The 71,234-nt window shown below is 46.1% G+C and overlaps 1 protein-coding gene across 3 annotated transcripts; it reads left to right on the top strand.

Moving 5' to 3' along the window:
- Positions 1-12,175: 12,175 nt before the first annotated feature.
- Positions 12,176-57,425, top strand: ERICH1 (glutamate rich 1). 3 transcript variants are annotated; one of them, XM_069573379.1, is made up of 8 exons: positions 12,176-12,283; positions 20,927-21,073; positions 32,368-32,502; positions 39,216-39,710; positions 42,084-42,278; positions 45,539-45,583; positions 55,195-55,281; positions 56,595-57,425. In XM_069573379.1, exons 1-7 carry the CDS (start codon positions 12,262-12,264, stop codon positions 55,221-55,223), a joined length of 1,068 nt encoding a protein of 355 aa, XP_069429480.1. In that variant the 5' UTR covers positions 12,176-12,261; the 3' UTR covers positions 55,224-55,281; positions 56,595-57,425. The 3 variants fall into 3 exon arrangements, with proteins under 3 accessions (XP_069429480.1, XP_069429479.1, XP_069429478.1); XM_069573378.1 differs by lacking the exon at positions 55,195-55,281 and adding an exon at positions 51,932-52,208 and having other exon boundaries at positions 45,539-45,668; XM_069573377.1 differs by lacking the exon at positions 55,195-55,281 and having other exon boundaries at positions 45,539-45,668.
- Positions 57,426-71,234: the final 13,809 nt, after the last annotated feature.

The following is a 71,234-nucleotide window of genomic DNA, read 5'->3' as shown; positions in this document are numbered from 1 at the left end:
GTACACAGATTTACAAAGGCTTCAGTGGCACCCAACTCCATACTCTTGCCTGGAAAATCCCATGGACGGAGGAGCCTGGTGGGCTGCAGTCCATGGGGTCGCTAAGAGTCAGACATGACTGAGTGACTTCACTTTCACTTTTCACTTTCATGCATTGGAGAAGGAAATGGCAACCCACTCCAGTGTTCTTGCCTGGAGAATCCCAGGGATGGGGGAGCCTGGTGGGCTGCTGTCTATGGGGTCTTACAGAGTTGCACACGACTGAAGTGACTTGGCATAGCATAGATTTCATCCCTGGTGGCTCAGAGGTTAAAGTGTCTGCCTACAATGTGGGAGACCTGGGTTTGATCCCTGTGTCAGGAAGATCCCCTGGAGAAGGAAATGGTAACGCACTCCAGTATTCTTGTCTGGGAAATCCCATGGATGGAAGAGCCTGGTAGGCTACAGTCCATGGGGTCGCAAGGAGTCAGACATGAATGAGCGACTTCACTTTCTTTCTTATTTACATAGATTTACTTTTTAACCAATGTTGATATGATTTTATGCATGGGTATAAGATTTTATGCAGGGCTGGTTGCAAACATTTATTCCTTTTTAGCAAAAATTACTTCTATTGTTTTTTTTTTTTTTCCTGGATATACACACAAAAAGGGATATCAGAGAACGGTATCAGTGGGTAAAGGACAGATGAGAGCATTGAAGAGAGAACTGGAAGGGAAACTAAAACCTCTACATCCCATTGGGTGGTCGGGACAGAAACCCACTTCAAAAGGGGATTTCTTGGTTGACGAAACTGAAAATGAAGCAGTAACGATGGTTTCAGGCCCTCCCTGACTCTGGACACCAGTGACGTCCTAGGACTAAGTGCATCCATCCACCGTGGCCCAGCCGTCCTGGGCACTGGACACTGACTTCCCTTCCAGCAGGCTGCCCCCGCGCCCACCCCCTCACTCCAGGCTGCATGGTGTTGGACCTACATCCTTTCAGATTTACCTCCCAAAGCTTTCCTCTCCTCAAACTGTTCTCAGCTGAGAAGAAATGCCATCCTCTTCCCAGAGACGTCTGCCTCAGAGAAGGGTGGAGGCCTGACTTCCTTATCAACTAGGAGCCTGCTCCAAGCAGAGGGCGGGCCCCACAGCCTAACGGTAAAAGCTGTGCGGCTGGCTCTGAGGAAGTCAGTGCGCAGTCATCCCAGAGAACAGGAGACATGGTCCACAGACAGAGACTGGACACGGCCCAGCCAGTCACACTCCTCAGAGACTCAGCAAGAAAGACACATGTTCAGGAACCAACATTTGGGGATGATTGGGAAAAGCTCCTGGGGATGATTCCAGAGGAGTGTGTATGCTGAAGAGTAACCCCAGCTGCCGCTCCTGTGGACATGTGGGAACTGCTGGAAGCGGGAGGTGCTGGCGGCAGGGTACCCTCCAAGGCCCCAGGGCTGCCGCCCGACCGGGTCTTCATGGCAGGTGCGGCCAGCGCACAGGCCCCTACAGAAATGAAGGGCTGGCCTCGGCCGCGGGTGCCCACTGTCTTTGCTCAGGAGATTAGCACTGACGCCAAACTGTAGTTCGTAGTTAAGTCCTGGGTGCTGTGAAGGGGAAGGCACTCCCAGCCGCAGACGCAGGATTTAGGGGGCTCTGCACCCCCAGCCCTTCCCAGCAACACCAAAGCCCATGTGATTGTTAGCTCCCAGAAAATGAGAGTGTCTGCCATGAATAAACAGGATGCTATCGGGCTCAGTTTTCATGACATGTGTGCCCAGAAGACCACAACACCTACTGTTAAAAGCTGGTGATCTGCTGGGAATATGGTTATAAGATAAAAGTAACTTGTATGTAAAACTGTGGTTGATCAGAATGGTTTTTAACTGCAGAGAACGCTTTGCCCCTGTAATTCTCTTATAACAAACATGCTGCCAGTGCTTTAAATATGCCTCCCATCTGGACAAAATGATGAATCACTGTTACTTTTATTGTATCAGTGAATGACCATGGTGTATCCGTTCCAAGTGTCAATAAATAATACATTTAATTAATTTCCCCTTAAAATCTATGATCAAAGTGTGTATCACTCAGCTCCTTAAGGAACTGAGAAATCATGAAGTTTTTCCTCAAATATAAAAGAATGCCAGCATTTCTTCAACTTCATCATGTAGGGACATGATGGAAGACACTCCATTAAACACACGGATAGCAAGTCCTGTCACAGTCTTCACAACATTAGAATTTAGTTTCAGAACTGGTTGGATTCTGGGTGTCTGGAATCCAATGTGACTCAAGATTTGCAGTGATTTTTCACTTTTAGTGTTTAATGTGAAATTTCCACCAATTTAAAAAATGAAATAGGCAAAAACGAGAGACGCATTAGCCTGCCATAGGGGGACACATTCTGTCACTGGGGAGAAATGATGCAAAAGCATGTGAATTCTCTAAAAATAAGATACATTGCTATTAATTCATCTACAACACAAGAAACCTAAGGCACTAACATGCTGGTGAATAAATACATGTTTATTTCTGTCTCTAGCAGCATCACTTTGTATAAAGTCGAATAGAATACATATTTCAGAAAACATCTTTGTGCTGCTAGTTACTTCATCACCGCGGGTTATTTACATAGAATTCACTTTGCTCTTTAACTTGAAATGTACTATGCAGATACAGCAGGATTGGTCCAAGGGCAGAGGAGACTGGGGATGGAAAGCACGAGAGGACAGGAGCAGCGATTGCACACAGAGCAGGCCCCCACTGGTGGAACACTGACCGCAGCCCAGTGGGACATGGGAGTGGTGGGGGGAAGGGGCCTCGGGCTCCAGGACAGCACTGTTGCTTCTCACTGTCTTCATCCACTGGGGCCGGGACTCTCCCAGCCCAGATGTGCCGGAGCAGAAAGTGTCCCCCACAGCCCGCTGGTCCTGCTGCCAGATGCGGGGCATAAAATATTCTAATTTGTTCCGTTCCAAGCAATGAGAAAGTCACACCATCTAAAAGGAAATGGTACACACACTCTACAATTACTATCAGAGCCAAATCTGTGAGTCACCGAGCCGCCTGCACAAGACAATTTGGCTACTGGAAAATCCTGATTAATGACATTTTTTTTAAACACCAGAGTAACAACTTGACCTGCCAAAAATTACCATTTTTTCATCATTTCACAATTTTTTGCCTTGGTTACCTATTATCTTTTGCGGAGAGTATAAAGGAAGTTAAAATGAAAACGATGTTGCACCTTAACTCAAACCCAAACGCTCCTTCCAAGGTGTGGGGGGAGGGGAGAGGGCTCTGTGGTGCTGGTTTCCAGGCAGAGAAAGGGTCCTTTTGGACGAGGCTGGGGTCCCTCAAGCCATGCTGAGACGCCGGGGAATTTTCTAATAACTAATAAAAATCGATTTACATCTTCAAATAAGAGTCTTCCTTAAGTCATAATCACCAGGCCCGCGAGTTCCAATCAGACACAGTGGCCAACAGGACGCATGAGTTGGTAGCCGTGGGCACAGGTCCCAGACCCCCGGGGCTGAGGCCCCTCAGGAGAGTCCTAGTCAGAAATTCTCTTCGGATGCCAGAAACAGCAGGTGCGCTTTACATTTCCGGCTCCAAAACCACCCACAGCCCATGCTGGCAGAATTAATCACAGGAAGGACTCGCTGCCGATCGCTTTATTTTTGATCGATACGAACCAGCCACACGGACAAGTCCCGAGTTCCGAATCCCGAACCCGGCCGAGTCGCTATCCACCGGGTGGAAACGACACGCAGGAGACCCGACCACGTTCCCGAGAAGCGCGAGCGCCGGAGAAGCGACTCCTGAGTTTCCGACGCAGGTCGCTCCCCGAGCTCATTCTCACCGCCCTCCCCCTGCACACCCGCGGGGCCGGGGGCTCTGCGCCCCGCCGCCCCCTCGCTACCCCCGACTCTCCGCCCAGCCCCCGCCGGGTCCCGTCCACTCTGCTCCGCGACTCTCGGCGCCGCACGCTGGAGAGGGGGCCGGGCGCCTGGCACCCAGCTGGCCCTCCAGGTGGCCCCGGTGCCCGCCGCCCCCACCCCTCGCCGCCCAGGCTGTAATAATGACATCTTCCTTATTTCTCCTGCTACCGTTAGCGAGCGAGCCCAGAACGGCAACAGCCGCTGCCGGGGGAGGCTTGGTTACAGAATCCAGCTCCGGGTAGCGCCTCGCTTAGCAACCGCCCCGAAAAAGCCCCCGCGCTCCGCTCCCACTTGGAGAGCCGGCGGCCACCCTCCCAGCGCGCTCCACCAGCCCCCCGGGCGCCACGGGCGCTGCACCCCGGCTCGAACGACCCTTCCGGCCTCCCTGCTGCGCGACCCCCGCGCCCCTTGCGCGCAGCCCGGTTTCCCGGCGCCTTCCTCGCCTTCCCAGGGGCGGTCGGCGTCCCCCGCCTGCGCCCGGCGGGGGAGGGGGCGCCGTTTGCTGCCTGCCGCCCCCATCTCCTCGCGGTGCCCAGCCGGAGCTCGGCGTGCACCTTTCTCCCGAGTCTCCGCGGGTCCCCCAGGTTGCCTGGCGGAGCTGAGAATGTCACCCCTCAGCGAAGCCCCGCTCTGCGCCCGTTCCCGCACACCCGGCAGCCCAGGATGAGGGGACCCAGCGCACAGGCTGCCTCGGGCTCTTCGTCCCCCACCCGGCCGCCCTCTCGGGGTCCCAGCTGTCCGTCCCGCCGGGCCGCCCTCGCCACCTCCCCCACCCAACCCCCGACGGCTCTCGCGCCCCGAGCCCCGTCCCAGCGGTTCCGGCCCCGGCGGCTCGCACCTTCCTCAGCGCAGACATCCTCGGGCACTCCAGTTCAGCAGATGCGGGGCGACATGGCCCGTCCGCCCGTCAGTCCGCCGGTCCCCGAGTCCCCGCCGCTACCGCCGCTCCGACCCGCTGGAGCCCGGCGCACGGTCGCTTCTCACGGCCGGCGCCTGCGCACTGGGCGCCCGGGGAGGCACTGGCGCACGGGGGGGCGGCCGGCGCGCGGCAGCATCTGGAGAGGGGCTGGGCCCGCGCCTGGGGGAGTGCCAGGCTTCAGCGCCGCGACCCCTGCCCGCGCCTGCCGCCCTGCTGCCCGGCGCGCCTGGCGCGCACGGCCCGGGGAGCGCGCGCACCGCCCGGCCCGCCAACTGTTGCGCGGGGAGCCGCGGGTCACGCGGGGACGGCGGGGGACCTGAGGCTCCCGAGCGGTCTCCGGGGGCAGCGGCCTCCCGGCTGCGCGCGGAGCAGGTGCTCTGGGCGCTGGAAATTCAGCGAGCGGGTCCGACGCGCACCAAGACACCCAGCACAGCGCGGCGGGTTCGGGAGAGGGAGGAATGGCACGCGGGCGCATGGTGCGAGGGTTTCGTGGACGGGGTGAAGTCTCCACACCCAGGATGCTCGTGCGGCGCAGAGGACGCGGAGACATGTGTATCCTACATGCTGGCACGAGTGTCGCTGGGCTGCCCCTCCTGCTATCGCAGGCGCCTGAACCGGCCCCCACCTTTCCACTCGCGCCCTTCCCCGGAGAGGAACGTGCCGCCTGTCTTCGCAGGGAGGAAGGGCCCCCATGGCGTCCCCAGGCCCAGGAGCAGCGTCTCACTGTTGGTAAACCTGGGGCGACGGGGGTCTGGCCGCCTTCTCGCGTCCGCTCCCAGCGCAGACCGCACCAGCCCAGGGATGAGGAAGGAGAATGGTTCGGTGGAAAACGGGCTCTCACAACCTGCAACGAACTGGAAAATTTAGCCATGTCGTCTATTTGGATAGCCAGGGGGAAGGAAAGTTACCACGGCCTAGCGTGAAGCCGCGGCACGGGTAACCGGAGACCACCTGGCTTCCTTCCCGCTTATGGCAGCGTGTTACCTGACCTTGGCAAGTCCCAGAGCCCGGGTTTCCATAAGCCTGCAAAACGAAGCTTACCACGTCTCTAACTGGGCTGTTGTGAAGTTTAAATGAGATTAAACAAACAAACAAACACGTGAAAGCTGCTAGAATAAGAGAAAACACCAAGAAGAAAGTTTATAGGAAAATGGACAGGAATTAGAATAGGAATCAGGAATCCCTTCCCCCTGGAGAAGGGAATGGCAACCCACTCCATTATTCTTGCTTGGAGAATTCCATGAACAGAGGAACCTGGAGAGCTAGTCCATGGGGTTGCAAAGAGTCAGACACGACTGAGCGACAAACACAAACAGAATAGGAATAGAGAATCAGGCGACCAAAATTATTTGGGATAAGACTAACCAATCTTTTATGAAAATTTCAAGGTCTTTAAATAAGAGCACTGTCTCCATAATATTTCTTCATATAATTGACCACTCCCCTTAATCAACTGAAGCTTATCTTCACAGCAGAGTTCCAAATGCTGAGGGAGTGGATACAAGATGAACTAAGAAAACCTGCCCACAGTCATGTTTCTCGTTAGTTTTTATCTTCCAACTTCTCTTCTCTGTCAAAACCAATGAATTGTATGTCTCAAACCTCAACCACAAATCTAAATCCTAGATCAATTTTTTACTTTAAAATGTACTTTCCCTTTAGTTCCCTCCTATCCATATTTGTCCTCATCCTTTCATCTTTTTTAAGTGAATTAATTTTATATTGGAGTATAGTTGATTCACAATCTTGTTTCAAGTGTACAGCAAAGTGATTTAGTTATACATATACATGTATTTATTCTTTTTCATATAGGTTATCACAGAATATTGAACTCCCTCTCTATAAGTAGGTCCTTCATCCTTTCATCTTTAAAAAATTCATTTATTCATTCATGCAAGAGCAAAAACAAAAATTAGAGTGTGCTGAGTGCTCAACATGTCCATCCATATGTGAGCACAACAGAGAAGCCTTCTCTGGCCCCTGGAGCTTCCAATCACTTTTTAAAAATAACACAGTAACATACAATCACAAATTATAATTACTTTTCTAAAGGAAAGTAGAGGGTGCTATTCAATGTATAAATGGCAATCACACAGCTCTAAGATGAGAGGAGAACCTTTTGTGGAAATCTTCATTAAAGCTTTATCTTCCTCTGGGTTCTCTCTCAAGCAGGTTGTGGGATGTGGCTTTGGGTGCAGGTAGGTCATTTGGGAGGGTGATGCAGGAAATGAGAAAGGAAGCAGGAAGAGTGAGACAAGGAGCAAAGGAATGTTAATAGGATGTGTTATCAAGCTGGCCATCCCTGTGGCGAGTGGGATCTCAATCTGGCTGGGGATCCCCAAAGGCACCACATGGAATGCCCCTCAGAAGTGCCTGCCTTCAGTTGAGGCTGGATATTTTTCCATCTGCCAATAATTGCCTGTTGCTCCCCCCACCCCAGGTTCCTTGACTAAGTCTCACAGCTTCAGAGAAAGACCTGTAGGGTTTAAAGTGCCTACAGGTGAGTGCAAGGGTCTCTGCAGAAGAACCAGCATGCAGTCAGAAAGCCACTTCTACCAGAGCCCTGAAGAAGGAATAGAATTCAGGTAAGAAGAGAGCAGGGCAGGGAAATGCTTTCAGATAGGAGGAAGAGCAGGTGTGACGACCTAGGGGAAGAACAGTCAGAGGGAGCAAGAGAGAAAATATGAGTGCATCTGGAGAACAAGTCAGGGGTGTTCAAAGGACACTTAAAGGACTCTGAGTTGTATCTTATATAAGGTGAAATTTGATGTAGGATTTTTAGCAGGGAAATAAGATGTTCTGCATGGGGAATCATGTCATCTGTGGACAAAGTTGTATTTCTCCCTTATCAATTTATATACCTTTTCTTTCCTTTTCATGTCTTATTGCATTACCTAGGACCTCCAGTACAATGTTGAAAAGAGGTGAGAAGGGTATCCTTGCCTTGTCCCTGTTGGTGGCAGGGTGGCATCTAGTTTTTCACCATTAAGTATGATGTTGTTGTTGTTTTTCAGTTGCTGAGTCATCTCTGACTCTTTGTGAACCCATGGACTGCATCATGCCAGGCTCCTCTGTCACCCCCTGTCTCCCAGAGTTTGTTCAAATTCATGCCCGCTGAGTTGGTGGTGCTCTCTAGCCATCTCATCCTCTGCTGCCCCCTTCTCCTTTTGCTGTCAATCTTTCCCAGCATCAGTGTCTTTTCCAGTGATTGGACTCTTCACATCAGGTGACCAAAGTCTTAGAGTTTCAACTCCAACATCAGTCCTTCCGATGAATATTCAGTGTTGATTCTCTTTAGGATTGTCTGGTCTGATTTCCTTGCAGTCCAATGGACTCCCAAGAGTCTTCTCCAGAACCATTCCAGTATGATGTTAGCTATAGGTTTTCTGCAGGTGTTATCAGGTTGAAGAGGTTCCCTTCTCTTCCTAGTTTGGTGACAGTTTTATCATGAATTTGCGATTTTTACTGGATTTTGTCAAATGCTTTTTCTGTAGCTATTAATATGACCATATGATTTTTCTTTTAGTTTGTCAATGTGATGGGTTACATCCACTGACGTTTGAAGCACAATGAGATTTTTAAAAGGGTATTTTAACTGCTATGAGGAGAAGAGATGGAAGTGGGGTGGGAGTGAGGAAACAAAAGTGGGATTGTGGAGATCAGTTTAAAAATGCCTGGATAAACCATAGTGAGAGATGATGAAGACATGAACCAGGCAATGTAAGTAAGAAATGATGTAGGAAGGACACACTTGCTGTGATTTTTTCAGTGGGTCATGGGGGAGAGACAAAGAGGAGAGGATGCCAATGAATCCCAGGTCTCTGCAGCTGGGTCGGTGGGTGGTGCTTCTGGGAGACCACTGAATGGTACGTGGACACTGCCAAGTGTGGGCTAGCTCCGGAATGTGAGGTTCTATGACTTCAGCAAGAGCAGTTACAGTGGCGGGGGATGGAGACACAGCTGGGCAGCAGAGTCAACTGAAGGTTGAGACTGACCTTTGATGGAGGTGGGGACTGACTTTGTGGTCAACTCTTTTGAGAAGTTTGGGTGTAAAAGAGATGAAAGGAACAGGGCTGGAGGAAGAGAGATGGTTTCTGGGAAGATCTTGGTGTATGGTTAGAAAGACCAGAGCTGCTTGACACTGCTGGGAAGCTGAGGTAGAGAACAAGGTCATGATGAGACCTAATCAAGGACAGTATTCTGGACATTCCCTTTCTTGTACACCATCTATTGTTAAATAGACTTAATTTTTTTAGAGTAGTTTTAGGTTCACAGAAAGATTGAGGGAAAGGTACAGAGATTTCCTATATGCCCTCTTCTGCTACATGTGCACATCCTCCCCTGCTATCAACATCCCCACTACATGTTCCATTTATTACAACTAATGAACCTATGTTGACATGTCACTATCACCCAGAGTCCTAGTTTACACTGGGCTTCATTCTTGGGGTTGTATATTCTGTGGGTTTAGACAAATGAATAATAATGTTTCCACCATTATAATATCAGAGAGTAGTTTCACTGCCCTAAAAGTCCTCTCTGTGTCTTCCCTCCCAACCCAATCCCTTGCAGTCACTGATCCTTTTACTCTCTCCATAGTTTAGTGTCTTCCAAAACATCATAGAGTTAGAATCATATACAATCTGTAGCCTTCTCAGATTGGCTTCTTTCACTTAGTGATATGCATTTAAGTTTCCTCCATGTCTTTTCATGTCTTTTGATAGCTCATTTCTTTCTAGCTGAATAATATACCATTGTCTGGATGCACCTCAGTTTATTTATCCATTCACCTGCTGAAGGACACCTTGGTTGCTTCTAAGTATGGCAATTATAGATAAAGCTGCTATAAATATCTGTGTGCAGGGTTTTCTGTGCACATAAGTTGCCATCTCATCTGGGAAAATACCAGGGAATGAGATTGATGGATCATAAGAGTATGTTTCATTTTGTAAGAAACCCCCAAGCTGTCTTCCAAAGTGGCTGCACCACCAACAATGATGAGAGTTCCTGCTGCTCCACCCCCTTTATGTTGTCAGTGTCTGGATCTGGGCATTCTCTTGGATGAGTAGTGGTGTCTCATTGTTTTAAATTGCAACCTGTGATGACATATATAATGTGGAGCAATACTTTGGCCACCTGATGCAAAGAGCCAACTCATTGGGAAAGACCTTGATGCTGGGAAAGATTGAAGGCAAAAGAAGGGGGCAACAGAGGATGAGATGGTTAGATAGCATCACTGACTTATTGGACATGAGTTTGAGTAAACTTCAGAAGATAGTGAAGGACAGGGAAGCCTGGCGTGCTGCAGTCCGTGGGGTCGCAAAGAGTCGGACACAACTTAGGGACTGAACAACAACAACCTTCAATATGCTTACTTATCATCTGTCTGTCTTTGGTGAGAGGTCTGTTAAGGTCTTTGGCCCATTTTTAAATTGTGTCATTTGTATTCCATTATTCATTTTCAGTCTCAACTTAATCAGACCTTTCAGCACATAAATTTGGTGTGTACGGCGAGTGTATTTTCTAAACAACTCTCTGTCAATAATATGCCTGTACGTGTGTTCTGTCTTTACGGACCCTCCAGCTGCTGCCCCATCCTGGGTCCAATAGAGAGGTCTGCATCCAGTATCTTGCATTTCTCTCCTGCAGTTAATTCTCTCTACTGAATTCCCAGCAAGCTTCTGCCTCTGCCACTTCAACAAAATGACTGTAATCAAGGTCACTGAGAACTTTCACTAGATGAGTACAGTTGTCTGTGATGGGTCCTCATTATCACTTCCGACCAGTGATGACATGGCTTGGCTTCAGGACAGTTCACTGTCCTTCCCTACCCCCTGCCCACTCCCTCCTCATCTCCCTACCTTGCAGGAGTTAGAACCCCTCAGAGCTATACTTGAACTACTTCTCTGTCTACACTCCCCCTTAAGGCTTTAAATGCACCTGCAGCCGACTGGCCCAGCTGCCTATCCCATCCAGGTCCTTTCTGTTTCCTCGAAAATCACTCAACTGCCTGATCCATGCCCACATTCACACATCCAAGGAGCACCCCAAACTGCATGCCACCCAACAGTGACTGCCCCCCACCCCCAGGAGGTTTCTCAACTCCTGGGAACCACTCCAGCCTCCCAGTTTCTAGACCAAAACCTGGAGCCAGGCCATACCTCTCCTGCCACAGCCACTCTCAGTCAGTCAGAAAACCTCTCTTGCCCTGTCTTCACACGAATCCAGATCCAACCACCTCTTCCCGCAGCCACCACCCTGGCGTTAGCCACCGATGGCCTTCTCACTGCTGTGGACTCGAGGTGCCCCTGCTTTCTTCAGTCTGCTCTCAGCTCAGTGGCTCGGCCAGCTTCTTCAAAGTGGGTGTCAGATAGTTTCACTCCTCTGCTGCAAACCAGCATATCCTCCCCCTAATCCCCTGCACCTACACGACCTTGCCCAGCACTGCCTGCTTTCCTGTCTGAGGGCACTGTCACCGTCCCTCCTCCCTGGGCTCCTGTCGCACTGGTGCCTGCTGCTCCAGGGCTGGGCTTCTGCTGAGTGTCCTTTGCCTGGACATCGCGAGTTTTGCTCTCCCAAATTACATTCGAGGAGGCCTTCCTGACCCTCTTCTACCCAGTCTGAAACCCCTTCCCTGCTTCTAAGGAGGAACCCCAGCTTCCACAGCAGAGCTCCACACAGACAAGCTCTCAGGAAATAATGTTCTCCAAGAAACGGACTCAAGGAAGAGGAGTAAGCTATAAACCAAGGTCCCGGAGTAGGTGAGATGGTTGGACGGGAGCGCAAAGCACAAATCTTAACAGTGGACAGAAGAGATCAGCGCCACAGGGATCCGGGGTCAGTGGGCGGCCCCTGGGTTCCCTTCTTCCCGGTTTCCTTTCTGCCTTTAGTCCCAGTTTCTCTCGCACCTCAGGGCCCTGGCCCAGTGGGCGCTCAGCGGACCTTTCCTACTGCCCGCATCCCTGTGCAGCGCTGGGACCCAGAGTGACACTGCAGGCGGTCACCCAGGAGCACAATCCCGCCCCTCGCTGACCTCCTCCCAATGACCCAGTCCCTGACTCCCTTCTTGCTGACACCCCATCCACCTCCCGCTGACGTACCCACCCCCTGCCAGTGACGCTCTTCTGATGAGCCCATAACACCTCATCCCCTCCAGCAGATTCCCCCACGGTCCCTGTCAGCTTTGCCGGGTTCACGCCCTTCCCTCCGAGCATGCTCGGAGTACTGGGCCGTGCCGGGGCGCGTCAGAGCCAATCCGCAGCCGGTGCGCGACTGATTGGCGTCCAGAGGGCAGAGGCTCCGGATCCTGATTGGGCAAGCCTGCTGTTGTGGGCGGGTCTACAGAGGCGGAGGCCGGAAGTGCAGCAGAGTTGGCTCCTGCCTGGGCTGGGGTCCCCGGGGGCGTGAGGCTGGCATGGCCGCGCTGCGAAGGCACGGTAGGCGGGACCGGGTGTGTCGGGGGACCGGTGGCTTTGGGGAAAGGGGACCCAGGGCTGTGGGGAATGGGGAGTCTGAAGCCTCGGGACTGTGGGGACCCGAGGCTGTGGGGACGGGGACTGTGAGGGACGAGGGAGTCTGTCCTCACAGATGGGGGCTATGGCGTGGGGCGTGGGGGTTGCTGTGGGGGTCGGGACCCGGGACTGTGGGGATGGGAGCTGTGAGGGACAATGGCCGTGAGGACTGGGGCTCTGAGGTACCCGGGACTGTGAGAGATGGGGGCTATGGCGCGGGGTGTGGGGGTTGCTCTGGGGGCCGGGACCGGAGACTGTGAGGATGGGGGCTCTGAGGACAAGGTCTGTGGGGATGGGGGCTGTGAGGAACACAAAGCTTTGAGAGGCGGGGAGGGGGTCTGTGAGGGACGGGGGCTGTGAGGCCTCGGGAGTGTGAGGACCGAGGCTCTGAGGATCCGGGGCTTTGGGAACGGGGGCTCGGGGCACCCGGGACTGTGAGGAACTCGGAGTCCGAGGCCTCGGGACTGCGGGGATGCGAACTGTGAGGATACGGGACTGTGAGGGACGGCGGCTGTAGGAGTCTGGGACCTGGGACTATGCGGGACGGGTGTGAAGACCTGCCCAAAACTCCACATTCAGACTCTCAAACCATTTAAGTGCAGGGACCCTGAATTTCTGGGGACATAACTAGTGTTTATTAAGTGATGGCATATTTTTAACCAGCACCAAAGGCAGAATGGGACTTTCCTAGTGGCTCAGACTGTAAAGAATTCACCTGCAATGCAGGAGAGGGGGGTTTGACCCCTGTGTCAGGAAGATTCCCTGGAGAAGGGAATGGCAACCCACTCCAGTATTCTTGCCTAGAGAATTCCATGAACAGAGGACCCTGATGGGCTACAGTCCTCGATGGAGTCCCAAAGAGTCAGACAGGACAGAGCAGCCAACACTCAAAGGCAGAATGGATGCATTCAATTGGCTAACCTGGCACATGCTTTAGAATGAATGTCAGAGATACAGGGAACTTCAGACACCTCATGGAAAGCCCAGCGAACTTCAGACACCTTGTGGAAAGCCCAGCGAACTTCTCATTACCTAATCATCAACATTAAAATGAGAAAAAAGGGAAGATTATGTTTTCCTCAGTTTTATTCAGATATGATCAATACACAGCACTGTATGGGTTTTAGGGGTACACCATAGTGACATGATGGGCTATATATTACAAAGCCATCACCCAGTAAGATAACATCCATCACCTCATATAGTTACAAAATCCCTTGTGATAAGTACTTTTAGGACCTACTTTCTGTCTTAGGAAATATGCAGCACAGTAGTGTTAGCAGTAATCACCATGCTGTACTGCTACATCCCAGGACTTATTTACTTATGATTGGAAGCTTGTACCTTTTGACCATCTTTACCAATTTGTTCCATCCCTCAATCACCTCTGGTAACCATCAGTCTGTTCTCTGTATCTGTGAGCTCCTTTCTTTTTTTTTTTTTTTTTAAAGATTCAGCAAATAGTGAGATCTTGCAGTATTTGTCTTTCTTTGGCTTATTCCACTTAGCGTAATGCCCTCAGGATTATCTGTGTTATTGGCAATGGCACTTTCCTTCTTTAGGGCTGAATAGTATTCCACATCTTATTCATTCATCCATCCATGGACACTTATGTTGTTTCCGTATCTTGGCTATTGTGAATAGCTTCAGTGAACATTGAGGTACACGTGTCTGAATTTTCAAGTTAATGTTTTCATTTTCTTTGGATAAATACCCAGATCCAAAAGTGGAATTGCCTATCATATCATAGTTTAATTTTTAATTTTGTGAGGATCCTCCAGACTCTTTTCCATTGTGGATGCACCAATTTTCATTCCCACAAGCAGTGCACAAGGGTTTCCTTTCCTTCACATCCTCACCAACATTTGTTATTTCCTGTCTTCTTTGATGATGGCCATTCTGACAGGTATGAGGTGATATCTAATTGTGTTTTGATTTCAATTTCCCTGATGATTAGTGATCTTGAGCATCTTTTCTGTGTACCTGTTGACCACCTGTATGTATTCTTTGGAGAAATGTCTGCTCAGTTTCTTTGCCCATTTTACTCAGATTATTTGGGGCCTTTTTGCTACTGAATTGTATGGTTCTTTATATATTTTAGATATTAGCCCCTATCAGATTTATAGTGTGCAAATATTTTCTCCCCTTCAGTAGGTTACCTTTTCATTTGTTGGTGGTTTTGTTTTGCAGAAGCTTTATAGTTTCTTTTGTTTTTACTGTTGTTGTCTTTGCTTTTGGTGTCAAATCAAAAAAAAAAAAATTCACTAAGACTCCTGTTGTCAAAGAACTTTCTCCCTATGTTTTCTTCTAGGAGTTGTGTGGCTTCAAGTAAAGGTGAAGGTTTTGGATATGCTTCTCATTTTACTTGGATTAGTTCAGGCCATGATTATTTTCTTTCCTTCTCTCCATTAAAACAGATGTGTTTTTGCCCTTTGAAAGGAAAAGCCCAGTGGCAACTATAGTTAATATTTGCATAAAATAAGGTAACTAATTTCTCTGTAAGGCAGAATATGGAGAAAAGTAGATAGCATTCCCAGTCTGCTTCCTCTGTAGGAGAACACTGCACCTCAGTAACAGTACTGGAGTAGAAGGAACGGGTTCTCTATCTTCAACTGGGATGAGGCAACTTTGTGAGTTGCCTTCAAGTGTCCCCTCAGCCTGCCCTGCCGGATCCCTTGCATCCTTGCATCCGGGTATCCCTTGCCCCATCCTCGAATTCTTGTTTTGTCTTGGTGACAAAACAAGAGCAGTGTTTGCTCTCCGCACAAAATGATCACAGCCTTACATGCACTTAAAATGTTTCAGAATGGCTAATGGAATAGTAATTGCTGCTAAAAAACTGTGAGGAACAATTTTGGACAGAGTTTGAAATATTTTTAAGTGTTAAAGTTTTGTAAGAAACTGAGTGTTTAGAGTCTACTGCTTAGATGGGGAGGCCACCTCAGATTGGTCATGGCATAGGATTCCAGTTATGTTCCATTTGAATACTATTTATAGTCTTATTTTGAGAACTAGTTTCCTCTTAATTAATATTTCAGAAAGCTTGCCAACTCTTGCTTAATCTTAGCTAATTGGTTTTCCATTTATAATTCTATGATGAAACTCATTAAGAAACTATCATTCATTGAATTTGCATATATATTGAGCTTCTCTTTCTTGTGAATTAATACAGTACTATTATCTATGTATTCTTTTATTCCTAGGCAGCCTTTTCATATTACAGGACAAAAAACCTGTATTGAATATTGTGGTGGAAAAAGCTATAGAGAGGTTGGCAGATAAATATACTCTTTACTGAAAATAGGAAATTGAAAATACTGTTTAAGATTCCAAGAAATACCTTAAACTTAAGAAAATTTAAAGTGTCTCTTAAGCTATACAGATATCAGGTGGAAAAGGGAATCATCTGCGTCACTGTTTACTGAGGTTGGGGAACTCTTCCTTTCTCTTTATGATTTTCTTGGTGTGTGTTTGTTTTGGGAGATGTTCTCTATCAAGCCAGGCTATAGTTGGGAGGCTGTCATCAAACTGGCCACTGGGAAACTTTCAATGAAATTCCATTTCTGATCTTATTTTCAGAAGTAGTTATTCGTTTATATATGATTTCAGAAAGCCTGACAACTCTCATTTTAAGTTCTAGATAATCACTTCTCCATTTAGATAATCACTTTTTAAAGGTATGTCATAAACCTGTTCTGGTAGCTTTCTTTCATAATGAAATATCTAGAAATCACATTTTTAAAGTTATTTGTTAATACTTAGGGTCTTCTTTATTTTTGTGTAATTTCCATAAATATGTGGCCTCATCAGTTTTACTGCTTTCCATTTAACATCCACCCTTGAAAATACAGTTTTTTGGCTAATTTTTTTCCTCATGTCTCCAGATTAGCTCTACACATGTTTTTTTGTCCTCTGAGAATTGTGCTTTTCTGAGAGACAGTGGTTCATAGGGATGATATGGCAAGAGAATCACAAATGAATCAATATCATTTCTATTACCAGAAAGCTCTCTAGTATAAATATAATAAAAAGAAATGTGTAGTTTTACATCCATGTTAAATGAAGTATGAACGTAGATGTGAACATAGATGTTGAGGGAAATGTGTGTTACTTTACCATCAAAGTGAACTTTTTTAAGGAAAAGGAAAATATTTTTGATGTTGATGGGGTAACTTACTGGCCTCAAAGTTCAAGAGGGTTTTTGTCTTTAAATGCACAGTTTTCATTTTCCTTTGTCTCTTTTTCAGAGTGGAACATTATGGAAGAAAAAGTTCTATTTCTGTTGTTTTTGTTTTTATGAGAGCCTTTTCTAATAGAAAATATGTTCACCCAGATCCCCTGATGAGGAGGCTTTCCCCTCTGGGAGGAGCGCTGGGAACCAAGTCCCTTAGGCAGGGACCTGTTAAACCCTCCTTCCTAAGACCACCACAAAGGAGGCCTAATAACTTGAAATACTGCCACTAACACCTCTGTTAAACATGGAGCAAACCCCTGCCTTTTTTTACCCCCAGCTATTAGATTCTAAACATATAGCTGTGTGAAAGAAGAGGTCAGAATTGAATAGTTTACCACCAGCAATCAAGCCATCTATTTCCTTTTGAGGTACATGTATTCACAGTTCTTCCCAGGTATCTAATTTCCAAGGAAGACTTGACTGAAGATTTATTTTTCTTTGTCTTATGTCTTTAGCCTGAAACAGCAAGTGTGGATGATGGTCCTCTCTGAAAATCATATCAAAATGGCTTGATTCCCCTGTGACACAGAGACTTGATCTCTCTGTTTGGTATTCCACCATATTAACTTCAGACGAGATGGTTTTCTCCATGGTGACCTTTTGCTGTGTCTCTTGTGTCCCAACTCCAGGCGCCCATCTGCATAGTGATTATAGTCATCTCTTGTGGGCATCTATGTCCGTTCTTCTTTCTTATGTTCTACTGATTATTTTTTGACAGACACCAGAGTTTCAAGTTAGAACCTGCTCCTGCTGCTGGGAGAGGGGTAGGGGCACAGCAAGAGGATGAGGTGTGAGGAGGGGAGGAGCAGGCAGGTCACTGGGTCCCTGTGGTGACACAGAGCTGCCTTCCATAACCTGACCACCCAGCTCTTTTTTGTTTGTTTTTGAGCACAGTGTAAATTAAGCAGAAAAGAGACTTTTAACCTCTAAATTGATTTTTAGGGCTACATTTGCAGTAGGCAACACACACAAGCACTGATACGCACAGTCACAAGGTGCATTTCAACAAACCAAAGGTGACAGATGCTTTTTAAAAATGATGCTTTACTGCATGCCAGTACCCTGAAAAAAGAAACCTTTCATTTCTGTTCTGCTTTTGACTTGAATCCCTACATAGCTGTGGCCACAAGTCCCTATCTGTGGTAAACTGGTAGGCAGTTCACATGCACCCATCTCCTCATAGCCCTAGAGGCTCCAAGAAGTTAGAGTCCAGTGGCTCTATATTTCTTTTGGTATAAAATATTAATAGCTAGTGATTTCTGTTTAAACTATGAGCTCCTTCTGTGACTGCACTGGAGTGACCCCATCCTCTGTTTGAAAAGCAGATGAGCTGATGGGGGCTGGGGGTGGGGGCAGGTCCTTGCTGACAGCTTGTTTTCTTTAGAGGACAACGTTCGTGCATTGAGTGGTCTTATTCTCTGTGTTGTGAATAAGAAGTGAAATTCACTGGAATCCTCCAGCAGTATTAGCTGGTAGAAAGTATTACTTTAGTTTTGTTTGTTATGCATGGCTGTTTTAAAGTTGATTTTGGAAAATTAAAATCATATTATTTTTTAAAAGACTATGCTTTAAATTGTGACAGCTGAAAGTATTTAGACATGTGTTGTTGTTGTTTTGTCGCTAAGTCATGTCTGACTGTTTGCAACCCCATGGACTGTAGCCCACCAGGCTCCTCTGTCTATGGGATTTCTCAGGCAGGAATACTGGAGCAGGGTGCTATTTCCTCCTCCAGGGGATCTTCCTAACCAAAGGATTGAACCCTTGTCTCCTGCATTGGCAGGTAGGTTCTTTGCCTTTGAGCTGCCTGTGAAGCCCGTATGAGACGTGTATATTTATCAGCTTCCAGAGCCAGGTGTGAGGCAAGCCTGAAGCACCCAGACCCCACCCAAGTCAGAGACCCAGAGCCTGGTCCCAGGACCTTAGCCCTGGAGCTCCCAGCCTCAACTCTGGGCTGAGTCTTTTCCCTGAGGAAGGACCACATATCCTGAACCTCCTGCAGGCCTGGGTCCACCCCAACACCCCAGGGCCATGCAGGGACACCGAAAGGCAGTGAGTGGAGACCAGAGGGCCTCAAGACCCGCTTTGCAGACAGGCCGCCAGTTAGGCCATAGATACAGTGTGTGTAGGTGACACGCTGAATTCAGGGACAGTGCCACAGCCACACAGCCTGTCCGCCCATGGCTGGCCTGCTATGTGCCACGCCCTTGCCACTGTGTCAGGGCACCAGTGGAAGCAAAATTGTCAGGTGACTGGTTCATCTCAGTGTTTCCTGGTGACCGTGCCGGTTTCTCCCTGGGATTGCTGTGTATTTTGGTTCCTTTAGGCTGTGTGGTACTCTGCAGTGGATGCATGCGCTGCTTGGTGATGACCCATGTCTGGTTTTCCTGTGGTGTAGTCATGTGTTCACACACACGTGTGTGCGGAGCTCAGCCGTGACCTCAGCGGATTGCCTGCATCAGCTGCTGCCAGCCCAGGTGGCTCTTGGGCTCCAAGTGTCCCCAAGTTCACTTTAGAGCAGGATAACTGGTTAGGGTTTTGTCAACTGCTTTTGGTTCCCCCAGAAATTGCATCCGGTCTTCTGGAGTAGAAGTTTTTCCCCTCTGCTATTTAAGGAAATGCACGTGACCATTCAGTTTCTATTGGAAACTTGGAACCTGCCCTTTGGACAGGTCTTGGAGTGCTGGTCTAATGGAACAGACCACCTTCCTGTGACCCAGGTGCTGCCCTGGCCGTCCTCAGTGGCCTGGGGAACGTGCTCACAGGCCTGTGCTGCCCAACCTGGCAGAGCTGGGAGGCAGGGCCTCCGCGTGGCTGGGGAAATGAGGGCATCCCCACAAGGACTGGCTTCTTCCTGCAGGGGTTCCCGGGGGGTGGGCAGGTAGGTGACACCAGGACCCCATGCTCCCCCAGGCACCTGGCCAAGCACCACCTGGGCTTGAGTAGCTTTCTCAGGAGGCCTGTTGTGTATTTAGACCCAAATTGTGTGTTTTCCAACTAGCATCAATTGGAGGGGCTTACTTCTGCAGTGAGGGCTATCTGCACACAGGATGAAAGGAAGAGCGGTCTATGCCATTAGGCTTGTGCTCCCTCTGGGGGACAGCAGCCTGCCCTCCATGACCCACAGGGGGCTCAGCGACCCCATCACACTTGACCTCTCACTTCTCCCTCCTCACATCACCACCTCCTCAATGGCCCTAATGTCTGTCCCCTACTTTGTCGTCTGAATACCTCAAGCCTGTCTCCAGAGTCCTGCTCTTGGTTTCTGCCCCATGGTGCTTGGTCACTAGAGCAGTTTTCTCTTTCTCTCTGTTGATTTGTTTCTAAATTTAACGAGGTTAAAACAGATTACCTGATGGCTCAGACAGTAGAGAATCCACCTGCAATGCAGGAGACCTGGATTTGACCCAGATCCCCTGGAAAAGGGAATGGCTACCCACTCCAGTATTTTTGCCTGGAGAATTCCTTGGACTGAAGAGCCTGGCGGGCTATAGTCCATGGAGTCACAAAGAGTCTACCACGACTGAGCAACTTTCACTTCAAAACAGATGCACTGGATTAACCTTTCCCCTCATCTTTCTTGGCTGCTCTTTTGAGATTGTCCCTGCTCGTGTTCACACTTAAATCAGGACAGAAATGTTTATTCACTGTGGCAGCGCTTCCCCTCCAGTCAGGGCAGAGAGTGCCCTGAGATAAGCCAAGTGAAGAATCTGCATCTTTGTGGGTGCTATGCCAACTATGCTGTCCCTGTGGGGGCCCCAGAGGGGACCCTGGGGCTGCCCAGCCTGTCTGCTATGAACTGGCATGGACCCAGCCTCTCCCAGGCTGCTCTGCAGCCCAGGACCACAAACCAGGGTCTGAAAACAGCTCATAGTCTGCTCTGTGTGTAAAATCAACCAGCGACGAGGTGGAGGAAGAACAGAACTGTGAACCCACGTGCCCCACCAGTTCCCAGCCTCACCCTCCCCACCTGTGCTCACACCTGTGGGGGTAGCTAGTACAAGGACAGTGCTGGGGGGCCTCTGATGGACAATGCTATGGAGGTCCTGTGATGTGGACACTTCTGAGGGTCCCCTGATGCCTACAGCGCTGGGGGTCCTGTGATTGGGTCAGTAGTGGGGGTGCTGTGATGGACAGTGCTGGGGGTAACCCTCATGGGGACAGTGCTGGGGGTCTTGTAGGCACCACTCTCATTGTGTCCTGTGGAGGGGTACTTACTTATCCCTGAGATGGTGATGTCATGATACATCTTATTTTATATAAAATTCATTTGCAATTTAAATAAAACTTCAATCAGTAGTACTTTCCTTTCTTTTGTAAATTGATTGCCTCTATAGTGTTTGTTGGAAAAGTACTGAAGAAACTTTACCCTGAGGTTTCACACGGCCAAGAAAAGAAGGCGCCTGTGACTCCAGCCTCCAGAAACCCATCTGAGAAAGTGGCTCCTGAGAGAGAGAAGGGCCAGAGTGTCCCTCCTGAGACAGGTGAGTGCTATTTCCCTGGAAAGCGAATGCTGGCCTCAGGCCACTGTGGCACTACCACGGGGGCAACGGGGTCATTCTGCTCAGACTTTTTGGGGATTGTTACTTCACTTGTGAGGGAAGAAGTGCCCCCAGCTGGAGACAGGGTCAGGTTCATCACTGGTGTTGGGTTCAACTCCATGCTGTTTCTGGGTACAGTGACTGGGCCCTGCTGCCCCAGGACCACTGCCCACAGTGTTCCTGCCACTGTCCTGCCAGAGAGCCAGAGGTATAGGAGGGACTCTCAGCTTCTCAGCCCTGGAGTCACAGTCAAGCATAGTGGCTGCGTTTACTGTGTTTTTCCCTTTCAAAGACAGTCCTGTCCTGGGCTGAACCGTACCCTCTACAATTTATGTGTTGATGTCCTGACCACAGAACCTCAGGATGTTGACCATGTTTGGAGATGGAGTGAAATGAGACCTTTAGGGTGTGTCCTAATCTAGGGCGACTGGTGAGATAGGAAGAAATCAGGACCCAGACACGTACAGCAAGACGACCATATGAGGGCATGGGAGAAGATGGCCATCCACATGCCAAGGCAGGAGGCCTCAGGAACCAGTCTTGTGACACCTCCATCTTGGACAGCCAGCCCCCAGAATCGGGAGAGAATGAACAAGGCCCACCTGTGGTGCCGCCCAGAAAACTACCCTGACACCTGTTCCACCTGCAAGACACACGCTTGGTTTTGTGGGAATGCAACGTAGCTTAGAAGGGCAGGCGCCCTGGGGGAGATGTGCTGTGCAGCTGGCGTGGGCGTCCCTCTGCATTCCTGGTTATCTGTCCAAATGTGACTGAGCTGATGTTCTTAGTTTTTTGTTTTTTTTTTTTTCTTTAATTTGTATTTAGGGTTTATTTGAGTTTTCTTTCCTCTTCTAACCTGATGGTTTTAACAGTGATTATTCACTAATGAGCTTTCCAGGTGGCTCAGTGGTAAAGAATCCACCTGCCAATGCAGGAGATGCAGGTTCAGTCTCTGGGTTGGCAAGATTCCCTAGGGGAGGAAATGGCAACCCACTCCAGTATTCTTGCCTGGAGAAACCCATGGACAGAGGAGCCTGGCGGGCTACAGTCCACAGGGTCACAAAGAGTCAGACACAACTGAGGACACAGACAGACACATTCATTAGTGCAATAATTTGGGCAGTGTCTTTCCTTAGAAGCTCCAGGTTGGATCACGTCATTCCAGCAGGCAGTCGTTGTTCAATATGAAGGCCCATGTGAGCCAGTGTGGTGCCGCTGGAGGCTAGGACAGGGTCCGGGGAGAGGTTGCATGGCCAGCATGGTGCCGAGGCCGGGAGAGATGCGAGGGCGCTGCAGGTGGGATTCAGCCGTGGTCTTGGTGTCTGCCCGTCTGTGTGCTTCTCAGACCGCAGACCCTGTATCTGAGTCATAGCCTCTGTGTACCCCGCACAGGGTACACTGGTCACCTACCATGGCCTAAACTTGGGTGGGAGAGGGCGGGGGAGCAGTGAGAAGAATGCAGTGTGGCTAGGATGGTCTCATCAGGTCCTGGAGGGGCATCTGGTCCCTCTGTTTCTGTATACCCTGCCTTTCTTCCCCTTACATAGTGCCCTCTGGCCGCAACGATCCTTGGATTGGGGGATGAGGGCAGAGTCTGGTGGGTAGGATCCCCCACCCTTCCTCACGGCTTCAGGCAATGAGTAGAGGAGGCATTTCTGGGAGTTTTCATTTTTGTTACAGATGCAAAGGAGCCTAACTTATTTGCCTTCCTGAAACTCCATGCAGTGTACAGCAGCAACATATTTTTTAAAAGATAAAATTCATTTAATCTAAAGTTTACCATAACCATTTCAAAATGTACAATTCAGTGATTGTTAGTATACTTACTATGTTATGTAAGCATACCAGTAACTCCAGAACATTCTTATCACCCCAAAAGAAACCCATATCCATTACAGTTATCCCCACTCACGCCTCCCTACTTTTTTGTGTCTTTAATTTATTTCATGATTGGAGGACAATTGCTTTACAATGTTGAGTTGATTTCTGCTGTACAACAGTTAGAATCAGCCATAATTATACATACATTACCCTCCCACCTCAGTTATTCTTGCCTGGAGAATTCCATGGGCTGTATAGTCCATGGAGTTGCAAAGAGTTGGACAGGATTGTGACATTGACTTTCACTTTTCACTTTTGCCTCCCTCATGAGCCTCTCTCCCCTCCACCCATCCCAGGCTGGGCTCCCTATGTTGTATAGTAACTTCTCATCAGCTATCTTTTTTATACATAATAGTGTATATAGTGCTGATGCTACATTCTCCATTTGTCCCACTCTCTCCTTCCCCCAAAAGCCACAGTTGTAAAGGACACATGTACCCTACTGTTCATTGCAGCATGATTTACAATAGCCAGGATGTGGAAGCAACCTAGATATCCATCTACAGATGAAGAGAGAAAGTTGTGGTACATATGTACAATAGGATATTACTTAGCCATAAAAAAGAATGAATTTTAGTCAGTTCTATTGTGGTGAATAAACACAGCCTGTTATACAGAGTGAAGAAAGTCAGGAAAAGAAAAACAAGTATCATGTATTAACACACATATATGGAATTTAGAAAAATGGTGTTGATGAACCTATTTGCAGAGCAGGAATTGAGTATCAGATGTATAGAAGAGACCTCCCTACATTCTGTCTCTTCAGATTTGTGTATTCTGGACATTTTATGACTGGAATTGCATAATAGGTGACCTTTTGTGTCTGACTTCTGTCAGTTCAGTTCAGTCTCTCAGTCATCTCTGACTCTTTGTGACCCCATGGACTGCAGCACACCAGGCCTCCCTGTTAATCACCAATTCCTGGAGTTTACTCAAACTCATGTCCATTGAGTCGGTGATATCATCCAAAAATCTATTCCTTTGTCATCCCCTTCTCCTCCCACCTTCAGTCTTTCCCAGCATCAGGGTCTTTTCAAATGAGTCAGCACTTCACATCAGGTGGCCAAAGTATTGGAGTTTCAGCTTCAACATCAGTCCATCCAGTGAATATTCAGGACTGATTTCCTTTAGGATGGACTGGTTGGATCTCCTTGCAGTCCAAGGGACTCTCAAGAGTCTTCTCCAATACCACAGTTCAAAAGCATCAATTCTTCGGTGCTCAGCTTTCTTTATAGTCCAACTCTCATATCCATACATGACTACTGGGAAAACTGTAGCCTTGACTAGATGGACCTGTATTGGCAAAGTAACGTCTCTGCTTTTTAATACTCTGTCTACGTTGGTCATAACTTTCCTTCCAAGGAGTAAGCGTCTTTTAGTTTCATGGCTGCAGTCACCATCTGCAGTGATTTTGGAGCTGGAAAAAATAAAGTCTGACACTGTTACCTGTTACCCCACCTATTTGCCATGAAGTGATGGGACTGGATGCCATGATATTAGTTTTCTGAATGTTGAGCTTTAAGCCAACTTTTTTACTCTCCTCTTTCACTTTCATCAAGAGGCTGTTTAGTTCCTCTTCACTTTCTGCCATAAGGGAGGTATCATCTGCATATCTGAGGTTATTGATATTTCTCCTGACAATCTTGATTCCAGCTTCTGCCTCATCCAGACCAGCATTTCTCATGATGTACTCTGCGTATAAGTTAAATAAGCAGGGTGACAATATACAGCCTTGACGTTCTCCTTTTCCTATTTGGAACCAGTCTGTTGTTCGATGTCCAGTTCTAACTGTTGCTTCCTGACTTGCTTACAGGTTTCTCAAGAGGCAGGTTAGGTGGTCTGGTATTCCCATCTCTTTCAGAATTTTCCACAGTTTATTGTGATCCACACAGTCAAAGGCTTTGGCATAGTCAATAAAGCAGAAATAGATGTTTTTCTGGAACTCTCTTGCTTTTTCGACGATCCAGCAGAAGTTGGCAATTTGATCTCTGGTTCCTCTGCCTTTTCTAAAACCAGCTTGAACATCTGGAAGTTCACCGTTCAGGTATTGTTGAAGCCTGGCTTGGAGAATTTTGAGCATTATTTTACTAGCATGTGAGATGAGTGCAATTGTGTGGTAGTTTGAGCATTCTTTGGCATTGCCTTTCTTTGGGATTGGAATGAAAACTGACTTTTTTCCAGTCCTGTGACCACTGCTGAGTTTTCCAAATTTGCTGGCGTATTGAGTGCAGCACTTTCACAGCATCATCTTTTAGGATTTGAAATAGCTCCACTGGAATTCCATCACCTCCACTAGCTTTGTTCATAGTGATGCTTTCTAAGGCCCACTTGACTTCACATTCCAGGATGTCTGGCTCTAGATGAGTGATCACTCCATCATGATTATCTGGGTCATGATGATCTTTTTTGTACAGTTCTTCTGTGTATTCTTGCCACCTCTTAATATCTTCTGCTTCTGTTAGGTCCATACATACCATTTCTGTCCTTTATCGAGCCCATCTTTGCATGAAAAGTTCCCTTGGTATCTCCAATTGTCTTGAAGAGATCTCTAGTCTTTCCCATTCTATTATTTTCTTGTATTTCTTTGCATTGATCACTGAGGAAGGCTTTCTTATCTCTCCTTGAGATTCTTTGGAACTCTGCATTCAAGTGGGTATATCTTTCCTTTTCTCCTTTGCTTTTTGCTTCTCTTCTTTTCACAGTTATTTGTAAGGCTGTTTTGCTTTTCTGCATTTCTTTTCCTTGAAGATGGTCTTGCTCCCTGTCTCCTGTACAGTGTCAGAAACCTCCGTCCATAGTTCATCAGGTACTCTATCAGATCTAGTCCCTTAAATCTATTTCTCACTTCCACTCTGTAATCGTTAGGGATTTAATTTAGGTCATAGCTGAATGGTCTGGTGGTTTTCCCTACTTTCTTCAATTTAAGTCTGAATTTGGCAATAAGGAGTTCATGATCTGAGCCACAGTCAGCTCCTGGTCTTGTTTTTGCTGACTGCGTAGAACTTCTCCATCTTTGGCTGCAAAGAATATAATCAGTCTGATTTCGATGTTGACCATCTGGTGATGTCCATGTGTAGAGTCTTCTCTTGTGTTGTTGGAAGAGGGTGTTTGTTATTCTTGCCAAAACTCTATTAGCCTTTGCCCTGCTTCACTCTGTACTCGAAGACCAAATTTGCCTGTTACTCCAGGGTTTCTTGACTTCCTACGTTTGCATTCCAGTGCCCTATAATGATAAGGACATCTTTTTTGGGTGTTCGTTCTTACAGGTCCTGTAGGTCTTCATAGAACCATTCAACTTCAGTTTCTTCAGCATTACTGGTTGGAGCATAGACTTGAATTATTGTGATACTGAATGGTTTGCCTTGGAAACGAACAGAGATCATTCTGTCATTTTTGAGATTCCATCCAAGAACTGCATTTCGGACTCTTTTTGTTGACTATGGTGGCTACTCCGTTTCTTCTACGGGATTCTTGCCCACAGTAGCAAATATAATGGTCGTCTGAGTTAAATTCATCCATTCCAGTCCATTTTAGTTTGCTGATTCCTAAAATGTCGACGTTCACTCTTGCCATCTCCTGTTTGACCACTTCCAATTTGCCTTGATTCATGGACCTAACATTCCAGGTTCCTATGCAATATTGCTCTTTACAGCATCGGACCTTGCTTCCATCACCAGTCACATCCAACATAGGTGAGCAGTTTTACATGCTCATCTATGATGTAAGGAGTATGACTGCTTCATTTCTTTTTCTTGCTGAGTAATGTTCCATTCTGTGGATATGTAACATTTTGTTTATCTGTTCATCAGTTGATAGATATTTGCATTTTTTCTACTTTTAGGCTTTTATCAATAAACAATGAACATCTCTGCACAAGTATTTGTGTGGACATGTGTTTTCAGTTCTCTTGGGTGTAAAACTAGGAGTGAAATTGCTGGGTCACATGGTAATCCTGTGTTTACTAGTCTGAGGAACTGGCAAGCTGTTTTCCACAGCAGTGTGTCATTCTTCACCCCACCTGCCATGTAGGAGGGTTCCAGTTTCTACACAACCTTGCCAACACTTGCTGTTTTCTGTTTTCTTGATAACCATCTTAGTAGGTGAGGTTGCACCTCATTGATTCCCATTTCCCTGATGATGCGTGTTGGACATTTGTGTATCTTTTGTAGAGAAATGTGAGTATAAATCCTAGGCCCACTTTTCAGTTGGATTGTTTTTCTTTTTGTTGTTGAGTTGTACAAGTTAGTTATAATGTGGACACTGGAGCTTTATCAGTTACATGGCTTACATATATTTTCTCCTGCTCCATGGATTAGCTTTGTACTTCCTCGATGGTGTCTTTTGAAGTATAGAATATTTTAGTCTTGATTAAGTCCATCGTACCTATTTCTTCTGTTGCCTGTGGTTTTGGTGTCATATTTAAGAAACCAAATCCAAGGTCACAAGCTTTACATCTAAGTTTTCTTCTATGAGTTTTATGGTTTTAGCTTTTACAGTCAAGTCCTTTATCTATTTTGAGTTGATGTTTATATATGTTGTAAGGTAAGGGTCCAGATTCATTCCCTTGTCTGTGGATGTTCAGTCATACCAGCACCACTTGTTGGAGAGACTCTTTTTTCCCCACTTGGCACTCTTGTCAAAAATTAGTTAGCCAAAGACTCTATGCTCAATGCAGTAGGCCTGGGTTCAATTCCTGGTCAGGGAACTAGATCCCACATGTCACATCTAAGAGTTTGAATGCCCCAACAAAGATCCCGTGGACTTCAACTAAGACCTCATGAGGCCAAATTAAAAGAAGAAAAAAAATCAGTTAGCCATAGTTGTTTGGGTTTATTTCTAGGCTTTCAATTCTATTCCACTGGTCTCTATGTCTGTCCTTGTGCCAGTATGACACTGTTTTAATCACTGTAGATTTATCATAAGTTTTGAAATTGGAGTAAGAGTCTTCTGACTTCATTAATTTTCAAGATTGTTTTAGCTATCCAGTGTCCCTCACAGTTATGTATGAATTTTAGGATCAGCTTGTCCATTTCTGGGGGAAAAAAGCAGTTGGAATTTTGATACAATTTTGTGTTGAATTTGCAGATGATTCTGGAGATTAATGCTCTCTTACCAATATTAAGTTGTTCAAATCATGAATTTAGTCTAGCTTCCCATTTCTGTCATTTTTAACTTCTTTAGACAATGCTTTGTAGTTTTCATTATAAGACAGGTACATCCATGCTTGGTATGTCCATGCATTCTCAGTTGTGTCCAAGTCTTTGTGACCTTAAAAAAAGTTTGTCCCAAAGTATTTTATTCTTTTTGATACTCTTATAAATGGAATTGTTTTCTTTTTGGATTATCTAGTGTATGTAAATACTAATAAACCCTTTGACCTTGGATTAGGTAATGGTTTCTTAAATATAGAAACACAGATTTTTTTATATTGACCTTATTAACACTAACAGTTTGTGTGTGTGTGGAGTTTTCAGGATTTTCTGTATATAAGATCTTATCCTCTGTGAGCAGGGATATTTCACTTTTCCCTATTCAGGTTGGATGCCTTTTCTTTCTTAACTATTGCCTTGTTTGGAACTTTGAGTGTAATGTTGAAGCAAAGTGGCATGAGTGTGAATTCTCATCTTTCCTGGTCTTAGGGGGAGCATTCAGGCCTTCTCAGTGGAGTGTGACATCAACCATGTGCTTTTCATGCTTTCTTTTTGTCATGTTGAAGTTCTCTCTATACTAATTTCTTGAGTATTTTTTAATCATGAAAGAACGGTGTATTTTTTTGAAGCACTATGTCTTGGGAATTCTGAAGGAAAAACACTGTATTTGCAGCTAGAAAAAGAGAAAACTTGACTGAAGACAAAACAACAAAATCACAATCAAATAGACAAAAATTGTGTGCAGGTCAAATAAAAGGACATTTGAGAATTCCCTTGAAGGCTTGATGCCTGTGGAGGCGGCAGCTTGCTGATAATCAGAGGTGTAGATGTGCCAAGGTCTCTTTAGTGTTGGAAGAATCAGCCTAATGAGGAAAGGGCCTTTGTCAGTCAGCCCTTGGGTGAGATTGAGAAAATGTTCCCTATACTGTTAAAAGACACAGCATGGTGATTCTGATAATTATTTGTTCACTTTTGGTTCAGTTCAGTTCAGTCGCTCAGGCGTGACCTACTCTTTGTTGACCCCATGGAGTGCAGCACGCCAAGCCTCCCTGTCCATCACCAACTCCCGGGGTTTACCCAAACTCATGCCCATTGAGTCAGTGATGCCATCCAACCATCTCATCCTCTGTCGTCCCCTTCTCCTCCCGCCTTCAGTCTTACCCAGCATCAGGGTCTTTTTAAATGAGTCAGCACTTCACATCAGGTAGCCAAAGTATTGGAGTTTCAGCTTCAACATCTGTCCTTCCAGTGAACACTCAGGATTGATCTCTTTTAGGATGGACTGGTTTGATCTCCTTGAAGTCCAAGGGACTCTCAGGAATCTTCTCCAATACCACAGTTCAAAAGCATCAATTCTTCGGTGCTCAGCTTGCTTTATAGTCCAACTCTCCCATCCATACATGACTACTGGAAAAACCATAGCCTTGACTAGATGGACCTTTGTTGGCAAAGTAATGTCTCTGCTTTTTAATATGCTATCTAGGTTGGTCATAACTTTTCCTCCAAGAGTAAGCGTCTTTTAATTTCATGGCTGCAATCACCATCTGCAGGAGCCCAAAGAAATAGTCTGCCACTGTTTCCACTGTTTCTCCATCTCTATTTCCCATGAAAGGATGGGACTGGATGCCATGATCTTAGTTTTCTGAATGTTGAGCTTTATGCCAGCTTTTTCACTCTCCTCTTTCACTTTTATCAAGAGGCTCTTTACTTATTCTTCACTTTCTGCCATAAGGGTGGTGTCATCTGCATATCTGGTATTATTGATATTTCTCCTGGCAATCTTGATTCCAGCTTGTGCTTCATCCAGCCCAGCGTTTCTCATGATGTACTCTGCATATAAGTTAAATAAGCAGGGTGACAATATACAGCCTTGACGTACTCTTTTTCCTACTTGGAACCAGTCTGTTGTTCCATGTCCAGTTCTAACTGTTGCTTAAAGAAAAGGACATGATCTGTAAATGGCCACAACTACCTGTGTGTGGGTTTTGGTGAATTTCTGTCACTCAAGAGTGCATATTGGACTCTATTTTTTTTGTTATTGCTTTTATTATTGTTTTTAACTTGCCAATTATATCTGCATATATTTTAAAGAGCCAAATAATCCCACAAGAGTTATAAAAAACATTGTCATTGTGCCCTGAGCCCGGCAACACAAGCACACAAGCTTTGAAGGCATCAGCCAAGCCAGGGGCAGTCTGATGGTGGTGTCCTGGCAGAGGGCACATGTGTGCTGGTGGTAGAGGGGGCCCGTGTGGACAAGCCCAGTGCAGAGGGGAGTCAGAGGTTAGGAATGAAAGCACACTCGAGTGGGTATCCTGCATATCAGACCCAGAGCCTGATCTGGTAAGAATGGTGAACCTCGATCAAAGCCAGTCAGCCACGGAGAAGAGTGCCTTTGAAGTCGCCTCTTCTGAAACCTTTCGGCCACACCAGTGTTTCTGGGAAGGCACTGGCCTCTGTGAGCAGCAACGGGGTGCTAACTTGCCCCTACCAGATTCCTGAGCCTCACCCTGTAGCCTAGTGTAGGGGCGAGGGGATACCTTGGCCCTGCTGTCCCCTGAGCACTCAGTGGTGAACATGACCCTGACCACCATCCTGACAGTAAGCATCTGCTACCAGAAGAGGCGAGAGAAGCCAGGCCTGGATGTTGTGCTCTGCTCTGAGCCACCGTAACTTACACACGAGCAGATTCCCATCCACCGCCCACAGGCCTGGCCTCAGGGCAGCGCATGGTCAGAGCAGGAGCCTCACAAAGAGTTCTGCCCTCCGTGTCCAGCATCTGTATCCTTCATCACAGGAGTCACCTCCTGCCTCCCTTCCTTGGCATTGCCCATATTTATCCTGATAATTTGGTGAGCAATAACGTTTCCAAGTTCTGTTTGATTTTCTTATTGAGAAAAATTTAGCCAATTAAAAGCTTCCAAAAATACTCTAAGAAAAATGATCAAGCGTTGATGTTGCCCAACAGGGGACAGTCTGCCTGGAAGCATGTCTCTTCTCTCCCCTCGATCCCAGCGGGAATGACTCAGTCGTTAATCAACCGGGCAGATAAGCCTAACGTAAGAACTACATTCTTGCACCGTAGCTTCATAAAAGTGAAATACACTGATGGCAGAAGCATTTGACAGTGTTACAAGGCGTTTACAATTTAAATGTCTTGAAACCACACATTCTTTTATATGTGCACTAGTGATTTCTCTCAGTCCTTGTCATTGTCATTTATAAAATATTCATTTTTCTTTGAAAGAGTAATTGGGATATCCCCTTGTGTTAGGTAAAGGTTACTTTGCCATATTTTGAGTGAAAATATGGAGATGGAAGTGCTGATCCTACCCTGAGAAGGTGTGGGGAGCAGCACTGATGCTGCTCTGGACCATGCAGACCAGCAGCCCACTTCCAGGAGTTTATTTAGTGGAACCATAAGGTCAGCTGTGCAAAGTTTTATATACCCTGGATGGTCATGGCAGCCACTTCTGATAGTGAAAATTTAGAGTCAATTTCTGTATGCAAAATTTAAGACAGTGGTTAAATTACAGTTAAATTTGCCAATACCATAGAACATCATGTAGCCATTAAGAGCATGTAGAGTTAAATGCATCTTAATATTTTATCATATTCACTTTTGAAAGATGTTATAATATATACACGTATAATGATTAAATATGTGTTCAGTTCAGTTCAGCCGCTCAGTCATGTCTGACTCTTTGCGACCCCATGAATCACAGCACGCCAGGCCTCCCTGCCCATCACCAGCTCCTGGAGTTCACCCAAACTCATATCGTGTGATCCTATTAAGTGTGTGTCTGTGTGGGTGTATGTGCAGACACATAGTACATACATGTTAGCATTTACAGAGAAAAAGTTCCAAAAGGTTAGGCACCACTGTTGAGATTGATATTATGATAATGAGGGTGTGTTATGTGGAGTCTTTTTGTTTTCTGCTTCTTGTTCATGAATTAATTATGTTTTTATATCATGTCATAAAACTCAGAAATTTATATAATAAGTAACTTAATGTAAATTTAAATAATCATAGCTTGTTCCTTTTTCCTGGCTGGTTGTATAGCTGAATGGCTGTTCTGGCAAATGCTCGGCTTACTAAAGTCGGCAGTTATGGCCGTGGCTTCCCATCTTCGGTGAGTTTGGCTGGAGAAGCCGCTCGGCACGTGGACATCTGACAGCATCCGTCTGTGCCTCTTCCTGCAGGTGGTGACACTCGGGTCCAGCCCATGCAGCGGCTCTATACCGTGGGCCTGCCTCCTAAGGGGTGGGTCCCCCCTCTGCTGGAGCCACCGAGCTGCTCAAGTTCAGAGAGCTCTTCCAACAGTGAGGACACAGGAGGTAAGGTAGCAGACAGCCCTAAGGGACTTCCAGGGTCGCAACCTCATGTGAACTTTAATGGGGGTGAGTGTCACATGGCCATGTGGCCTGCAGTCATTACAGACACTTGTGAAGATGTGTGACAGCACCAACTCAGGGTGGGAGGGGACTCAGGTTGGGGTGTGATCTCAGCCCCATTGTTAGCACATTACACATCAGGAGAAGTCTGGCGTTAATATGTCTAAACTTGAAAGTGCTTCTCTTGTTAAGTGAACTTTTTTTCTTTACTTTCCAATTTTTTTCAAAATTTCCAAGATTGTTATCAGTTTTGTAATCATGGAAATAACTTAGGTTGCATGTCTGGTAGAAAACTGAACAATGCTGTCAGATGTTTTATGAGTGAAGGAGGTGCACTGGGGGTGGTACGGAGGCTGCATGTCACATTCATGCCTTAAAAATTCTCTGTTTAATTTATTGCTTTAAAACTTAAGAGGAATTTGGAATTTTCAGATAAAATTTTCCCCAGAAGGTTTTTAACAAGTAATAAACTATCAAACTCTATACCATACGCCTTAATTAATTTGCATATTAAGCAAATATGATTTTCTACTAGATTGATCTTTCTGACTTCCTAAGAATCAGAAACCATAAAATCAAAAATGAGATAGTTAAGGAGTGATATATTTATCTTTTTAAGCCCTGTTGAAAATTTTTGGAATATAATTATTGGAAAAATAGATTGTTTCATTAGAAAATTAAGCTATGTCCTTATAAAGATAAATCGCTTTGGTGACATACTCGCTGTGTACCTTGGGTGTTTAATAACAAAGTGCGGACTTACCCTGGAGCTGCTACCACAGTGAGCTCCACCCCCGAGCCTCCCCAGGCGGGCCTGTGCATGGCACCCCAGCTGAGAGCCTTCCGGGTGCACTGCTAAGCTAGAGGGGTGTCCTTCTGGGAGATGAAAAGCTCCACAGTCTTGTTGCTGGCAATTTAAGCAGAGAGTGTGAGGACTGGAGTCAGAAGAGAAGAAAAGTCCAGTGGGACAGTGTCCACCATTTGTGTCCATTTGAATGCACAGCACCGTTAAGTCAGTTCAGTAGTTACTTCTAAAGAAGTTGAGGAGGAAGCGTCAGTGCAGGTCGTTGCCCCATATGTGCCCGCGGTGTCCTGCCTCCCCTGGCTCAGCCCGGGTACAGGCGGCAGGCCTGCTGGTGACCCCCAAGGCCAGCCCCCTCCTCGCCTCAGGCCTTGTCCAGACCCCTGGTTTGTCAGACCCTGTGCAGCCAGAGGCACATCCCTTCACTGTAGGCATTCATGTCCTGCCGTCCTAACAGTGCCTCAGCAGCTTTGCAAAGATCCTTTGTTCATCCTGCAAAAGAGGAGTCCCTGCCTGCCGCTGCCAGCAGGTGAAGTTCTGGGACCTCTACAGAGAGACATTACATGCACATGTTCTACACAGAAATAGGAACCTCAACTTTCTTATGAACTGAAAAACAGGCCAGCCTCTAGGAAAGAGGGCCTTTTCTTCTCTGTTACGCCAATCCTTTTTTTAAAGAAAAGTGTTTTTCTGGACTACAGAAACGCTTACTATAGAAAAGTCGAGCATTATAGAAAACACACAGGAAGTAAAACATTACCTAAGACCACCTGGGCAAGATCTCAATAAACATTTTTTCAAAATTCTCCCTGTACATGTTGTATGTGCACATGCAGCTTTTATAAAAGTACATATTATACGTCCTACGTTATAAACCATTTTCCACACTTGGTGTGTTATGGAGATTTTTTTTTCCATTTCATTGCATATAGATATATCATTTTTTTTTAAGTAGCTGAAATCTGTCTTATGTAAGCAACTTGTTTATAACTAGGCTCCCCTTTCCCACACTGAAAGACATCTAGAACTTTCCCTGGTGCTTGATAAGCCCTTGGCATATGAACACTGTCATCAGTGCGACAGTTTTGCTCTCTGCTGGGTGCTGGCACCCTGGTATCTGTTTTCAGGTCTGTGGTTTCAGTGACTGTGAGGTGCCTCCAGGTGTCTTTTCTACACTCTCCCACCGCCTGCTGTCTGGGCCGTTTCCCGGTTCCTCCTTCCTAGGCTCTTGTTTGCATCTTCCTCTGGAGATGTCTTCCTTTTCCAGATTTCCTACGAAATCTCCCTTGCTTTGGTTTTAATTCCTCTGCGGACATCTGTGGCGTGGTTTCTCCCGCTCAGGGTTCTCAACGCCCCCCTCTCTTACTTTCAGCAGCCTCCGCTATGCTGTTTGTGACAGGAGTGGCTCCTGGGCCATGCGGCTCTCGGTAGAGGGCCAGCGGGCTCTGGTGGACACGGAGCTCCTCGCCGGGCTCCTGTGGGCTCCTCCCATGACCTTCACCCTGCCTGCAGAAACAGCCCCTGGGTTCCTGCGCCCTGGGCTCCCGTCTGCTCCTGCCAGTCCTATTCTTGCTGGTCAGTCCTGCTGGGGCCCAGCTCTGCAGTGGTTGGTGTCTCATTTGCTGACCTCACAACACATCCTGTGTCCATCTGAGACGTGCCACGACTGCTGTCACCCTGTTCTGACCTGCCCCCTGTGCAGCCAGCAGGCAGCATCAGGTGCCACGGCCCTCTGCCCTCTGCCTGGTCACCCCAGCGTGGGGGCCTCTCCTTCAAAAGGTCCTTCCCCGCTTCCTCTCTTAGCCTTCTTGACCCCACACCCACCTCAGAAATGCAGGTGCCCCCCGACACACACCCACCTCAGAAATGCAGGTGCCCCCCTCTTGCCTTCCATCCAGTACATGATTATTTCTACAACTTTTTGCTCTCGCAGCCTCACCTCCAACTCTTGGGGGCTGGAGCCCCAACTTGCCAGGTGGCTGGGGATGTGGGAAGGGCCTGGCGTCTGCAGCCCCACTGCTGAATGTATGTGTGGCCTTCCTTGCTTCTCCAACCTGTTTCCTTGACTACCTGATGGTTTGCACTGGCAAACCCCACACTCGCCGTGCCAATCAGACTGGGTTTGTTGCAAAGCTTGTGCAAATGTGAGAACTGCCAGCTCTTAGTTCCCTAAGGCACTGGCGCCTGCTGGAGTTGAGTCTTCAGTCAATATTTGATGACCAAGTTGAATATTTATAAAAACAGCCAGTAAGGAAGCACCAGTCCTCTTTCCTCGTTCATAATTACAAGTGGTTTGACTGTATTGACATGGTTTTTGTGTTCAGATCAAGCTGCAGAGTCATTAAAATCAAGTCATTTTTATGGGAGGCTATTATGATTATTATTCTAATAGCAAGCTCCAATTGAAATAGTTATTAACTTCGTGGCTTTTGGAAGCATGAACTCACTGCACAATTCTAATGTGGATTCACTGTGAGTTAAACAACCATCCTTTAAATGTGTTTTGACAGATTTAGGCCGCAGTTCTGAGGCAGATCAGTTTTCAGATCTTATTGACTCTGTCTGGGCTGAAGAAATCTTGATGCATGCTTTCCAGAGCTTCCCAGGTGTGGAGCAGAGCAGGCACTCTGTTTGACTGAGAAAGTTTGACTTTTACCACATGCACGCAAAGGTGAGACAGAGTCCTAGGTGGGCTCTCAGTGTAGACTCTGATCTAGGGCTGCAGTCAGCACACACCATAGTCACTCATGGGCCCAGCAGTCACACTCAAGAGCTATTAGCAGGTTTCATTCTTGTCTGGAGCCCTTACGGAGAGGCCCAGGGCAGCAAAGCACCCTGCTGCTCTGGGGCTGCAGTTCTTGTCCAGGTGGGGGCCCCGCACTTGGTGTTCTGGGTGTCGTCTTGCCACCCTGGTTGCTGGGTGTGTGAGCTTGCGTCCCGCCTCTGTTTTTGCATGCTCCCCCGCAGCGGGTCTGTAGGGCCTGGGGCTTTCTGGGCTCACGGAGGTGCCGTCAGGCTGGCGTCCCAGAAGCACCTCCTTCCACCTCTGACATTCCTCCTGCTCCCCTCTTGCCCTGCCCGGGCATTCTTCAGAGCTGGCAGGGGGAGGGCTTTTCTCACCCTCTGTCACATTTTGCATTTCCCCTCTGTTTCTAGTTTGCAACCAGTTTCCCTGATGTAGTGATGTTAACACTGATTGAGTCCTTCATGCGGCTGCAGTCAATCAGTTGATACTTTGTCTAGAAGTCGTGTTTCTCTAGTGTTGACGTTTATGGGAGGGCTGGCCTGCAGGCTCCCCTTCCTGCGGAGTCCTCCTCCGGTTTTGAAATGAACACTGTGTTGTCCTCACAAAGCGCTGTCACTGTCACTGTTGCTATTCTCTGGAAATGTTTTGTGTGTGTGTGGCATTTGTTTCTTTGTTAAATGTTTCCCAGACGTTAGGTGATTCCACCTAGGCCTGTAGCTGGCTGTGGGCTTGCTCGCTGATGTATCTGCACAGAGCTGTTCACAGGGTTATCTTCCCGGTCCTTTAGAGTCCACAGGCAGGGTGTTAACACATGCCTTCACCGAGACTGTGTTTACCAGTCCGTCCTGTCTTGCGCTGTTTGTCTTTCTTCACCGTGTCAGTGCTGGCTGCTGCCTCTCTGTTGGATTTTCCTTTCCTCTTCCTCTCTTTTCTGCGCCTCTTATTGTTGTTTCTTCTACTTTCATCAGGTGTAAGTTGTGTTTTTCCAGCTTCTTGCTTATATCATTGATTTTTAGCCTTTTTTCTTTCCTGACATATTTAAGATCATAAATTTGCCTTTAAGCAGAATTTAGTGGCATCCCATATGTTTTCAGTTGTTATAATTTCACTAAGTTTAAAATATTCAATTTTCCTTATTATGAAAGCTGTATCTGCTCAATGTCTTACAGTTGGGAATCCGAAAAGTACAGTGAAGGAAATAACCTACAATCACAGCACCCAGAAACCACAGTTAACCCCCAGCATCTGAATCTTCACTGTCTTAGTATTGTATTAAGTTTTCCTCTTAAGAAGTGCACACCCACAGTTATATAAAAAAGTATGATACGCTTACATTTTACAGCCTTTTTTGCCACATCCTCCTCCTTGGATCCCTGTTTTATAGTCAGAGTAGCAGGCTGATGGCTCACCGTCTTCACAGGGCTGCATTCATGTTGCGCTCTCACTGCTTGGAGAGAGAAATGACTGGAGGATAATGTCGGCAAATGGCTCGGCTGGATGGGCCTGAAGAATGCAGATACTGGGGAGAAATAAGAGCAAGTCCCTGGATACCACTCTTAGTAGACAGAGAGGATGCCCCCAAGTGACTGCACACTGGTCCCCAGATGGCTTTACAGTGACATGATGGAGCATCCTATAGGTGATTATTTTCCAAATAAATAAAGGCAAGAATAGACCCTAATGAAGAGAAATCTGATGTTTCCCTTTTTTAACTGAACCTGGAGAATTAAAAAATTTTCATAAGCTACTGTCATTTTTCAAATATTAATATTTTACAAGACCAACTCAAGGGCCAGCTATTCGGAAGTTCTCATGAATCAGCTGTGCCCTGTTACACTAAGCAGGTCCCTAATGTCAGTTAACATCACCTTTCAAATGAAATAGGAAAGTGCTGTGCTTAGTCATCCACTGTGATTGAGGAGAGTGAGAAAATACAGCTTGTGTGGGACTACATGACTCTCATGTCATGACTTTCTGAGCAGTGATTTGGGCTTCATGCAAAGTTCCAGGCGGCAGCAGGTCTTCAGTTGTCACATACATCAAGAGAAAATCAAGGACCAGGGCCAGGGAGGACTCTTTGCCTGTCTCTAGCAGCAGTGCCTGATGTGGCGACCACTCCTGGCTGCAGGGCAGGGCCTCCATGTCACCGGGAGCGGCAGGGAGGTGTGTGGGCGCCTAGATGGATGTGGAGCCCAGAACAAGGGTGGCCATAGCCTCAGGGACCACAGGGGTGACCCGTGGGCTCTTGAGTCTCGAGCCCCTCATCGACCCCACGGCACCTTCCGTCTGGCATCAGTGGCAGATCAAGCCTCCAGAGTGGGACTTTGTGGGAGAGGGCTTTTCATTCCATGGGGTGACACAGTGTTTCAGAAGTTTCACCATGACCTGTGATGGGCCCAGGGATCACCCGTAAGAGCCTCTGAGTATGGGTGGCAGCACGGCTGTCCTTGGTCTGCTGGAGCAGAGTGGGTGTGTGCTGAGTGTGCACTGGGCATGCACTGCTACCAGGGTGCCAAGATAGGATGGCCAGGGCAGCACTGGCAGGGGGTGATTCCTCTCAGGCCCCATGTCCTTCCACAGGCCTTGCTGCCACACATCTACTCCAGACCTTCAACTTCTCTGAGAGCCTAGATCTCCCCTTCATTCAGGTGTGACCCATCGCTGACTGGGACGGTTTAGTCATCACTTTGCTTCTCATCCCCACATAAAAGTAACTCTTTAGAAGGTACTAAAGCACACTTAAAAAAGCATAAGAATTCATGGTTTTTTCCCCAAAACTAGGAGTGAAATTTTACTCTGGATAAAATTGCAACAGCTCTTAAACATCCTTAAAATCACCATATGTCATGACTGCAATAATGAATAAATACAGACACACACACACCTGTTTTGGAAGAACAAGTAGGTTGTTAATTTACTTAATGATAAATCCCAGGATCTTTGATAGTGTACTTGGTTTGAATAAAATTAATAATCACTGAAGTAAATGTCTTAAGTTCCTTTTCTACTAAATTTACAAAATCCTAATGGAAAATTTATTTAGCCTAGTGAGTTTGTTATGATTCCACTTTACAGAAAATTGTTGTATTTGAATTTTTGTTTTTATAGATCAGGATCTTCACGATCTGCCAAAGAGAAGAAGAATTAGAAAGCATAAATCAAAGAAAAAATTTAAAAATCCCAATAACACCCATGTAAAACCAGCAGAATCAGAAAAACAGCAGAGTCTTCTGCAAGAAAAATTGCAACCACGGCACACAGATGGCCCCACAATAAGCAAAAATAAAAAAAGGAAACTCAAAAAGAAACAGCAAATGCAAAGGAAGAAAGCAGCTGGCTCACAAACAGGAGCCTCTAGCGTGCACTTCATGTACCAGCCTGAAGAGACCAGCAGTGAGCAGGAGGATGTGCTAGCGACTGATGGAGAGAATGCTGGGGGTGCCATGGCGGGCGGGGCTGCGGGCGCTGTGGAGGAGCAGGTCCTGCCCCTTGAGGAGGGAGGAGTCCCGGACGCTGAGGAGGAAGAGGTGAAAAGTACCAATGAAAAGGCAGATGGTATCCTGAACTTTTTGAAGTCAACACAAGAAATTTATTTTTATGATGGTATGTTTTTTCCTGTTGTTCTGTTGAATAATGGCATCCACTCAGTTGGAAAAAATGAGCAAATTTAAAATGTTTAAAATACAAAATACATTAAAATATTCAGTATTCAAAATAAGTTGTTAGTTTTGAGGCAAAAATGCAAATATTTAAATTCATCCCAGCAAAGATCTCAGCTCACCCCCTGCTTGAGGCTTACCAGGGTTAATAGCCAGCCCATTAGCGGTGTGGGTCCAGATGAAGGTGGTCTCCTCATCCTCATTTCTCTGAATATGTTGGTATTCTCAGCTGTATGTCTGCAGAGAATATAAATCCAGGTTGGACTGATGAACTCTTGCTCTTTTTCATCAGCTGGTAGAGTCATGAAGGAAGTGTACACATTGATTTGCTCCCCAATGTATGACTCAGTGATTTGAGATTTTCCTGTGTTCAGGATACTTGAGCACTATTTGTACTGATTTAGGAGATGAAATTTATTCTGGAGTTGGTTCTGATGGGTGATGATTCCTTACCTTTAGATAGAGTCTGACAGCAGCCCTAAGGATCAGGAGACAAGAGCAGAGTGCTGAGTTACCTTTCACCTCCCCTGGTTCTGATCTGTTCCTCGTAGATTCTGGCAATCCAGTGGTTTAGTGCGTCCAGACTGTAGCACAAACGAGATGAGAAATGCTGACTATATAATAACTGGAGGGGTAAAGAATGGACTTAAACAATGATGCAAAAAAACTGTGCTTAGTGGATCCATTTTAACCAAGAAGATTAACCCTTTCTCTCTTTGCTTGTTTACCCACACTTTGTATTGACAATAAGTTGAAAACATCCTTAGCAGATATCCACATGACACTAATAGGAGGAGGAGGCAGATACACTGCAGAACAGAAATAGGATTCAGAGAGATTTCAGTAGATGATCTCTGCCTGAGAGAGTAGCTTCTGGCAGACGACCCTCCTGCCAAGGAGTCTAATGTGTAAGGTGAACTTGGGGTTTTGGGAGCTGCTGAGGAGGCCAAGGGCAGGTCCCAGAGAAGGCGCAGCACAGGCCAGGGGAGCCAGACACCTGCTGCCCTCCTCCCTCCAGGTGCTTGCCTTCCACCCCTCGGGTGTTTGTCCTCTGCCCCTCAGGTGTTTGCCCATCCAGACAGGCTCGAGTGAGGGTCCAGGGGAAGGGCCAGTGCAACCCTGGGGAGCAGGGTGTCTAGCAGAGCCCTGGGGCTGCTCAGGTCTGGGAAGGAAGGTGGAGGGCCCAGAGTTGGCAGCTCTGTGACAAAGGAAGGTCAAAGATCAGAAGCAGAGCCACACTGGTCCCCTTTAAAGTCGTGGCTCAGCCCTGAACTGTGGGATGGGAGGAGGGCAGCCTTTGGTGTCTTGGGGACCAAGCAGGCAGGGCTAAACTGACCCTCCTGCACAGCATGCTGGCCACACGCTCAGGTGCAGCTGGACTTCTGCTGGCCATACATGCAACCCCCTGCTGTCAGCTCTGTCCATGGCTCCTTCCCTGTCTGCCAAGCAGAGGCAAGGAGAATGCCATGAGCTGAGCTCCTGAGATTTTCTCTGCATTCGATGGAGTGTGCGAGGTGCTGCAAGAGACAGGATGGCATGACCTAAACCATGAGGAACAGCGTAGTAGAAAGGGTCCATGGAGTAGAGACGCTGCTGTTACCAGATGGCAGATCTAAAACAGCTGTGACTGAGATGTCCAAGAAGTGGGGAGAAGGTGGACAAGGGTACAAATCAGAGACTTTCACGAGAAAATTTGAACCTATTAGGATAACCAAATGGAGCTTCTAGGCATAGCAACCACATAGGTCAGAAGGAGGCTCGCCATGGGACTGGGCAGTGGGATGGGAAGAGGTGGCAGCCAGGAGCTTTTCAGAGTTGGCAAAGGCCACAGAGTCATAGGCTCTGGACATTCTATGAGTGCCAGCTGGGGCTAATGCAGAAACAGCCTCAGCACGATGTGATGGGGGGGGTGCTGTGGCTTGTGAGCAACAGAAGAGCCACGGTCACCTCCTGGGCTTCCCCAGAGCATCGCAGATGCCCAGCAGCTTTGTTGTCTGCAGTTCCTGATGCCGTCAGAGAGCTTGGTGTGGTGTCTGTCCCCTGTGCTCTGTGTGTGACTTCTAGGACACGGGACATCCAGATGCTTTATGAGTCAGTGCCTTAACAGACACCACGTTTCCACTGCACTTCAATAATTGTATTTTGTTGCTTTCTTTTCAGAGTTCTGCTCTGAATGTCCCTCATGGCGACTTTTTGTATCCCAAACACATCACTCTTAGGTAGAAATATACGTTTGAGGCTTTCTTTAAGAGGTAAAAGTTTATCTTCAGTTTACAAGAGTAAAAATGCAATTCTCAGTGACCCTGTCTTTGTTTAGGTGTCTCCAAGGATTCCGATTCTGGTGTTTTTATGGAAAGCACCAACAAGCTACTTAAACAACTGGAAACTCACAGTGTGTCCCCCTCAGACGTGTTCATTCTGGATCACATGAAAACGCTGCTACTTTTGCACGACACCAAAAGATTGAAGAGTGCCCTGGACTTGTTCCTGGAACACTGCAGGATGCCACTCGGTATGTGCTCTGTTCATTATGCCCTTGGTTCATTGTGCTGCTTTAGAAACTTGTCTCGGGCTCACCTCTGAAAAACTTTCTTCACCGAAACAGTCCTGTATCAGAAAATGTAAGGCTGCACATATGCTTCAGGAGTAGGTTCCCACAGAGGGTTATGCACCTTGCATCTCTCTTGCTATAAAAATATCTCCTGATATATGCAGACATGCATGTGCAATCTACTTTTCCAGACTTGTGAGCTCCACTCTTAGGACTGAATTTTTACTGGTGTAAATGGAAGTGGAAGAGTTCATTTCTTTTCCCTTTTCTTTTTCCTCTGCTAGATGTGAAGATGGTCCATTTTCTGTCCCCCAGGTATCTTGGTCTGCCTTCCTGAACCCCTGAAGTTAAAAGGGGGAGTTGAACCATTGGATGATTTCTCTTTTGGTTTCGTCCTCAACCTTTGTTGGATACCTGTTCCATGCAAAGTGTCAGGCGCTGGGGCTGACTGTGCTTGTGTGTTCACAGCGCCATGGGGTGGGGCCTTCACGTTCGCAGCTTGAAATGGGCCAGAGTCTGCAGACACTGAGGATCAAAGGATCGGGACTGTGTTTGGGAGCAGCGTGGAGCAGAGCCCCTGTCAGACCCAGATAGGCATAGGACAGACAGCCAGCTGAGTGGGCAGAAGCTCCTGCAGGTCACCTTAGGGCAGTGGTCTCCGAGTGAGTGTAGTGCACGGCTTTCCTCCTCGGAAACCTGAGTACAGCTGAGGAGTCAGACCGACATGTTGAAAAAGTTACATGCCACGTTTCATCACATGAAATGACAGTAAAGCTGAGAGTAAAGCCAATGGTAAAGCAGTGTGTCACTGATACCATTAGCAGGTGGATGGGCGATTGACAACACCCTGTGAGTCTGGGTCCTCAGGAGGACCTGCCTCCACTTTGATCCAGAGCTGATCCATAAGGGGCCTTAACTGCCCCACCTGTGACACTGGTCCCACCGCAGGCCCTCAGTGGAGAGAGCAGAGGAGCTCCCTGCCCTTCAGGGTCGTGTTCTTGTGGGGATGGGGAAGTCAGCGAGGTGTGCTTTGTACAGCTACGCCCCTGGAGGAGACACAGGATGAGCAGGAGAGGGTCGGGGAGGAGCCGGGGCCTGGTTATGTCGGGCCCTGGTGGGCGTGCTGAGTGTGTTGGCCCTCGTCCTGGGAGATGGGGCCACTGGGAGGCCCGTGGCATGTGGCTGCGCTGAGCAGGGCCTCTTGGGCCATTGTGCTCAGACTGGAGAAGGGGTTGGGGGCAGCGGGGGCTTTGGTCATGCTCCCAGCAAGAGGGCCATCCCCAAGCGTGGTCAGATTTGGGCCAGATGTGAAGGTGGACTCGGGTTTCCCTGCTCCCTGGGTGAGAGCTCTCTTTGGCCTGAGCCCATCATGAGCAGGAGAGGCAGTCAGAGGGTCTGGGACTGGCCGGAGGTGCCTGTCCTTGTCCAGGGTGGGGCTCATGCGCTGGCAAGCCACTGCCAGTCCCCTTCACGGGGCAGTGTGGGGCCTGGGGGACAGGGGCTTTGTCCTGGTGGGATCTGGAGTGTGAAGTGGAGAGCTGGGGGGTGAAGATGGTGCCTTCGAGGGTGTATGTGCCAAGGAAGGGAGTGGGCGCACTTCTTATGGGAGCAGCTCCAAAAGGAGGTCCTGAGGTATGGGCCGAGTGCTTGAGAGCTGGGGTCCCACCAGTCGGGGTGGGGGGGGGCCCTGGCCGCTCAGGACCCCAAACCCATGACCCCATGTCTGCATTCTTCCTTCCTGCTGGTTGTTGGGCCCATTGTATTCAGTGTTTTAGCATTTTTACTTCCATAAGGAAGTTTTTGCAAAAGGCCAATTTTATTAAGTTAAACTAATAGAGTGTTTGTATAAGATATGAAAACAAATGATTTATAGTCCAGCTGAGTTCCTCACACTGAAGGTGCTCCCCGCGCATGGCTGAGATGCGTCAGGGGAGCAGGGGGAGAGCTGGGGGCTTTAGTGAAAATCACTGGACAAGTTTTGCCTGGAAGCGCTTATTTAATCAATTGATGGAACTAAAATTTAGGTTTGAAGCACTTCTCTGTGAAAATAAATTCCTTTTTTGTATGTCTGTGTAGGATATGCATTAGAAGTGTTTCCATGTCATGCTACTTTATATAATAAAATCTTACAAATAGTGAAGCTTTATTTTCAAATATTGGTTCTGTCTAATTCAGTCAGCTTTAGAATTCTGAAATTGTTTTCTTTTTCATACAACTAGCTTATGAAGCTTAATCAGTAGCTGCATCTCTCCTGTCGATGGGATCAGCCTGGAAATAGTAGCATTTCAATAGCAGACACCGGGCCCTTTCTCTCTGCTGCCTCAGCAGTTAGTTTTCCTAGTTTGTGGGTGTTTCATTAACTGGGTGTGGCAGCATATCCAGAGCCAGTGCACGTGTTTCTACAATTGGTCTGACATACTGCCTTCTGTCATCTGCATGTACATACAGTTACCATCTGTGGGGTTTGTATTGTTCTCTGCACATCATGAAGACCCTGCAGGCATCCCCGCCCTGAACTCTCCTGAGTCCTCTGTGTCCATATTAGGCATCATCATGCGTGAGGCTGGAGGGCCAGGGGGCTTGCCTGGGGCAGGACAGACCATGCATTTGGAGGCATCTTGGCACACTTCTGTGTGGAGCACGAGATGGACCCCAGCCCACAGTCCCAGCCTCTTCTCAGAAATGCATCTCAGCCTCAGCAGCAATCAGCTGTCCCGAGGGCACCAAGGTCTAAGCCTTGGGGTTGGAGCCTTGGACCTGGCATTCCCTGCCGTGAGTGTCTTTACAAAGAGCAAGGCCTGAAACGAGGGGCTGTGCCCTCAGCACTTTGCTCAGCCATTCCTGGGACAGTTCCTGAAACCTGAGTGCCATCCATCGCAGCTCATTTCACTTAGAAGTATGCTTCTAACTTCCTGCTGCTTTGTCCACCTTTGGTGTAAACTTATGTTTCTCTTTCACTTCGTATGCAGTTTTTTCAAGCTCAGGTTTTAAGCATGTAGTATTGGGTGTGATGTTGTGAAGTGAAATACAAACATTCCAGACTGACCTATACTTTTGTGTGATTTACAAGTGTGCTATTAGTGTCATTTCAACTCCTAAGTTCTGTTTCATTTGATTAATTCAGGATTTACTTTTGGCCTAAGAACTAATAGTTGCAAAATAATGATTTATAATTTTTCTTTTTGTTTTATTTTTCGTTCTGTTGTCTTTCTGCTTTTCAGAATATGCCCGAGTAATCTCAGCTTTCTTTAATTACTGGATCACACATATCCTTCCTGAGAAAAATGATGAATGAAATCAGTGTATCTGTTTCAAAAGAGCTAATATTTGACAAGAAACTAGAAAAGACAGGTATGAAATGGTCTGAGACTTACTTCCTGTACACAGAGGAGATGAAATTCTCTTCTAAGCTTTCTTTATAACCCAGACCCTGGGAACTCTGAGGATGTTTCTGCCATATTATTTATTTATGTGTTTGTACATAATAGGTAAATGTAATCTGAGACTTCAAGTGATAAATTGGGAAAAAGTTGAAAATTTCTTTGAAATTTTGTACGTCTTAAATTTAAAATGGAAATTCTGTTAAACTGAGTAAACTGTATAGTTTGAAGCTATATATATATATTTTTATAAAGTTTTAGATCACTTGTGTCTGACAGTTTAAGAATGTTGTCTGGGTATTAAAATGTCCATTTTAAGTAGCTTGATTCTACAGTAATTGAATTTATTTATTGTTTTCTTCTCTTTTTTCCTCTTCTCTACTTTGGGAATAATATCAAGAACCTATTTTTCCTATTTCCTCTTTTTTTAAATTTTATTTTTACTTTATTTTGCTTTACAATACTGTATTGGTTTTGCCATACATTGACATGAATCAGCCACGGGTGTACATGAGTTCCCAATCCTGAACCCCCTCCCACCTCCCACCCCATATCATCTCTCTGGATCATCCCTGTGCACCAGCCCCAAGCATCCTGTATCCTGTATCGAACATAGACTGGTGATTTGTTTCTTACATGATAGTATACATGTTTCAATGCCATTCTCCCAAATCATCCCACCCTCTACCTCTCCCACAGAGTCCAAAAGTCCGTTCTAAACATCTATGTCTCTTTTGCTGTCTCGCATACAGGGTTATCATTACCATCTTTCTAAATTCCATATATATGTGTTAGTATACTGTATTGGTGTTTTTCTTTCTGGCTTACTTCACTCTGTATAAAAGGCTCCAGTTTCATCCACCTCATTAGAACTGATTCAAATGTATTCTTTTTAATGGCTGAGTAATACTCCATTGTGTATATATGTACCACAGCTTTCTTATCCATTCATCTGCTCATGGACATCTAGGTTGTTTCCATGTCCTGGCTATTATAAACAGTGCTGTGATGAACATTGGGGTACACATGTCTCTTTCAGTTCTGGTTTCCTTGGTGTGTATGCCCAACAGTGGGATTGCTGGGTCATAAGGCAGTTCTGTTTCCAGTTTTTTAAGGAATCTCCACACTGTTCTCCATAGTGGCTGTACTAGTTTGCATTCCCAGCAACAGTGTAAGAGGGTTCCCTTTTCTCCACACCCTCTCCAGCATTTATTGCTTGTAGACTTTTGGATCGCTGCCATTCTGACTGGTGTGAAATGATACCTTACTGTGGTCTTGATTTGCATTTCTTTGATAATGAGTGATGTTGAGCATCTTTTCATGTGTTTGTTAGCCATCTGTATGTCTTCTTTGGAGAAATGTCTATTTAGTTCTTTGGCCCATTTTTTGATTGGGTCATTTATTTTTCTGGAATTGAGCTGCGTAAGTTCTTTGTATATTTTTGAGATTAGTTGTTTGTCAGTTGCTTCATTTGCTATTATTTTCTCCCATTCAGAAGGCTGTCTTTTCACCTTGCTTATAGTTTCCTTTGTTGTGCAGAAGCTTTTAATTTTAATTAGATCCCATTTGTTTATTTTTGCTTTTATTTCCAGTATTCTGGGACGTGGATCATAGAGGATCCTGCTGTGATTTATGTCAGAGAGTGTTTTCCCTATGTTCTCCTCTAGGAGTTTAATAGTTTCTGGTCTTACGTTTAGATCTTTAATCTATTTTGAGTTTATTTTTGTGTATGGTGTTAGAAAGTGATCTAGTTTCATTCTTTTACAAGTGGTTGACCAGTTTTCCCAGCACCACTTGTTAAAGAGATTGTCTTTACTCCTTTGTGTATTCTTGCCTCCTTTGTTGAAGATCAGGTGTCCATAGGTGTGTGGATTTATCTCTGGGCTTTCTATTTTGTTCCATTGATCTATATTTCTGTCTTTGTGCCAGTACCATACTGGCTTGATGACTGTGGCTTTGTAGTAGAGCCTGAAGTCAGACAGGTTGATTCCTCCAGTTCCATTCTTCTTTCTCAAGATTGCTTTGGCTATTCGAGGTTTTTTGTATTTCCATACAAATTGTGAGATTATTTCTTCTAGCCCTGTGAAAAATACCGTTGGTAGCTTGATAGGGATTGCATTGAATCTGTAGATTGCCTTGGGTAGTATACTCATTTTCACTATATTGAGTCTTCTGATCCATGAACATGGTATATTTCTCCATCTATTAGTGTCCTCTTTGATTTCTTTCACCAGTGTTTTATAGTTTTCTATATACAGCTCTTTAGTTTCTTTAGGAAGATATATTCCTAAGTATTTTATTCTTTTCATTGCAATGGTGAATGGAATTGTTTCCTTAATTTCTTTTTCTACTTTCTCATTATTGGTGTATAGGAATGCAAGGTATTTCTGTGTGTTGATTTTATATCCTGCAAGTTTACTATATTCATTGATTAGCTCTAGTAACTTTCTGGTGGAGTCTTTAGGGTTTTCTATGTAGAGGATCATATCATCTGCAAACAGTGAGAGTTTTACTTCTTTTCCAATCTAGATTCCTTTTATTTCTTTTTCTGCTCTGATTGCTGTGGCCAAAAGTTCCAGAACTATGTTGAATAGTAGCGGTGAAAGTGGGCGCCTTTGTCTTGTTCCTGACTTTAGGGGAAATGCTTTCAATTTTTCACCATTGAGGATAATGTTTGCTGTGGGTTTGTCATATATAGCTTTTATTATGTTGAGCTATGTTCCTTCTATTCCTGCTTTCTGGAGAGTTTTTATCATAAATGGATGTTGAATTTTGTCAAAGGCCTTCTCTGCATCTATTGAGATAATCATATGGCTTTTATTTTTCAATTTGTTAATGTGGTGAATTACACTGATTGATTTGTGGATATTGAAGAATCCTTGCATCCCTGGGATGCAAGCCCACTTGGTCATGGTGTATGATCTTTTTAATGTGTTGTTGGATTCTGATTGCTAGAATTTTGTTGAGGATTTTTACATCTGTGTTCATCGGTGATATTGGCCTGTAGTTTTCTTTTTTTGTGGCGTCTTTGTCAGGTTTTGGTATTAGGGTGATGGTGGCCTCATAGAATGAGTTTGGGAGTTTACCTTCCTCTGCAATTTTCTGGAAGAGTTTGAGTAGGATAGGTGTTAGCTCTTCTCTACATTTTTGGTAGAATTCAGCTGTGAAGGCGTCTGGACCTGGGCTTTTGTTTCCTGGAAGATTTCTGAGTACAATTTCAATTTCCATGCTTGTGATGGGTCTGTTAAGATTTTCTATTTCTTCCTGGTTCAGTTTTGGAAAGTTGTACTTTTCTAAGAATTTGTCCATTTCTTCCATGTTTTCCATTTTATTGGCATATAATTGCTGATAGTAGTCTTTTATGATCCTTTGTATTTCTGTGTTGTCTGTTGCAATCTCTCCATTTTCATTTCTAATTTTATTGATTTGATTTTTCTCCCTTTGTTTCTTGATGAGTCTGGCTAATGGTTTGTCAATTTTATTTATCCTTTCAAAGAACCAGCTTTTGGCTTCGTTGATTTTTTGCTATGGTCTCTTTTGTTTCTTTTGCATTTATTTCTGCCCTAATTTTTAAGATTTCTTTCCTTCTACTAACTCTGGGGTTCACCATTTCTTCCTTTTCTAGTTGCTTTAGGTGTAGAGTTAGGTTATTTATTTGACTTTTTTCTTATTTCTTGAGGTATGCCTGTATTGTTATGAACTTTTCTCTTAGCACTGCTTTTATAGTGTCCCACAGGTTTTGGGTTGTTGTGTTTTCATTTTCATTCGTTTCTATGCATATTTTTATTTCTTTTTTGATTTCTTCTGTGATTTGTTGGTTATTCAGAAGCGTGTTGTTCAGCCTTCATACGTTGGCATTTTTAATAGTTTTTCTCCTGTAATTGAGATCTAATCTTAATGCCTTATGGTCAGAAAAGATGCTTGGAATGATTTCAGTTTTTTTGAATTTATCAAGGCTAGATTTATGGCCCAGGATGTGATCTATCCTGGAGAAGGTTCCGTGAACACTTGAGAAAAAGGTGAAATTCATTGTTTTGGGGTGAAATGTCCTATAGATATCAATTAGGTCTAACTGGTCTATTGTATCTAGTTTGCGTTTCTTTGTTAATTTTCTGTTTAGTTGATCTGTCCATAGATGTAAGTGGGGTATTAAAGTCTCCCACTATTGTTGTGTTAATTGTTAATTTCCCCTTTCATACTTGTTAGCATTTGTCTTACATATTGTGGTGCTCCTATGTTGGGTGCATATATATTTATAATTGTTATGTCTTCTTCTTGGACTGATCCTTTGATCATTATGTAGTGGCCTTCTTTGTCTCTTTTCACAGCCTTTGTTTTAAAGTCTATTTTATTGGATATGAGTATTGCTACTCCTGCTTTCTTTTGGTCTCTATTTGCGTGGAATATCTTTTTCCAGCCCTTCACTTTCAGTCTGTATGTGTCCCTTGTTTTGAGGTGGGTCTCGTGTAGGCAGCATATATAGGGGTCTTGTTTTTGTATCCATTCAGCCAGTCTTTGCCTTTTGGTTGGGGCATTCAACCCATTTACGTTTAAGGTAATTATTGATAAGTATGATCCCGTTGCCATTTATTTTATTGTTTTGGGTTTGGGTTTATACGCCCTTTTTGTGTTTTCTGTCTAGAGAATATCCTTTAGCATTTGTTGGAGAGCTGGTTTGGTGGTGCTGAATTCTCTCAGCTTTTGCTTGTCTGTAAAAGTTTTGATTTCTCCTTCATATTTGAATGAGATCCTTGCTGGGCACAGTAATCTTGGCTGTAGGTTATTTTCTTTCATCTCTTTAAGTATGTCTTGCTATTCCCTCCTGGCCTGAAGCGTTTCTATTGAAATTCTGCAGTTACCCTTATGGGAATCCCCTTGTGTGTTATTTGTTGTTTTTCCCTTGCTGCTTTTAATATTTGTTCTTTGTGTTTGATCTCTGTTAATTTGATTAATATGTGTCTTGGGGTGTTTCGCCTTGGGTTTATCCTGTTTAGAACTCTCTGGGTTTCTTGGACGTGGGTGATTATTTCCTTCCCCATTTTAGTGAAGTTTTCAACTATTATCTCCTCAAGGATTTTCTCATGGTCTTTTTTGTTGTCTTCTGGGACTCCTATAGTTCGAATGTTGGAGCATTTCATATTGTCCTGGAGGTCTCTGAGATTGTCCTCATTTCTTTTAATTTGTTTTTCTTTTTTCGTCTCTGACTCATTTATTTCTACCATTCTATCTTGTATTTCACTAATCCTATCTTCTGCCTCCAATATTCTACTATTTGTTGCCTCCAGAGTGTTTCTGATCTCATTTATTGCATTATTCATTATATATTGACTCTTTTTTATTTCTTCTAGGTCCTTGTTAAATCTCTCTTGCATCTTCTCCAGGCTATTTATCTGTGATTCCATTTTGATTTCAAGATTTTGGATCATTTTCACGATCATTATTCGGAATTCTTTATCAGGTCAATTCCCTATCTCTTCCTTTTGGTTTGGTTTGGTGGGCATTTCTCCTGTTCCTTTACCTGCTGGGTATTCCTCTGTCTCTTCATCTTCGTTATATTGCTTCTTTTGGGGTGGCCTTTCTGTATTCTGGTAGTTTGTGGAGTTCTCTTTATTATGGAGTTTCCTCGCTGTGGGTGGGGTTGTATCAGTGGCTTGTCAAGGTTTCTTGGTTAGGGAGGCTTGTGTAGGAGTTCTGGTGGGTGGAGCTGGATTTCTTCTCTCTGGAGTGCAATGAAGTATGCAGTAATGAGTTATGAGATGTCTGTGGTTTTGGAGTAACTTTGAGCTGCCTGTATATTGAAGCTCAGGGGTGTGTTCCTGTGTGGCTGGAGAATTTGCATGGTGTGTCTTGCTCTGGAACTTGTTGGCCCTTGGGTGGAGCTTGGTTTCAGTGTAGGTATGGAGGTGTTTGATGAGTTCCTATCGATTAATGTTCCCTGGATTCAGGAGTTCTCTGATGTTCTCAGGATTTGGACTTAAGCCTCCTGCTTCTGGTTTTCAGTTTTATTTTTACAGTAGCCTCAAGACTTCTCCATCTATACAGCACCAATGATAAAACATTTAGGTTAAAGGTGAAAAGTTTCTCCACATTGAGGGACACCAGAGAGGTTCACTGAGTTACATGGAGAAGAGAAGAGGGAGGGGGTAGTTAGAGGTGACTGGAATGAGATGAGGTGGGATCAAAAGAGGAGAGAGCAAGCTAGCCAGTAATCACTTCCTTATGTGTGCTCCACAGTCTGGACCGCTCAGAGATGTCATGGAGTTATACAGAGAAGAGGAGAGGGAGGAAGGAGATAGAGGTGGCCAGGAGGATAAAAGAGGAAATGAAAAGGAGAGAGACAAATCCAGCCAGTAACCGGTTCCCTAAGTGTTCTCTACTGTCTGGAACACACAGAGATTCACAGAGTTGGGTAGAGAAGAGAAGGGGGAAGGAAGAGACAGAGACAACCTGGTGGAGAAAAAGGAGAGTCCAAAGGAGAAGAGAGTGGTCAAGCCAGTAATCTCGCTCTCAGGTAAAATTGGGTACTGAAGATTGGGTTTTTAAATGTACAAAATTGACAACAGATACCAAAAAGGAAAGATTAAAAATCTAAAGTAGAGGTTGCGTTTTCAAATATATAATATTAAAGAAAAGAAGAAGAAGAAGGAAACCAAAGTCATGAGAATTATTAAAAAACAACAGCAACCACAAAAAATGTATATATGGCATTTGCTTTAAAAATAGGGTCTTTTTTTTTGAAAAGTAATAGTAGGTTATAAAAATTAAAATTAAACGAGAAATAGAGGACTTATAAATTTTAAAAAGTAAAAAAAAAAAAAAGAGAGAAAGAAAAGAAAAAACAATCAACAACAACAAAAAGAGAATGGTCATAAAAATAGTAAAGATATTATGTGATTTCCTCTGGTGATGTGGGAAGTGTGGGGTCACTTCCAAGGTGGTTCCCTCTGTTTAGCTTCTTCTGTTTGCTGGTCTCTTCAGTGTCTGATTTCCGCCCTGACACAAGGAGGGCGGTGGTGGACACTTCTTTTTTTAGGCTTACTTGTTCAGTCGTACTGTGTGGAGGGAGGGATGCTGCAAACAAATAACACTGGTGTGTGCTCGCAGTGTCTTAGCCACACTGGGCCTGCCCCTACGCATGGCGCACACCGCTCAGGCTCTGCCGGGAACTGTCTGAGGCCAGCCCTAGGCTGCATGCACCTCCCCAGTCTAAGCTGCTCAGGCTCAGCACTCAGGTAGCCCTCAGAGGTGCAGATTTGTTGGGCCTGCGTTTTGTGCCCTTTCCAGAATCGAGTAGCTCAGGTATTTGGTGAGCACAGTCGCTGTGACTTATCGCCTTCCCCGTCCCTGCTGCTCAGTTTTCTGGGTGTACTGCTAGTGCCCCTTGTCAGGTGGATGGTGACTATCCAGGACCCCAAGAAGTCTTACCAAAGAAGCCTGCTTGCAGTTTGGTAGGTAAAGTCTCTCCAGGGCTGCGATTGCCCCCTTCCAGCCTTTACGGCTCTGGCTGCCTGTCACTGGAGGGGGATGGTCTGCAGCCGGCTATTTCTGTTCCATCCTTTGTTCTGTGTGCGGTCCTGGCTGTGTCTTATGTTAGAGCTTTTCGCATGGTAGCTATCCCACAGTCTGGTGTGCTAGCCCAAGTTAGTTCACTCTGGTTACACTCACGGCATTCTGGCCCGATTCTTAAAAAGCACTGCAGCCCGTGCCTCCCTGCCCAGCCCCCACTTGCTAGTTGTGGATGCAGGCGTCTGCGCTGCTTCTCCGCTGGGGGAGTTACCGTTGGGCTCGTAATCTGTTAGTTTTAATTATTTATTTATTTTTCTTCCCTGTTATGTTGCCCTCTGTGCTTCCAAGGCTTGCCACAGACTTGGCAGCGAGAGTGTTTCCTGGTGTTTGGAAACTGCTCTCTTTTTAAGACTGCCTTCCCGGGACAGGACTCCCTTCCTGGGATGGAGCTCCCTCCCTACCTCCTTTGTCTCTTTTTTCGTCTTTTATATTTTTCGTAGCTGTTTTTGAAGACAGTGATCTGCTTTTCTGGGTGCCTGATGTCCTCTGCTAGCATTTAGAAGTTGTTTTGTAGAATTTACTCAGCGTTGAAATGTTCTTTGGATGAATTTGTGGGGGAGAAAGTGGTCTCCCCGTCCTATTCCTCCACCATCTTAGGACTGTTCCCCTGTTTCCTCTTGTTGTGGAAGCCATCACCAGTTTTCAGTGAGGCTGAGTTTTCAAAACACCAGTCAATGCAGTACTATAGGACAACATTGTCTCTGTCTATAAAAATATACACTTTTTATTGTGGTAAAATATATGTAACATAAATATGCCATTTTGAAGTATGTGATTTAGTAGCATTAAGTACATTCATAGCATCATGAGGTCATCATGACTATCTTCCCTTGTTTTAGGCTGAACGATGTTCCTCACTGTTTATCTACCATCTGTCCATGGACGCTGGGTTGTTGCCCCTGTTTCCTCTTATGAATAATGCTGCTGTGAACATTACGTACAAAATTGTGTGTGGACATTTTCTTCAGTTCTCTTGGGAGTGGACTAGCTGGGTCAGATGATAATTCTACATTAACCTTTTGAGGAACTTCCAGGCTGTGGTCCACAGGAGGTGTGCTATCTTCATCCCCACCAGCCAAACAGAAGTGCTGAGTTCTCTGCGTCCCCACCAATACTTGTTATTTTCCACTTTTCTCGTAACAGTCATCCTCGTGGTTGTGTAAAGGCATCTCGTGGTAGTTTCAGTTTACATTCCATGTACTCATTAGCTGTTCTCCTCTTTGGAGACATGCTTGAAGTTATTACCCATTTGTGAATTAGATTGTTAGCTTTTTGTCATTGAATTATGAGCTCTTTATACTGGGTCATATGGCAACTCCAGTTTTTTGAGGAACCTCCATACTGTTCTCCATAGTGGCTGTACCAGCTTACATTCCAACCAGCAATGTAGGAGGGTTCCCTTTTTTCCATTCCCTCTCCAGTAGTTATTATTTGTCGACTTTTTAATCAGGTCCATTCTGAGCAGTGTAAGGTGGTACCTTATTGTAGTTTTGATTTGCTTTGCTCTAATAATTAGTGATGTTGAACATCTTTTCATATGCCTGTTGGCCATTTGTTATGTCTTCTTTGGAGAAATGTCTATTTAGGTTTTCTGTCCATCTTTTGATTGGGTTGTTTAATATTGAGCTGTATGAGCTGTTTGTATAATATATTTTGGAAATTAAGCCCTTGTCAGTCACGTCATTTGCAGATATCTTCTCCCAGTCCATAGGCTATCTTTTTGTTTTATTGATGGTTTCTTTGCAGTACAAAAGCTTATAAGTTTGATTGAGTCCCATTTGTTTATTTTTGCTTTTATTTCTATTGTCTTGGGAGACTGAATGGTATAAGTTATGTCACAGAATGTTTTGTCCATGGAATTTTGTGGTGTCATGTCTTACATTTTGAGTGTATTTTTGTATGAGGGTGTGTCCTTAACTTCATTTATTTACATGTGGATGTCCAGCTTTCCCAACACTGAAGAGACTGTCTTTTCTCCATTACATGTTCTTGCCTCCTTTGCTGAAGATTGACTATAGGTATGTGGATTTTATTTCTGGGCTCTCTGTTCTGTTCCATTGACCCATATATCTGTTTTGTTCTGGTACCATGCTGTCTTGATTACTGTAGCTTTGTAGTTGGAGAAGGCAGTGGCACCCCACTCCAGTACTCTTGCCTGGAAAATCCCATGGACAGAGGAGCCTGGTGGGCTGCCGTCTATGGGGTCGCACAGAGTCGGACATGACTGAAGTGACTTAGCAGCAGCAGCAGCAGCAGCTTTGTAGTACTGTCTGAAGTCCAGGAGGGTTATACCTCCTTTTCTGTTCTTTTTCCTCAGAATTGCTTTGGCAATTCTGAGTCTTTTATGGTTCCATATAAGTTTTGGGATTATCTGTTCTAGTTCTGTGAAATATGTCATGGGTAATTTGATAGCGATCACATTCAATCTGTAGATTGCTTTGGGTAGTATGGCCATTTTAGCAATATTAATTCTTCTAATCCAAGAATATGGGTTATCTTTCCATTTCTTTGAATCATCTTCAATTTCCTTTATTAATGTTGTATAGTTCTCAGCATATAAGTCTTTCACCTTCTTGGTCAGGTTTATTCCTAAGTTGTTTTTTAATAATTAATTTTTTAAATTGAAGGATAATTGCTTTACAGAATTTTGTTGTTTTCTGTCAAGTATTTTTTAAATGCAATTTTAAAAGGAATTGTTTGTTTTACTTGCCCTTTCTGACATTTCATTGTGAGTCTAAAGAAATGCAACCAATTTGTATATGTTGATCTTGCATCCTGCTGTTTTGCTGAAATTATCAGTTCTAGTAGTTTCTGTGTGGAGTCTTTAGGGTTTTCTTATGTGGTGTCATGCCATCTGCATATAATGATAATTTTACCTCTTCTGTTCCAGTTTATATACTTTTCCTTTTTCTTGTCTGATTGCTATGGTGAGGACCTTCAACACTGTTGAATAGAAGTGGTAGTAAGAGTGGGCATCCTTGTCTTGTTCCAGATTTTAGTGACAGGGCTTTCAACTTTTCACCATTGAATGTTATGTTGGCTGTGAGTTTGTTATAAATATCTATTATTATATTGAGATATGGTCCCATAAATGGAATTGTTTTTATTTTCTCTTCAGATTGTTCATTGCTGGTATACAGAAATGCAACTGATTTTTTGAAATGCAGCTGATTTTTCATATTGATTTTGTATCCCACTAGTTTGTTGAATTCATGTATTAGCTCTTAACAGTTGTGTGTGTGTGTGTGTGTATGTAATCATTAGAGTTTTCTACATATAAGATCAAATCATCTGTGGAAAAAATAATTTTATTTCTTTCCTTCCACCATAGATGCACCATTCTCCAGGGCTCCGTTTCTCCCTCACCTCACTGTGTTCTTAAGAGGTGTCTGTCCCACTAAGTGGAACCTCCTAGAGTCAGATGAATCAGCAAGGATGCCCTACTGGTTCTGGAGATCTGTCAACTTAAGACTGGTTTCTGTGAAGCTCCCCAGGCTTAATAAAAGTTGGCAAGTGGAGCCGCAAACCAGGCCTGGACAAGGACAGGCCCAACCAGGATGTGCCATCAACCAGGACAGGGCCATAAACCAGGAGAGGTGACCGACCAGGTCAGGTCCACTGACCAGGATGGGTCACTAGCCTGGACAAGTCCACCGACCAGGACAAATCCACCAACCAGGACAGGCCACCAACCAGGAGAGGTCCATCATTCAGGATGGGCCACCAAGCAGGATGGGCCTACTGTACCCAGGGGCTGCCTCCTTGAGACTGGATGATGATCCATTTTCCCCATGGAGATGGAAAAAGAACACAGCCACACCCCGAAGTAGGAGCTGTGGCAGCTTCCTCTCTGTACCCACAACAGCCTTCACTTACCCCTCAATGGAGACATACTCAGCTGCTGCCACTGCCTCTTCCTCTTTCCCTGAGACGTCACATTGGTGAGGTCAGAGGCCGGGGAATCATGTCCCCTTCACCGCAGGGTTGAGAGGTCACTGGCAGGCAGGTGATGTCAGCCTGCTGCCTCCTCTCCAGAACATCCCACTGCCTTGGGCAGGACACCTGGCTTTCTGATTCACCAGGTTGTAATTCTTCTATTAAGATGCCTCCCAATTAATGACACATTTGCCGGTATGAAAATAAAGTATTGGCTGATTCATAATTTCCTGTTATTTCTCCACCTCCAATTTGCGTCTTTTAGTTATACACAATTTACATCTTTTCCATGTCCAGCAGGTGGACACACTGTTGATGGATTCCAGGGAAAACTTATTTGCAGATAGGACTTGACCTTTACTTGATTCTTTCTGGTATCAGCACAGAATCCCTGTAAACCCTTCTATCAGCTCACTGGTAGACCAGGACAGGTCACCAACCAGGCCAGGCCACCAACCAGGACGGGCCATCAACCAGTACAAGTCTCTCTGACCACACCCCAGAGGTACAGAGGAACAAGGGTGTAACTGAACAGGTAGGGTAGTTGGGGTTAATCAGTTTTGTGGATCATCCTAATTTCAAGAAGAAAAATGCCTCGTCTAGAAAACAAATAAATCATGTCTCTGTGTCAGCATAAATACAATAATCTAATTCTCCCAGTGTGATTGAAGTTGGATGATAATTAGATCAACTTATCTTTTACAATCATGCAGGATGCTTATTCAGTCCGTGCCACTTGTTTTCTGTAAACCATACCAATTAATGCAGACAGAGGAAGCTCTCAAGAATATGAGGAGTGCTCATCAGCTTGCTGACAGTGAGGTGGGTGTGCCAGGCAAGCCCCCAGGCTTTCCTAAACCCCAAAGCCTCAGTGAGTGGAAGAGGTGGCCGAGTCTCGCCACTGTCCCCCAGACCCGGAGGCTCAGTGTTTTCAGAAGAAATTGTCCTGGGTTCACTCATCCCCACTTGGCCGGCTCTGGGTTTTCCTGTCAGTGCCAAGTTTTTCTGTGGCGCTTGTCTTCTCATTCAGAGAGTCTGGTGAAAACTTGCGTCCCCTCCAAAGTATGAAGGGTGCACAGAGCTTCCCCACCACACACGGAGACACTGCACAACTCGAGGAGTTGCAGGGTCCCCAAAACCCACTCCACATGACAGACTACCACAATTTTAGTGGCTAAACAGCATCTTTCATTGCATCCCAGTGCCCATGGGTCAGGCCCAGGCTTGGCCAGCTGTGTCCTGGGTTTGGGACCTAGAGGCTGTGCACAGGATTCTGTTCCTGTGGCTATGGGACCAAGGTCCTAGTTTTCTTGTTGACTGCCTGTGGAGGCTACTCTCACCTCCCTGAGGCCCCCACAAGCTCCAGCTCCCCCTGAGCCTCTGCCCACCTGCCAGCAATTCCTCGGAGGCCAGTAGGAGACCTGGGAAAGACCAGGGTCTGGAAGGCTTCCCCTGGTAGAGTCAAGCTGCCAAGATTGTCTCCCTTCTGCTTCATTTAAAACCAACTGGTTACGGGGCTTCAAGTCCTCTGTCCGTGCATGCAGCCACTGGCAATGACCCTTCTGGTACCATCTTGGCCCATAGCACCTGGCACAGATCTTGCACTGGTCACTTAACAGGCCACTTAAGGTGACCACTTAGGTCTTCCTTCCAAAGGACCTGCTGTTAGTGTGGTTAGCTGCTGCCAGCCCGTCAGATCCATGTCCTACATAGACCAGATGTCTTCAGTCACCAGGGTAGACCAGATGCCCTTGGTCACCTTCACCTTCTAGGCCCCATGGATGTTCAGATGAAATCATTCATCTCCTTTCATTTTGCCAGAGAGAATTCTCTCGTGACCAGAGAATTTAGGGGACTTGCTTAGTATCACACAGCACTTTTAAAGATAGAAAGTAGAAAGTGAGATGAGCAAGGTGTTGGTAAGAATGTATAGGTGATATGTTATCAGAATTAGATGGAGAGAAATTACCTTCGTGGAAGAATCAAGAGAGAAAGAGGGCTTCATAAAGGTGATACCTGAGCTAAAAGATAGGACGAGGATGTCTGGAAATACAGGAGGAAGGCAGAAATGCTGGGAGGTGACAGCAGATGAAAGAGGGAGGTGCTTCACCTTGTGGCTATTTTCTGTCTGCACCAACAAGGAGATATTTCAGTCAGCAGCGATGCTGTTGGTTCAGAATTTTGATACATTTCTACTGGCAGTTATGCCCAAGAATATCTCCTCTTCAGATTTAGTCACCACTACCCTTTCTAGGGCTTCCCTGGTAGCTCAGTGGTAAAAGAATCTGCTGGCCAATGCAGGAGACTCAAGAGACGTGAGTTCCCGATCCCTGCGTTGGGAAGATCCCCTGGAGAAGGAAATGGCAACCCGCTCTAGTAGTCTTCCCCGGGAAATCCCATGGACAAAAAGAGCCTGGTGGGCTACAGTCCATGGGATTGTAAAAAGCTGGACATGGCTTAGCAACCAAACAATACCCTTACTAGAAATGTCCTAAAATAATAAATGTTTTAACTGATAACAACTGCCAGGAGTCCACCATCAAGGCAGTGATCACAGAACCAACATCAAGTAAATATGTCTGCAGAAATCAGAGGGCAGCCTCATCAACTCATCCTCACAGACTCCACAGTATAATACATTTTCTTCTCCACAGTATTCTCATTGCAGATTTAGGTGCTCATCCAGTTTTTTATTATATTCATAATGGAGAATGAAGAAGAGGGGAACTAATATTTATTGAGCACCTACTGTCTGCCAGGTATGTGATAAATCCCTTTCATCTGATATTCTTCTGTTCTCACAATCTATCAAGAATTTAACAGTTATTATCATCCCCACTTTGTGGATGAAGAAATGTTTGCTTGACCTTAATTGACCATGAAAAACAGACTGGTTCAAAACTGGGAAAGGAGTAAGTCAAGTCTGTATATTGGTCACTCTGCTTATTGAACTTATTTGCAGAGTACATTATGTGAAATGCCAGGCTGGATGAATCACAAGGTGGAATCAAGATTGCCAGGAGAAATATCAACAACTTCAGATATACTACATATGATACCACCCGATGGCAGAAAACCAAGAGGAACTGAAGAGCCTCCTGATGAGAGTGAAAGAGGAGGGTTAAAAGCTGGCTTAAACTCAACATTCAAAAAACTAAGATTATGGCATCCCATCACATCATGGCAAATAAAAGGGAAAAAGTGGAAGCAGTGACAGACTTTTATTTTCTTGGGCTCCAAAATCACTAAAGATGGTGACTATGACCACGAAATTAAAAGACTCTTGCTCCTTGGAAGGAAAGCTATGACAAACCTAGACAGTGTATTAAAAGGCAGAGACATTACTTTGCTGACAAAGGCCTGTATAGTCAAGGCTATGGTTTTTCCAGTAGTCATGTATGAATGTGAGAGTTGGACTATAAAGAAAGCTGAGTGCTGAAGAACTGATGCTTTCAAACTGTGGTGCTTGAGAAGACTCTTGAGAGTCCCTTGGACTGCAAGGAGATCCAACCAGTCCATCCTAAAGGAAATCAGTCCTGAATGTTCATTGGAAGGACTGATGCTGAAGCTGAAGTTCCAATACTTCAGACACCTGATAATCTCATGTTTCTAGTCAACTCACTGGAAAAGACCCTGATGCTGAGAAAGACTGAGGGCAAAAGGAGAAGGGGGGGACAGAGGATGAGATGGCTGCATGGCATCACCTACTCAGTGGACATGAATTTGAGCAAATTCCGGGAGATAGTGGAGGATGACAGCCATGCTGATGGTTGGGAAGAATTTTATAGTAAAAGACTCAAAGGAAGATGGGCCTGTTAAAACTAACAGGCATTGCATTTCCTTCTACTTGATTCAATAAGTAAAAGGTTGTATATTCAAGAGAAAGACACTGTAACCATATTAAAGGAGGTGCTGAGCTTGGCAAAGACACTTCTTCTCCCAAAGAATATAGTTCCTAAAGGTCCTTACAGTTGTTCTCTCTGGGGGGCCAAACTCCAAAGAGGAGCCTTATAATTTGGGGAACTCTGGACATCAGAGAAATCGGGTGGTCAGTCGGCATTAAAGGAGAGTAGGGGGACCAGCCCCCATGCTGGAAGTCCATCCTGCAGTTTCCCCAGGTGGCACCTGACCTGCAGGTGTTCCAGCAACAGGTATGCAGGTGAGAAAGCTGTTTACCCCATCTGAGCTCAGTACCACCTCTGTTTCATGTATGAACACAAGGCAGTTTTCACACAACTGCAGTGTTCCCTGCAGGTTTCAGGATTGCCATGGTCTATCATACACATGGCGCATGTAACTTTTGTACCAAGAACTGTTCACCTTCTCTGCAGATCAGTCCCCATGGCAACTTGTGTTGCTAAGTCACCATCAGGTGGGGAGGGGAAGATACCAGGAGAGCACAACTGAAGTAGGAAGACGATTGTGCTGGATGCTACAGACAGACAGATCACCCGATGCATGCAGATGGCCCATCCTGTGTGGGCTGAGCTCCCTGGTGCTGGCCCATCGGGGCAGCCTTGGGGATCCCACACCCTGTAGACCTTGAGGAGGAGTGCCTGTGCTGCCTTTTAGGGGAAACGTCTGCTTTTAGGCAGAAGCTGTGCTTGTTTGGGTGGCAGTGTGTGGAGGGTCAGTGCTACATGGGGTGACTCAGGTTATACGGACCCTGACCCTTGGCCCAGGTCCAGAGCTAAAGGGTGGAGCCCAGGTCGCTTATCAGGCCCACATCTCCAGCACCGCAGCCGCCAATGAAATGCTATAAGAAGCCCTCCTAAAATGCCATGATTCCCTTTCCTGATTATCTGTCCCCTGAAGGCTGAGTGTGAACCCCAGGAGGCTATTGGTAAACACCCCACTTCAGCTTCTGTTACCTGATGGAGTTAAGCATCTCAATCTGGCTGAAGTGTGCCTTGGCAAACTGTCAGTAGGAAAGGGGGTTTCCTGCCTGCCCGGGTCATCAGTAGAACTTGGCCCACATGTGATTACTTGGCGTGAGCAGAGTGGTGGCCGGTGAAGATGAGGAGGTGGCACAGCTGGAGTGCAGGGCTGGGGGCCAGTGGGCAGCCCTCGGGACACCTCACCAAGAGCCGTGTGCACCTGCAGCTGCACGATGTCAGGTGGACGCTGACCCCTCCATCCTGGAGGCCGGAGTCCCAACCCAGGCCTGCTGGGTGCCGAGGGCCTCTGCCTGGCCTGCAGGTGCACCTTCTGGGTCTCACCTGGCCTTTCCTCTATGGGGAGAGGGGAACCCAACCCCGTCAGAGTACGGTCTGCCCTGTGACCTCCTCTGACCTTAATCTACTCCCAAAGGCCCAGCTCCTGAGAAGCCCACCAGGGCGAGGTCTCCCCAGGTGTGTTCACCTGGGGTTTGTGGGGAGAACAGAGAAGAGAGAGGTAGAGAGGTAAGGCTCAGGAGGTGAGGAGGGGCCTGTGGAAGAGATGTCTGGTCCTGGAGGTCGGAGAGGCTCGGAAGAGCCCCGGGTACCTTACACAGGTTGGGGAGGGGACACAGGTGCTTCTCGGTGCTGGCCCCTACACTTCTGGGGCCCACGGATGGCAACGTGGCACCCCCAGAGGTCAAGGCAAGCCAGGCTCGTTCTTCCCACCTTGGGAGGCCTGTGCACCCTGGGCCCGAGGAAGCACAGCCCCTGGAGGTACGGTGAGTGCCCCTCTCCCTCCACATCCATGGTGTTGTGAGGGGGATCGACCAAGGGCACAGGCTAATCTGCCTTTAGTGCCTGGTCTGGGTCCAGGGGTGTGGGGTCAGGGGTCCCAAGTATCTGCTGTTAGATCAGACGCGGCATTCCAGGCAGAAGACTGAGAAGTGAGGGGTAATTGTGCTCTTGGGAAGAAGAGGAAGGATCGACCAGCAGCATTCCATGCTTCCTCCAGTCCTGAGCAGGAGAGAGGTCACAGGGGCAGTAGGAGGGATGAGCCATGCATGTGGACGTAGCTCACCTGACTGCGTTCTGGGCCAGACACTTGTGTCAGGATGGACGCAGCCCCCAGGCTGGAGGGCTCGGTGCGCTCAGGCCTCCCAGCGGGGCAGGGCACAGATGCTGCGAGAAGGCTTATTGTCCTGTTCTCAGAGGTCTGAGCCTCTTTTAGCACAACTGGGCAGCCTAACTGGGCAGCCTCTTGGTGGAGGGTCTCATTGGTGTCATCAACGCAGATGAGAAGGAAAACGATGAAAAACGAAGTCGCGACAAGTTTTTGGTTGACTGGCTGGGTGAAGGGAAACACACAGAACAAAAGTGCTTGAACTGTCCTCCCAAGTCAGGTTACAAAGAAATTCAAACACTTCACAGAAAACAAAACTTTGCCAGTAAAGCTGTGAGGGAAGAGAGGTGGCTGGTGGGAGACGTGGGCACCACGGAAGGTCTTGAAATAACCCAGCAAGCCCTCACCACCTGGAACCCAGCCAAAGTTTCCATCTGCAAAGGTTAAAGACAGGTTATACAAACACATGTATATATGTATATATATATATATATGTATGTACACACATGCATTGCATGTCATACGCAGTACTGTGTATCACATGCCATGTGTGCAGTGTTACATGTTGTGTGATATATACAATGTTATATGTTGTGTGATATATAATACATACTGACAGTACTTGTAGCCTGTGACAAAATTCAGATCTTTACCTGAAAGCTTGAATTTGACGTGATTTTCATATTCCAATTACAGCCAGCCTTTAAGAAACTTCCACTTGTTGAGGTTGGCTGTTGTATAAAAATTACCCATAATTATCAGGAAAGAATATTAACATACTCCTCTCTTTTCTCATTCTATAGTAAATCTGCTAAAAATTTTGTTTTTAAAATTGTACTTTTTGTGTATTATTCCTGTTAACATATGAGGGATTTATTACTGTTCTTTTAAAATTAATAAATGTATTTTAAAATTTCTATTTACTTTCTACCGTGGTAAATGTTGATACACACAAGCACAGCTCACAGTGTCCTCAGCACCTTTCCAGTGTATCCAGGACCCTGAGAGGCAGAGTTAAGAACCGCTGCCGCCCCCCACTTCTGCCTGGTTAACCAGGCTCCTTGGAGAAGCAGCCAGTTCCAGGTGTGGAGACAAGTGTGAGGTGAGTGCGGAGTATCTTGTTCCTGAAGCAAGTAGATGCTCACAACTGTGAAAGGACATATCATAGTGACAGCAAAACAGCTTCAAGAGTCTCCCACTCAGCAGATTGGGACTAATGTAAATTTTCAAGAGAACAGTGATATAAACAGATGAATAGTAATACCAGTGGCACTAAGGACAGGATGGGGAGGCGGGGGAGGAGCTCTTTGCTCTCCTCAGGGAGGTCAGGTTAGGGCTGAAAAGCCCAGCCCTCTAGTCACAGGACGGTCCCATGGCCACCAGCCCAATCGTGCAATCCTGGGTCCTCACCAAGAGTCACCTCCTTGCACATAAAAAGTCACATGTCATACTGGAGAATCCAGGGTCTTGGAGGCTCTGTGTCAGGAACCTGGAACGGAAACCAAGTTTAAATTACATCAGTGTCACCACCCCAGCAGCCCCCGCCTTCTTGGGCTCTGGGGCAGGACAGACCCGTGTGACCAAAGGTCAGTATCAGTTTCCGCCCTGCCCTCGATGTAGAGAAAACAGAGAGGGTTCCTTCTCAGAGCCAGGCCTGTTTGAGGGAGTGTCGCATGATGGGCCCCCCCTCTCAGGGGATCTATTCTCACAGGAGGGGCTGCTGAGAGGCCTGATTGGATGCCAGGTGTGAGGACGACTGGGTCATGATCAAGGTAGACGTGAGCATCTGGTGTAGCAGGTGGACCGGTCAGCTGCACTCAGTACAGACACAAGGCTGCCAGGAATAGGTGTCGCAGAAGGAAGCTAGGAAGGAAGCTTGGAAATGGTGTTCAGACAGCTCCCCCTCCCTTCTCTTCCCTCCCCATTCTGAATTCCCCACCCTCCACCCCCATGCAAAGCGCAGTGAAGAGGCTTTTTAAAGGCACAAATTCATGACCTACAGCAACGGGGAAGGCAGAACTGGAAGCTCTAATTCTGGTCTATTGGTACAAAAAACGGGAACCAACACGATTTACCTGGAAGAGCAGCCAGTGTTGTGGACTGACGTTTGCCCTCCCCCCACCCAAATTCATCTATGCATCTCGTTACTGTAACTTATTATGATCTGTGACCCTCCAAAACTCCTAAGCCCCAAGTGATGGTTTTGGGTGGACACCTTTGGGAGGTGATAGGGTCATGAAGGTGGGGTCCCCATGCATGGGATCATTGCCCTGATAACAGACTCCACAGAGCTCTCAGGCCCTCCTCCACATGAGGACACAGTGAGGAGACGCCATCTGTGAACCAGGAAGCTCTTAATCACTATACCTTTCCGACACTTGATCAGGACTGAGAAAAAGATGTCTATGGTTTACATGCCCACAGTCTGTGGTCCACTGTTACATGGCCTGAGCAACTGACAGCCCATGCTGACCAAGCCCAGATGCTCAGGACTTGGCCACATCAGGTCCTGCAAAGAAGGTGAAGGTCATGGCTGAGATGAGGATGAGTTAAGAAGCTCTGAGCCCTGAGCCCTGCCCAGCATCTGTGCCTTTCCTGGGTCTCTGGAGAAGATACAGTAGAGGTTCCATGGATGGGGCCAGGTGCAGCTCGAGCAGGACTCCCCTCCCAACAGTGGGTGTTGGGGGTGTCTGCCCCATTCTCTGCTCACTGCTCATCCCTCAGGCCACTTCCTCCTCACACCTCTGGGCCCCCAGCTGGCCCCCAGCTGGTCCCCAGCTCTGCCAGCCCCTGAACTCATCCTTCTTGGCTCTCACCATGCAGGCTAGCCCGCTGCGTGTCTGTGTGACCTGTGACTGAGCCCGCCGGCAGGTTCCAGGACTCTCCAGGAGGGCTGGGAGTGTGTCACCTGCTGTTGACATTGTGTCCTCAGCAGTGGGTCAGGGCTCGCTACACAGTGGGACTCAGTGAATGCTTCCTGAGTGGAAGAGTAGATGATGGCCAGGGACTCAGTGCAGGGCGTGAGGAGGGAAGGCTGGTCTGAGGCTGCTATGGACCAGAAGTGAGAGACGGGAGTGCCAAAAACAGGATGGGCGGTTGAGCCTGGGAGGACCCCCAGCTTCCGAAGCACAGGAAGAAAACTGCACAGGGGCTCCTACGGTGCAAACATAACCCCCCCAGAGCTGAGCACACAGAACTTCTAAGTCTTGTGGAGAACAAACGAAAGCGACCAGGAGAGTTTGGAAAGCAGGCTCCGACAGGTGTTGGAGGAGGTGTGGGCAGGGCAGCCAGTCTGGAGAGGACCCAAGAACCACTTTAGTCAAGCGTGGGCCTCACCTGTGGCTCTGCAGCTCTGCTTTGGGCACATTGCTCAGGGAAGTTCACACAGGTCCTCGAGCTCGCCACAGAGGTCCTCGTGTCAGCATCACTTGTGGTGTCTGCAACCAGAAGGCTGCCAGGTGTCCACCTGTGGATGGGGATGTAGTGTGTGTGTTAGAAGCAGCAAATTAGATGGACATGTAGCCTCACAGGTGCAGTGCTAAAAGAACATGCTCAGAGGGAAAGTAAGAAACATGATGATGACATGGCCAATAAAACATTTTCACAAAAATCCATGCCCATAAAACAATAGAAGAAATTTTGCAAGAATGTATTCATGTAAAAAGGCCCATGGTAGAAAGACTGCCTGTGGCAGAGAGAGGGGAGAGGGAGTAGAGAAGAGGATGAGTGAGAATAGAAAGCACACCAGAGATCAACCATGTGCAGATCAGGAGAGGTCGTTTGGGGAAAAGTGAGCAGCACAATTAATTCAGCAGCTGGGATGGTAAAAGAACCAATCAACCATGCAACTAGCTAAACCCATCGGCAATACAGATACTTAGCCCTCCAGCTGCTCAATAACCAACCCCCAAACCAACGACTCCGCCAACCACACAACCAATGAAACCAGTCAACAACACAGTTACTTAACCAGCCAATCACTCAAACAACGAACCCAACCACACAACCAACTAAAGCAATCAATAACACAGGCACTCAACCAGCCAATCACTTAAACAACCTACCACACAACCAAATTTACAGTGAACTAAACCAGCCAACAGCACAGCTACACAACCAACTGCACAACCAACCAACCTCAACAAAGAAAAGACTAGCTACTCAATGTGGGTGGGTATTTGGTGCACCAGAGCACTTGTAATTGAAACATGAAATCCATACTTTTGTAAAAATTGAAGTCCATGTGAGCAAAGGGCAAAAGAACACTAATGAAATTCATGCTAGATTTTTTAAATGTCAGAAGATCATGAGACTCCTGGCTGTGCTAACACACACATACATTTCTCTGCAGGCTTCATTATTTGCTATGTTTGATGCCCTTACAGCATGCCTGCAGCTTTGGGGTTTGAGTGTGAGAATAAAACAGGGTTTATCACTGTAAGTTGTGGCGTGTCATCTCCTGTCTAGAGACCACAGAGGCCTTGTCTGTTAGAAGGTCTAGGCCTGGAGGAGAAGCAGGCCAGCGCTGCTTGTCGCCCTGAAGACGAACACGTGTCCGGCACGGCTCCTGCCGCAGCCCAGGTGTAGCCCAGGCTCTTTGGGGACCATGAGCAGATTGCATCTGCTTTCCTGGTTCCTCTGCCTTCTCAGCAGCTGCTGCAACCGTGGCTGAAGGGAATCTGTAACTAACAGTAATTAAAACACCAAGTTGGCCAAGTTGGTAAATTGTTGACTCTTTAATTTCCTTCAGATGCCACTCATGTTTCCAATGTGCATTCTTATTTTTTTAAATAAGATATGTTTTATCTATGCACATAACTTTTTTTTTTTTGCAGCAATTGGGATCTTAGTTCCCTGACCACGCTCCCTGCATGGGGAGGTCAGAGTCTTAAATATTGGACCACCAGGGAAGTCCCAATGCTTGAATTTTGAATTAGTCCCAATTTTGAATTAGGAGATTCAACCTTTATTCATAAAATTACTAGCCAGCATTGAAAAGGGGAGCAAGGACCCAGGCTTCAGTGCCTGAGCAAGAGGGCAGAGTCAGACGTTGCAGAGACGTCTTGTTGGGAGGCCCACGCGAGCTGGGTGGCTGCACTGCATCCTGGGGCGTCCTTCCCGAGTTTTCTGAGCTCTGTGCTGCCTGCTTTCCCCTCTCATCCGACTTGTAGAGGTTTGCTTGGTGCTCCAGAAACCTTTCCTGCACTTGTTCTGTGTTAGCCCTGTTGGGGCGGAGCCTGGGGAAGGCCTCGATGGAGGGGAGGGATCACAGAGGATGTGGGTGTGTTTGGGTAGCCGTGATAGTTGGGGAGAGCTGGAGTCAGGTCTGGGCATTTCTGTCCTGCTTCTAGAAAGTAGGGAGGGGAGCCACTGCCCCCCAGTCACCTTCAGCTCATGATGGCCCTCTTACCAAAGAGGCGTGGGGGTAGGGGACAGGTGTGTTCTGCCCTGGGTCTTCTGGCTCCTCCTGGGCTGTGTCTGCCCTGGAGTTGGTAAGGTGGAAATGGGAGAAGGCAGGCCTGGGGCAGACTGGGGTGGGATCCTGGGGCCATGAGTCTGCACTGCCCAGCATTCCTCAGCCTTTACAGAGGCCCAGAGAACTCTGGGCAAAAGACAGAAACTTAAGGTAAAAGAAGCAGTATATCTTCTGGGGAAACCAAAGCTACAAGGGGAGCCTCTTGGAAAAGCAGGAGCTAATGCTGTCAGAGACGCAAGTGAGCCTTTGTTCCCTCTATCAATCAATCATTCAGCAGGGATGTGGGCAGGACCAAGGAGAGCAGCGCTGGGCCAGAAGCAGAGGGAAGGCTCCCTCACACAAAGATGAGGAGGTATGAGGCCCAGCTCCCTGGTGGAATCCAAATAGGTGCAGACAAGACACCTTCCCCCTACAATTAGTCAGACAGTATTATTAAATTATCACTTAAACAGTACTTGTAGATGTAAGACAGGAGGTACCTTTAAAGAGATACTTTAGGGTACAAGCTATTAACTTCTACAGAGTCAACTTCTACAGAGTCATAAACCACCAAGTTATGACTGCTGGTACATGTAACAGTGCTTTCCATGCATTTGCAGTTCACAGACCATTATATTTACTGTGGGGAAGAATCTCTTATAAGAAATGGAGTAGCCCACATAGTCAATAAAAGAGTCCAAAATGCAGTACTTGGGTTCAATCTCAAAAACAACAGAATGATCTTGGTTTGTTTCCAAGGCAAATCATTCAGTATCACAGTAATCCAAGTCTGTGCCCCAACCAGTAAGGCCAAAGAAGCTGAAATCAAATGATTCTGTGAAGATCTACAAGACTTTCTAGAACTAATATCAAAAAAAGATGTTTTTTCATCATTGGAATGCAGAAGTAGGAAGTCAAGCGATACCTGCAGTAACAGGCAAGTTTGGCCTTGAGTACAAGATGAAGCAGGGCAAATGCTAACAGAGTTTTGCAATAAAACACACTGGTCATAGCAAACACCCTCTTCCAACAACATAAGAGATGACTCTACACATGAACATACCAGACAATCAATGCCGAACTCAGATTGTTTATATTCATTGCAGGTGAAGGTGGAGAAGCTCTATACAGTCAGCAAAAACAAGACCTGGAGCTGACTGTGGCTCAGATCATGAGCTCCTTATTGCAAAATTCAGACTTAAATTGAAGAAAGTAGGGAAAAAAACACTAGACCTCTCAGTCATGCTCGACTCCTTACAACCCATGGACAGTAGTCCATCAGGTTCTTCTGTCTGTGGGGTTCTCCAGGCAAGAATATTGGAGTGAGTTGCCATTTTCTTCTCCAGGGGATCTTCCCAACCCAGGGAATGAACCCAGATCTCTTGAATTGCAAGTGGATTCTTTACCATCTGAGCCACCAGGGAAGCCCCAGACTTTTTAGATATGACCTGAATCAAAACCCTGATTATACAGTGGGGGTGGCAAATAGATTCAAGGGATTAGTCCTGGTAGACAGAGTGCCTGAAGAACTATGGACAGAGGTTTGTAACATTGTACAGGAGGAAGTGACCAAAACCATCCCAAAGTAAAAGAATTGCAAGAAGGCAAATGATTGTCTGAGGAAGCCTTACAAATAGCTGAGAAAAGAAGAGAAGTGAAAGGCAAAGGAGAAAGAGAGAGATAATACCCAGTTGAAGGCAGAGTTCCAGAGAACAGCAAGGAGAGATAAGAAAGCCTTCCTAAGTGAACAATGCAAATAAATAGAGGAAAGTGATGGAATGGGATAGACTAGAGATCTCTTCAAGAATATTAGAGATACCAAGGGAACACTTAATGCAAAGCTGGGCACAATAAAGGACAGAAGTGGCAAGCACCTAACAGAAGCAGATGATGTTAAGAAGAGGTGCCAAGAATACACAGAAGAACTGTACAAAAATAGCCTTAATGATCCAGATAATCACAATGGTGTGGTCACTCACCTAGAGCCAGACATCCTGGAGTGTGAAGTCAAGTTGGTCTTCGGAAGCATTACTATGAACAAAGCTAGTGGAGGTGATGGGATTCCAGCTGAGCTATTTAAAATCCTAAGTGGTGATGCTGTTAAAATGCTAAATCCCACTTGTACATCTTCAAGTTCTCTGTTCAAGTACTACTGAAGTCTAGATAGAAGAATTTTGAGCATTACCTTACTAGCATGTGAAGTGAACAAAATTGTATGGTAGTTTAATAGATAGAGTGCCTGATGAACTATGGAATGAGGTCCGTGACATTGTACAGGAGACAGGGATCAAGACCATCCCCATGGAAAAGAAATGCAAAAAAGCAAAATGGCTGTTTGGGGAGGCCTTACTAATAGCTGTGAAAAGAAGAGAGGCAAAAAGCAAAGGAGAAAAGGAAAGATGTAAGCATCTGAATGCAGAGTTCCAGAGAATAGCAAGAAGAGATAAGAAAGCCTTCCTCAGCAATCAATGCAAAGAAATAGACGAAAAGAACAGAATGGGAAAGACTAGAGATCTCTTCAAAAAAATTAGAGATACCAAGGGAACATTTCATGCAAAGATGGGCTCGATAAAGGACAGA

This window comes from Ovis canadensis, chromosome 26 (genome assembly GCF_042477335.2).
Source record: "Ovis canadensis isolate MfBH-ARS-UI-01 breed Bighorn chromosome 26, ARS-UI_OviCan_v2, whole genome shotgun sequence".
Lineage (NCBI taxonomy): Eukaryota > Metazoa > Chordata > Mammalia > Artiodactyla > Bovidae > Ovis > Ovis canadensis.
This window is presented reverse-complemented; position numbering and strand designations above follow the sequence as displayed.

Excerpts from the sequence above, each read along its gene's own strand:
- ERICH1 (XM_069573379.1), top strand. The coding sequence starts at position 12,262 with ATGGCCGCGCTGCGAAGGCACG. Across the intron at positions 21,074-32,367 it reads GAGTGTCCCTCCTGAGACAG|GTGGTGACACTCGGGTCCAG; the intron begins GTGAGTGCTATT and ends CTCTTCCTGCAG. Across the intron at positions 45,584-55,194 it reads CTTTAATTACTGGATCACAC|ATGTGGATGTCCAGCTTTCC; the intron begins ATATCCTTCCTG and ends TCATTTATTTAC.